This window comes from Nelumbo nucifera, chromosome 8 (genome assembly GCF_055504915.1).
Source record: "Nelumbo nucifera cultivar China Antique chromosome 8, China Antique-T2T, whole genome shotgun sequence".
Classification (NCBI taxonomy): Eukaryota; Viridiplantae; Streptophyta; class Magnoliopsida; order Proteales; family Nelumbonaceae; genus Nelumbo; species Nelumbo nucifera.
In genome coordinates this window covers 18385928-18457345 of record NC_142656.1, presented here as the reverse complement: position 1 = coordinate 18457345, position 71418 = coordinate 18385928, and the positions used below count along the sequence as shown (strand labels likewise).

Here is a 71418-nt window from a genome sequence, read left to right as displayed (position 1 = left end):
CGCCAAGGCAAATAGATCAAATCGAATTGGATGTAGGTAGATCCAAACTTGAGTTATTCATATTTGGATTCATATAAGATCATGTCCATCGAATATAAGGTGGATTCGAATCAAAATTCGCATTGGATATTGAATAGTAAAAATTATAGATTATTAATGAAATGAAAAATGACTTTAATATTACATTTTATGTACAAAATGAATTGAAACTTACTTGTTTCTCGACAATTTATTGAAAATACAACATTCGGGCCAACTTTAATGCTAGATATAATATGAAATTTAAGTACATATGAGCATATATATATTGAAATTGAATCGAAATGGATTATATTGGATTGGGCAAGGGTTGATTCATATTCATTCTAATTATAGATGGATCGGATTTGAATTCAAATTCGGGCAATTGAATACCGTTTGCAGCAGGGAAACAGGGGTACAAAAGTGGTAATTTGAAAACATTGTGATAATTTGAAAAAAAGGAAAGCCATTTCCAAAAAGGATTGTTAAACTGGGGAGCGGATTTATTGGATATAAAGTTGGGTGAATGCAAACATGTAGAGCGTAAAATGACCCATATAAATTGTAAAATTGCGTTAGTTTTGCATGGATAAATTTAACTTTTTATCAAATAGATTTTTATCCGAAATGGATACAAACACGAATTCCAATAAAACATATGCCTTTTCTATCAAAAGCCCACTTGAATGCAAATTTACTTCTTTTTTATTGATGTACTTTTATATCTTATTATCAATGTAAATATGCATTGAAAAATGTATTTTCTGTCATTTATAATGCATAAATGCAATGTTGTTGATGAGGGTAGATTTGGCCCTCCAATAACATTGTAACACATGGCATCTCGAAACAACTGAGTGACATCCGGAACCACTCAGGCAACAACTTGCCTTAGCCAAGATGATGGTGTCCCATCTGGCGACCTAGCACTGATGCCGACCTGGCACTGACGCCGACCTAGCGACTTGCCTTCACCGTCGACCTGGCGACCTGCCTTTATGCCGACCTAGCAACCTCGACCACAATTCAGGTCGACTAGAAGCACCTCATCCAGGACCGACCTGCAGCACCTCGTCACTGGCTAAAGTGACCTCGACGCAAGGAGCGACCTCACTCGAGGGCGTGCCAGCCTGACTGAGGTCCAGGTGGTGACCTGCGAGACATGCTCGCCAACAAATTTGGCATGCATATCCCAACACTCCCACGATCATTGGAAGTTGGCCTACGTATCGAGTGTTCCAGAGGATGGACGACGTGCGTGGCGGTTACCTCCGGGGATCTCAGACCACTTAGGCGACCTCTCGAAAATCTCGGATGCAGTGCGTGAAGCCCATGCCAAACAATGCCTATATAAAGGCACCAACCCCAACGACGCAGGGGGCAAGTAAGCACATTTTAGCTCTCATACTTTGTGATATTTTAGCTCGCAATTTACTATGAGAGTACTAACTTAATCATCGGAGCGACCTTTCCGGGTTAGTCACCCCAAGTCCTCTGACATTGATTCCTTGCAGGTCTTTAAATAACTACAAAGCTCAACAATTATTCCAGCTCGGCACCTAGTCGGCCCCCAACTCAACCCTCTAGTCAGCTCGGCCCTCTGGTCATCTCGGCACCTAATATGCAGCTCGGCCCTTTGGTCAGCTCGGCACCTAGTCCACTCCTAGCTCGGCCTGGTCAACTCGGCATCCAGGTCCTCACCCAGCAAAATTTTCCACTTCGGCCTCTGAATCATCGGCCACTTGGAAGCAGACCGAATGACGAGGTACATAGCATAAAAAATTGATTCATTAGTTGCCAAATACATACAAAAGTGAACTAAAATGCAAATTTACCTCGAACCAAGATTTACACTCCATTTGCATCGTTTCCCAACGCAGCCTTAACATTTTGACTGAGTGAGAGAGAGAGATTCAGTTCAACCATTTCAGCTGCTATATATCAAACAGCCCCAACAGTTCTCATTTGCATAAATTGAAATGGAAAATCAAGCAAGTTAGTAGTTCCACGGCTCCAAATGTAACTTTAATATATCAATGATGCTGAATGATTTGAAAACTTCACCATATCATCATCATCATCATTCTATTGCATGCTTGGTAGGGCTGCAAATTGAGTGGCCCAGACCAGTTTCAGGATAAATCCATACCCGATTCGGTCCTTTGGCCCATGGCTCTGCCCGAGAAAAAGAAAAGCCCATGGCGAATGGCAATTCACTCCAAGCCCATTAAAACCTAAAACTGACCAACTCAGGCCAGGGCTGGGTATTGGGCTTGTGCAGGTCGGTTAGGTTCCGGGCAATCTTAGAATTGGTCTGCTACACGCAATCACTACGTATTGACTTGTCTAAATACTCTCTCTCTCTCCTGTTTTTTTTTTTTTTTTCCCTTATAAGAATATTCATGGATAACACAAAAGAGAGAAGAATTGAAAGATGGTAATGTTAAGGTTTAAGTCCACCGAAGTAGCTTTTGTTTGTTTCCATCCTTCTGGGTGATGTTTGGTACAACGTACAATAGAGTGTTGTTGTGTTTTGGATTAATTCAAGGGACTAGACAATCTGGTGGCTCATAGTCATTATTGAATTTGACAATTTTAAATAAAAATAACAATTTATATTGATCAACCCAAAACGTGACATCAACACAACCCCATTTTGCAAACACCCCATAATCAACTCTCTTATGAAACTTTCATCATTTTATAATTCAATTATCAATATTAAATACGATTGAATTGGCTACTGATTTATAATCCTTAGAACCCTGATACAAGTGAAGACAAATACTCCACCTATGTGGATAAACTTCCTCTACCCCTGCTGCAACTAGAGGATCTATGGCATGAAAAGGTAGAACTAAGACAAATCGGAATTGTTCCCTTTCCCAATATATATGATGATAAGATGCGCTGGCCATTTTATCAAAAGTTATGCAATGGGGCCCAAAGTGGGTCTTATCTCTTTGGCTTCTCTCTGTGCTCTCTGCCTTGGATGGATATGGCTAATCAAAAGGGTTGACATCACTCACGAGGTAAACAGTCACTAGTCATAGACTCATAGCAAAGCTAAAGCTATGTTTTAAGGTTAATTAAAAAGCACAAGTTGCCTGTGACTGCAGTTGAAACATTTGACTGGAGCCTGAATGCAGGAATTAATCAATACCCTTTTGTTTTGGTTGCTTGCTTCTATCCTCATCCAATTGGATAAAGCTTTATTTGTTTGGTGGTGGTTAGCTTTCAACAAAAGCCGCCTTAATAAAGTATCTAATTAGCTCTACCACGTCACTTATTTGTCATTCTCATGGTTACTGCTCAATCAAAGCTTTTGCTGTATCCATCAAACCCAAAAAAAAAAGCCAAAACTTTTGCTGAGTAAAAGCCCTCTGAGCACTTCATCTCATTTTAATTCAAAATTCAAAAACTACTATTTTTACTTGTTAGAATAGACATTGTTTCAGACTTTCAGGAGTTGCTTCCACGGTTCTTCTTCTTTCAAGTTTTCAAGCTTTCAATGGTTTATCAATTTTTCTTTTTCCTCTTCAGCTTCAGCACTTGAACTTTAAGACGCAGAGGAAGTTTCATGACTACTGGTAATAGAATTAGAGCCATCACATACGCTTGCTTCAATTGGCTGGTTTGGAATTCAACAGACTTACAGACCCCATTTGTTAAAATGTTTTAGTAATTGATGTAAAAGACCCAAAACTATGAAGGTTGATTAATGATTATTGATTATCAATCCAAACAAGCGCTATTTTTCAGCAAAAATGATATTAATTCAAATCCATAGCTTTCTGCAAACCACCCCCGAAGAAACAATCACGGCAATTTAGATTCCTGAGGGGGAAGATTCTGGGCTACCATGCTACCATGTGCCTCCCACAAGCCTGAATCTTCCTTGAAACAATCTCCATAAACAACATTCAGATTCCATGCAATGAGAAGTCTGAAGCCTGAAGACAGGTCTTAGAACGAAAATCTGTACAGGCAATATTTTGAATGCGGACATTCCAATACCAACAATGAGTGAAGATAAGAGAAGAACGAATAGCCGTCGGAGATCAGAAAAAGAAACCCCATATTCCTTCACCCTTTCTTTGTTTAACTGCAGGCGGTAATCTCCCTCGCTATCACGGGCGGCATCACTGCTTTGGCCGGCGACAAGGGCGGAGACGATGGCAACCGGGCGGAGAAGTTTCTTAAGGGGAACTCATCGGCCTGGGTGTCTTCAACTCCCTCGTCGAAATTGAGGGCGTAACTCAACGGGTCGTACCTGAAATCCGCGAAGTGTCTCCGGCCTTTGCCGAACCGAGAGATGAGGTGCCGGCACTTCTCTTTGAAATCCGGGAACTCGTGGGCTCTCGACCGCAGCCAAGCCGAGGAGGCTCTGATGAGTCTGGGCTTCTCGTCGGGGCCGAGGGGCTCGCGACGGCCATCGGGGAAGCAACAGGAGAGGCAGAGCGAGGAGCGGAGCTTGTGCTTGAGGGAGGAATAGGAGTCGCGTTCGTCTTCCATAGACTCAGAGAGAGCTCAGGGCAAAAGTAGAGAAATCGAACCACAGAGCGACAGAAACGGAAGGGAAGGCGTATTTATAATTTATGTATGTTTGGAGAGGCGGGTGGCGAGAGAGGCGAGGCGCAAGTGGAAGATGCACAGAGGGCGGATTAGAACGTGGTTTTAGCTCTGATTCTCTGGGCCTGAATCCGTGGGACGTGCGTGGGAGCGGTTTCGCGGAGGGTCCGTGTGATGTGGAGAGTGGGTGGCTCCCTGCCTGGGTAATTTCGTCTTTTCATTAAAAATTTAATGGAGCCATCGGCAATTTGGACGTGAAATGCGGATTTTCTTACCATCCATCTCCCAGCCCAGAATAGGCGTTCTTGAGCCCACAACTTGCCACCTGTCAAACACATTAAGTATCGACAGTTGGGACCCACCATTTTGGACTTATTTTACTATTACTAAGCCCCTGTTTGGGAGTGTTTATCTGCTAAATAAGTGCTTATTAAGGAAACAAATGCTTATTGAATAAATATTTTCTTAAAAACGGTTTTTTTTTAAAGAATAACACTTATCGGAGCTTATTTCTCAAACGCACATAAGTGTTTATTTCTCAAACGCACCCTTGTTGAGATTAAATCCGGCATCTGCTTAATGGTGTGGTCCCGGCCTTAAATAAGTATTTATTTAAATAAACACTGCCAAACGGCCGCTGAAAAGTATACTAAGGGGCGGGGGGAGGAGATCTTTACTCTTTTGGTATTACAGAATCTACGGTTTCTTGGTTTTGCAAGAAATAGCAGATTTACCAGTATGAAAAGTATTGACCCGTATGGGCCCTGGTGGGTTGGACTTTGGTGAAGTGGGCCTGATTCTATCTGCATTTGGAGGTGTAATGAGCTGGAATTTCTGTACCGGGCACTGGATGTTGCGATTGGTGATCATCGGTGGAGTGGACTACAAAACAAAAGGACTGGGTTAAAGAAATAGTAATAGTAGAGACGCCATTAGATAAAGCAAAAGTAATGGGCCACAGCCCATTTTGTGGGATATAATATGGATATAGTAGATGTATGATGTATCGTAAAGATGAAGCTTCTAAACAACCAAAGAATCTAAAATGTGGTAGCTTCGTTGGACGGCCCAAAAGGGCCCACGATTTTGCATCAGTCCACCTATTAATCCATGGAGCAAGTTTCTATCCAATATCTTTGCAAAATCTAAATTAAGTTAGCTTTAGATATGATATCTGAAAAACTTCTGATCATTCGACTGTAATTATAAACATAATAACTAATTAGGTGTTATTTATCAAAATTGATGAGTGGGTTTTGATTGGCCAAAACTCTTCTCATACAATATCTTTTTGGCATCATAGATTTTCTCAAATTTTTAATATAAAAAATGCAAATTTTTAGATGACAAAACGTAGAATTAATTACACAGGCTGAATGCTTGTAAGCAACGAGTTTGTGCAATTCTTTGGTACTTTGCCGTGAGATTTGTGCTTTGTTTTGTCTTTGCTACGATGTATCATAAACTTCTTACTAGGATTCTACTTGAGCCTGGATTTGACAAACTAACGTCTGTACAAAGAACAACTATCTGGCATTCATTTATTTAAATAATTAGCCATGTCAGCAATTTAACAAAAGTATGGAAGACATATATTTGTTGATATTTGATAGGTGATCCGAATTGGCTGCTCAAAGGGTGCTAACGACGAAGTCACATCTGCACGTGGAGATGTGCATGTGGGGTGTTTTTGGGGTGCGTTCTATATGGGACAGATGTGATCTCGCTATTGGCAGGAACCCACAGCACATTGCAGTCATACATCAGAAAACAGCAGTTAAAATGTTTTTTTTTTTTTTTTGGTTCCTTGGTTCTTACAAAATGTTGGCTTGGTCCAATTTATCCCGTTTAAATGTGTATTCAAATATTTATTATTTTAATCTTATTTTGATGTAAAATGGCTTTAAAAGGTGTTAGGGCCATATCATTGCCAATCGGGCCGCCTCATGGTTGTTAACAATTTAGGGGTGTCAATCGGATTGGATTTGGTCCAATCTGATCCGGTCCAATGTTAATATCTATTACAAATTGACCAGGTCCAGTTCAATCCAATAAATATTTTGGAGCATTTTGGATCGATATAATTCAATTTTTGGACTGTCCAATCTGTTCAAATTTGTTTTAATTTAGATTGGTTTTAATCCAAACTCGATTCATTGATGCCTATATTCTTATCTTATATCAATGGATTAGATATTAGCTTAATTCAGCCCAAATCCAATATAAATTTATTATAGACGAACTAGGTCAAATACAATTTAATAAATATTTTGGACTGAATTAGTCCAATATAATATGTCTTGTTGGTCCGTTCAAATTGATTTGGGACTGGATGAGGTCCAATCCAAAACTGGTCCATTGACACCCTTAGCCAACATGTCCTAGGGCGCCCAATGTCCGTGGCCATCTCAACAAGGTAGCATGTCATGCACTGGAGTTGGCGGATAGGCCTATAAACGGTATTCGAAAATCCAAATTCGAATCCGGGATTCGGTATAATCGAATCAAATTCGGATTATTCAAATTGAATATTCGGTCAAATTCGGATATACATTAATTCGATTCGATAAATACCTGAACCAATTATATATATATATATATAAGGTTAAAAAAAAGAAAATGAAAAATAACTAATGACTGAGTTCGAAAATCTCATATTCTCAAAATCGAACTCTCGAACCTCCTTACCAGTTACATCTCAAAACCCTAACCCTCCGTCACTCCCTTCGCCGTCGTCGGACGTCGCCCAAGCAACCACCATCAGTCCATCACCGGTGACTGCCCCTTATTGTCCGAGCAACCACCAGCCTTTCGTCGGACGTCGTCGTCTTGTTGCTCATCACAACTTTCCTCTTACCTCTATCTCTCTTCTCTTAGAGTCTTAGTGAGACAGTGACTCACCACCCAAGCAACCACTATCACCGACGGCAGTGCCAGTGGTAGCGGTCGAGCATCGGTCATCGGCCATAGCTTAAGCTCAACACTGTCTCCTTCGCCCGTTAGTCGCTGCTCAAGATCAAGCAACCCTCAGGCATCAACCGTCCAGCATCACTGGCCTTGTGTTGCAACCCACGACTGCTGCCGAGAACCCATCGCATTCGCATCGTCGGGAACCCACACCTGCTGCCAAGAACCCATCGCATTCGCATCGTCAGGAACCCACACCTGCTGCCGTCGCCGTCCCCTGCCTCTTTTCTCAAGGTAATTTGATTACAGTCTTACATATTGATTCCTCTGCTAAAATTTTCAGATTTTTCAACACTTTTTCTAATGAGATAGTGATTACAGTCTTACAAATCGTCTTAGTGGTCTTCTCACAAGTCCTCTCAGTGATGAGAGAGGGGATTCACATAACAGCCCAAACTCTCCAGTTCCCAGTCCCCACTGGCCATAGCAGAATCATAATTTGTTTATTACATCCTATTTCATAGTACATTGCCTTGCTTGAACTGAATAACAAACACCTCCAAGAACCATTAAAACTGAAATTAGCTTCAGCCATAAACCATAGGCCCATAGTTTTGTTTTTCTGTCAAGAAATGCTCCCTAGTGATACAGGAATGGAGAAAGGCAGAAATGAAGTGAAGAAACAGATCATTTAAGAAATGTTGTGGCAAAGATGAGCAGATTGCCTGGTTTGGTGTGGAAAAAGATATGGACAGTTGGTCGAGAAGATCCGTGAAGAGTCATTCACTCTTTGAAAGTTGGGTTGGCATTGACACTAGTCTCCCTATTGTATCTGATGGAGCCACTCTTTTAAGGAATTGGACAAAATGCCACTTGCGTCATTGGCATTTTTCATTGAGTATATTGCAAATGAGTTGGGTCACATATTTCGAGAAAGTTGGGTTGCTGTCTTTCAAGAAAATATTTTTGGTAATAAAGGTTTAGGAAATTGACTAACACTACCCCTACTGTTTCAGTACTATCTTAAAAGTACCTCTATTGTTTCTGACAATTAGGGCTGTTCATGGGTCGAATTGGTTCGGTTTTACATGTTTTTGTCAACCGAACCGACCATCTCGGGTTGACTTATAAGCCAATCGGAACCGATTGAAGTTAATAAAACCGAGTAAATTTTAAATGTGCTTGAGATCAGTTTAATCAGTTTGAAACTGAACCATCATTCTCGTCTTTTTAAACCTAAGTTAAAAAGCTTTTTTCAATTTTCGCATATAGCAACTGTCTGCCTTTGTCAACAATTTTCTGCCTTTGTAAATTATTGTTTAACATCTTTTCTGGCATTGACAATAAATATATTATCAACCCTCATTAATGTAACCTCACTTATTTTATTAAGAATATCATTAAATGACACTTATTTTATTAAAAATATAAGTGAATGACAAGTTGGTGTAAGCTTTTGTCAGCATTTTACTTTTTTTAAGGTCTCTAAAACTTACTTTTTTTATGGGAGATGTGAAAAGGTTGAAGAAAAAAGAAGGGCTAACAACTACCATAACTATATATGTATAATTGTACATGATAGTTGGGTCAGTTCGGTTTTTATCGGTTCATACACTATCAAACCGAAATTGACCTGACCTCTCGGGTTTTTACAATTAAAGAACTGAAACCGACCAACACTATTTAAAAATTGGCCAATTCGGGTCGAGTTGGGTCGGATTGGTCAAGTTGGTCGGTTTATTTAGTTTCATGAACAGCCCTACTGACAATTGACTAAATCCTCCCCTACCGTTAACTCTTTCAAAGGGTATTTTTCAAAAATACCGTTAAGGAATTTGCCCTTTTTATTAATATGTGTTTTTATTTATTTTTTATTATTAATTGGATGCAAACTGCAAAATTGAAATCTAATTACATAAACACCTCATCCATATATATGATAATAGGATCCAGTTGTGAAGTTTCAAGTATCATTGATAGGCCCATCTATTTTGCTAGATTTTTTTTTGTAATGTTTTATCTTTTTGGTGTGTATTTTTTTTGTTCATTTATCAAAAAAATGTAAGATTTAAATAGAGGAGAATGATGTGAACAGTAATAGTTCAATTTACAATTTAAATGTCATAATTAAATAGGGACTAAATCCAAAAATGAGTATTTTAGTCAAAAGAAAGTTTCATAATTTTAATAGTAGTGTAAATATAGAATTATAAATGTGTTCACTTTTTTTTACATTTTTTATAATTTTGTGTGTAGAAATAATTTTGATATGTCACACTTATTTTTTGTTTAATATGATAATTATATGATATTATACATGCGCCTAAATGTTTTTCCTTTTTTTTGCAAAATTTATGTATTTTTTTCTTTGTTGCATTTTTATATTTTATTAATTTTTATTATTTATTTATGACATTAAATGTTAACACATTTGACCCAAAAGTTGAACTATCGATTTTGTTCAAACAATAAAATAATTTCATTTTTTGTCAGTTCTAAATTATGTATTTCATTTTCATTATCGATAAAAAAATTCTTGTTTATTACACTTATTGTTTTAATTTGATTAATAAAAATATCATAAATGTGTCTAATTTTTCTACAATTTTGTAATTTTCTAAATTTATTTTTATTTTAAAAATTTTATTACCTAACTATGACTTCATAGGTTGACCAATTTGATTCGGATTGTTGAATTTCTTAACCGCCACTTGGACAAAGAATGATTTTGTTTTTGAGTCAATTTAAAAATATATGGGTTTAATTTAAGCATAAGACTTAATGAGAGGGTACTAAATGAGGTGGGAAGTAATAATTCAAGTTACATTTTCAACTCTTACTATTAGAGGTGGATTAAATACACAATTATGAGCATTTTAGTAGCCATAAAAGCTGTAATAAAATGACTTTTATACAATTTATCAAATAAAGAAGTGGAGGGTAATTTTAGTCCAAAAAAAGTTTCACATTGCATTCCCACTTTTATATATAGTATAGATAAACATTTTGTACTTTTTTTATATTGAAAAATGAGAGAGTGGTTGATAAGTATTTATTTAGTGTTGTTTGATAGCTAGGTGCTATCAAACACCATTAGGTGCCACATAAGCTCAATAGTAAATAAAGAACTTGGTGCTGGGGGAAACATAAAAAATGGTGTTTCTCCAACGATTGGCTTTCACACGAACTAAGAAAACATTTATTTAATAAATAGTATTACCAAATAATGGTATTTCCCCCGATGTCTACATGGCGATGACCTAACACCATTATTCAAATAAATAGCCATAGAACCAAACACCTTCTTAATTGGCTTTCAATTCCATTTCAAGTTGAGGTGGTTGAATATAGGTGACTAGGTGTACTATATATCAATGTTTTCAAAACCAGACCGGACTAGATGATCAGACCAAAAAAACTGGGCACAGATCATCTGACCGGTTCCATTTCTCCCCCAAACTGCTTTTTGGCCAAAAACCGTTGATTTGGTCAGTGAACCGTCGAACCATCTACCCAAATAATGGTTTTTTGCCATTTTTGTTTATTTATTTATTTTTGTTAGAATGAACCATCTATTCAGACCAGATGGTCAAACCGTTCAACCTGAAAACCAGTCCCCAGAATGGTTCCTTGTCTAGTCCAGTTTTGAAAACCTTGCTATATATGAGACAGGTCAGGTCTGGCGTTCAGGTTTGGATTAATGTTGCTTTGGATTGATCTCGTGTAGTAGTCGTGTTCAACAAAACTCATGCCAAACCCGACCTATTGACATCCGAGGAGTGAGGATTAGTCTATTCTACAAGCATTCACCTTCTAATTAAGCTTTCTAGTTTTATGTCCAATCCGATTCTAACCTGTTCTAATTACAATTTGAATATAATAATTGAAAATCTTAGTGATCCAATTTTAATTTGGACCACGGGGAAGTGTAGTTGAAGCATTTGATAGATGATTCATCCAATGATCCAAAATCGTCAAATGACGTCTTATCATGTAAACAGACTATATAGGTACACTGGTTCCCAATATTCCCTTTCCACTATGATGATATTAGTTTCCATCGCCATGAAAAATGGCACCAGTTCATTGGTATTTTCTCATAGAGTTTGAAATACTGATTGGTTAAATCATTTATTAAATAAACATTTGTCTCACTTTGTGTGAGAGTCATTTGTTGGGAGAAGTTTCTTTTTTATTTTCCCAACATTAAGGCGTTTTTTTTTTTTTCATAATGCCGTGTAACTGTCAAAAAACATAAAAATATATATATTTTTTCAATCATGTTTTCATTTTTCAAGATAAATATCATATAAAACGTTTATTAAATAAATGCCAATGAAACCAAACAGTCCCTATATTATAACCTAACCATATCAGTGTTTAATACCCGATATGGGTGTGAAATAAAAAAAAAAAAAAAAGAAAAAACCGATGTTGAACCACTTTTTTTTCTGCAGATCCACCGTCCGGATCAATCCATGATGTTATAGTTATAAATTTTTTTAAAAAATTAAACTGATAATCTATGAATGGGTCAGACAGGTCAATCCATTGAATGGGTCAGACATTGCAAATCAGTTGGATTACATTGCAAATCCACCGTCCGGATCAATCCATGATGTTATAGTTATAAAATTTTTTAAAAGTTAAACTGATAATCCATTGAATGGGTCAGACAGGTCAATCCATTGAATGGGTCAGACATTGCAAATCAGTTGGATTACATTGCAAATCAAGGTTTTGAAAACCGGCCCAAAAATGGAACCATTTTGGCCACCATTTTCTGGGTCAGAGGTTCAACCCTTTAGGTCGAGTGGTCCAACCCGTGATGTTATAAATAAAAGAAAAAACATAAAAATATTTATAAATTCTGCAAATATACCACAAAATATTATAAGTAATGAAAAATACCATCAAAATTGAATAAACACAAGATAATGAAGCATATCAGGTCGGATCTAGGTTTTGAAAATCCGTATGATGCCCCATATACCATAAAATATGACCCACAAACTGCTGCCCAAGTCAAATGGTTTAGCAATTTGACCGCCTGAGTCAATGGTTCTTTGACCAATTCAATTTTTTTTTTTTTTCAAAAAAAGTCTAATCCAAAATCAAACTCAGAGCCATAACTGATTCCTAACTCAAATGACAACGTTTTTGAACCGCCGTTGACTCAGACGGTCGAACCGTTCAGGCAACTGGTTCCATTTTACCCTAAACCTGGAATCGGGTAAAAAATCGTTGAAAAAGTCAACAAACTATTGACCCTGGCAATCGAACCATCGAGCCGCTCAACACTTTTTGACCATTTTTTAATTATTTTTAATTTTGCTGTCAAAACAGACCGTCTGTTCGAATCGGATAGTCAGACCGTCGACCTGAAAACTGGTGACCAGAACGATTCTGTTTCTAAATCGTTTTTTAAAACATTGGTCTGACTATTCTATCAGGTCCAATTTTTAAAATATAACAGAATAGAGAGAGAGAGATATTTATGTTATTATCTTACAAGTTACAACCACCACCACAAGTGAGCCCTCCTCAATAAGAAGATAAAGATACAGAAGAGTGGCTTGTTCAACTTACAAGCTGCTAGATTCCCATTCCATACTTTTTCTGGAGGACATGCTTTACTTAGAAATTTAAAAGAATCTCATATCAACCATTGATAGGTGCTGAGAATATTTTCAATTTGCTGAAAATGACCTGTCCTGTCTTATTTTTACCACATGGTTGGATGATGTGGCTAATTTGATCCATATACAGGATAGGCCACTCTGAATTAGCCACCTATTGCCCTATAAATAAAGGGATCGTTTTCAACATGTTGCAAGGGCTTCTACGCTGAAATTTGATCCATTGATAGACATTTCCAAGAGAATAACATGTAGGACCGTTTTGGGCCCAAAGGCCAAAGCCAACTTGCCACGTGGAATATCCCTTGGTCTCTAACTAGAAAAACCCTACCTGTATATATGCATTTAAATTCACTTAATTACTATGATTTCAAATTTAGTAAGCTTCAAGCCTTGTTATTTGTCTTATTGTAAAAGTTTCTTATTGTTATCCACTTATGTGCTTTGGTTGAAAGTTTCTTGACAAATGCCAATGGGGTGGATTTGAGCCCACATATTTGGTTTGGCTCAGCAGAAAAATATCAGGTTTGAGTTTGGTCTTGAGCTCAATTCGAATTAGACAAATGAATTTGAATTCAGATTGACTCAAAAGCTTATATGTTCAAGTTCAATAATAACCCAAACTTTATATAAAATATAAAAAAATCATATATGCAAAAAAGTCTATACTAAAAAATTTATTGTTATACATATAAAAAATTTAAAATATTATATATAATATAAATTCGATTCAGCTTGTGAGCCTCATTAACCGATCCAAATTCCCTATGACCCTGATAGCTGATTTGCTGTAGGTTTTATATAATTGTCCAAAAATGGGCTTGTTATAGCTATTCTTAGGATCATACATAGATCTCTGATCAGAGCTTTGACTCATAAATATTTCAGCAAGACATATGGGCCTCTAGTGAGTCACTGCGGCCCATTTCCTAATGTCAATATAGCCATACATAGCATGGGCTCTACGCTTGCAATATATTGCCACCTAGCCCATGTTCAATTTATCAATCCTAGGCCGGGCTGATGCAGCGAGCAGCAACAAAATTAAGTGAATATTGTTCCTAGAAAAGTTGTCTAAGCTGCGTTTGGTTGCACTAGTATAAATTCATGGGAGTGTAAATGTAAAAAATGCAAATTCTTGTTTAATTTTTTTTTGGATTTTACTTTATTTTGTTTCATGTCTTAATTTATTTCATATGTACTCCAATCAAACAAAATAAACTAAAATTTGAAACAAAATAGGTCAGAATTTATACTCAAATCATATGCATTGCCATGGTTTTGCATTGGAGCAGATTTATTTGCATTGCAACCAAACAGAGCCCTAGGCTCTGTTTGAAACGATGCAAATACAAATATATATATATATATATATATATATAATACAAAATATAAGGTTTCTAAACTACCTTATGATTTAGCTAATTGAGTAACTATACCCATACTGTTTGAAAATTGACTTATTGAAAATTGACTGATGCTACCCTGTTTTTGAAAATTGAAAATTGACTTATTGAAAATTGACTTCCGTAAAAAAACAATGCAAAATGACTAAACTACCTTCGAAGTTCAGATGTTGTCGTTGGTAGGTGGAGTTACGGGGCAATAACGCTGCCTTCGCCCAGGAAGAAGAGAGAGACAGACTTCACGATGAATGTTAAATATTGAACCGGCCGAGGTTGGTTCTTCTCTTGTGCATTTACAACAGTTGGAAAGATGGTTCACAGTGTTCGTTCAGTTGCCCTAATTTACTTGTTGTTCTCTTCTCTTTCAAATCAGACCAGATACAGTGTGCATTAAATCAGTGATCTGTTCACAGTGTGCATTTACATCAGTTGGGAACATATCACCGGTTGCCCTAATTTACCAGTTGTTTTTCCGGCTACATTTACAACCGGTGATCTGTTCTTCTCTTGTGCATTTAGAACCGGTGATCCAGACCAACTAATTTAATGCACAAGGTCTGAGATCTCTGGTCCGTGATCTGGGTCTTGCGACAGAAGAGGAGAAAATGTTAAGAATGTTGAGGTGAAATCTTCAATCGAAGAGGAGCTGACGAGCGATTCGATAGAACCTCTTCTCGAGGTGGAGCCCATATTGATATTGGGAAACTCGCGAACATAGAGGAGCTGAAGAATGTTTTGCTACTGTCCGTAGGAACACAGGAACCTACTAGTGACCTAGTAAAACCTACAACAGAAGAGGAGTCCAAGAACAATCCGATACAATCTGTAGGAATGGAGGAGTCCAAGGAGCTCAACGGTGATCCATTGAAGCCTACTACAGAAGAGGGGTACAGGAACAATTCGGTTCCTCTAAGAATTTTTTCCCAAGGTGTTCTCCTCTGCGAAGCGGCGGATGTAGACAGAAAAGAAACCCACGAAGGAATCGAAGGTTGACATGGGTTGCAGGGGTTTTCTAGCTGCCACTACCAAGGCAATGGCAGGGGTTAGTGGCGGAACCAGGTAGTAATCTCGGGGAAGAGACAGGGATTTGTCGGGGTCGGGGGCATCTCTGTCGAGAAGTTTCCGGGTGTGGGGTTTCTTCATCAGTAATGGCTGACTTGCTTTAGGGTGTGGGGTATCTTTGTCGAGGAGTTTCCAGGTGTGGGGGGATTCTCCATCAATGACCCGAGACAAATTTACAAGTTGGGTTCTCGGAGGGGTGGATGACAAGATACACAGAGAGGTTTCGTGACAAGGAAGAACTGCTGTTGGTAGACATCTTTCTTCATGCGAATGAGTTTTGTCGAAATATTAATGGATATTAACGATAAGGGTAGAGTTAGTCAATTATTAGAAACAGTAGAAATAGTGTTAATCCATTTTCAAACAGTAAAAATACATTTAATCAATTAACTAAACCATAATGATAATTTAAGAAATTTTTCTCGAATTAAAAAAATTTGAAGAGAGAGAGAGGATTTGGGCGCTGGGTCTCCATTTGGGTATAGATCATATTTACATTATTTCTCTTTTCATAAATAAAAAAAAAAATCTTAAACTACTCTGTTCAGCTGATTCACAAACTGTACTATACCCCTATCGTTAGGGGCGTTAATATTCCGTCAAAATCACTACACAGATGACACCAAGTGACGTATAACAATTAACTAACTCTACCCTTCGTCTTCTTCCTTTCAGCAACTGCAAATCGAGCTTCGCCTCTGCCTCCATTTCCGTTTCCATCTCCACCTCCACCTCCACCACCATCTCCGTTCCGTTGGATCCGCCTCCATGTACGTCTAAGACAAAACCCATTTCTACATCTCCAAATCCCCCGAGCCACCCGCATTTGCAGAAGCATCAGCAAATGATAAAGTGCAGCTCCACTTTGAGAAAACCCTAGAGAAGAAACGGTCCGTCGATCTACAAAAAGAAGGAGCTTTGGAAGCTCTTCTTTTTCTTCTTCATATTACCCATTTATACAATAAAAAAACCACTTCTGTTCTGTCGACACAAAGATGTTGGAACTCGGAAGAGGATCATGGCCGCTGGAGCCTACCCGCATTTGCAATTAATAAAGTGAAGCTCCACTTTTAGAAAACCCTGGAGAAGAAACGAGCTGTCAATCTACAAAAGAAGGAGCTTTGGAAGATCTTCCAATTCTTCTTCATCTTCCTCAATCTAGTGTTCGCCGCCAGGTCCAGTCACCCCGCCTCCAATGTTGGCACCGGCACTGCTGGGTCCGGATAGGGCTCCTCACGCTTGCCCACCTCATCTTCTATGTCTCCATGGCTCAGACCCTCCTTTGCATCAATGAATTCAAGTACCGATGGAGATGCCACAAACTGACACTTGGGCTGGCGACAGAGAGGTTGAAGCAGATGAGGGAAAACACCTAGCTGGCCAATGACATAATAAGGGAGAGTCGATCAAAATCACCCCGCCGTTGCAACTTCCGACAGCGGCGGTGATCTTCTTCTTCCTCCGCCCCTTCTCCTCTTCGTTCTCCCTCTCCACCTCCCCTGCAAGCTAGTAGAGTAATTGGAACCATCAGACGATTTTTTGCTACATGGTTGCCTGGCAGCAAAGCGTCCCTTGCTGCGAACCCTCGATGACCTGTTTCGCCTTGTTTTTCAGAATGTCCAATTACGACAGAAGCTCTTGAACAAAACTATTGTGACGTCGACGGTCTGGGAAACCCAAATTTGGATTTCCATTTTGGGGCTTTCTGTTTGGGGTTTTGGACTTTGCCCTCTAACAACATTTGGTGGCTCCTTCTCAACAGAATCGTCGTCGGTTCCTCATCCCAGATCTCGTGACAGGGTTTGAAAAGGTCTTGGTCATGAGAAGTCTCGATGAACCCACAAGTAAACCGCTCATTGTTTGTCTGCGCAGGGAGTTATTTCTCCGTTCTCCGTTAGCTCCGGCAAGGGGAAAAGTTGGTCCCCGACTCATTCTCTGGTCTAATCTGAAACTTGGTGAAGGCGGTGGATAGTTATAAGCTCCGATCCCAGTGGCAATCAACCGCTCCGCTCTTGGTATTCTAGGCTCTGGTTCCTAAAATTTTTCATCTGTTCCATTTTATTTTGAAAATTTGAAGAATAGGGGAGGGAAAATCTTATTTTCCGTCCATGGCAATGACAATTGTCAGAAACATTAGGATGGTGCACGATAACAGTTAATTAATAAAGGTATAATTAATTAATTAGCTAAAAAAATTTGCCCTTTTATAAATTAATATTTTAAAATGTTCTATTTTGAATTGAATTGGGCTGACTTAGTTAAGACCCAACTCAGGTCAATCAGGTCTACGGTGATTTGCAAGTCTATGCTGTAACACCATTTCGTTTTTTATTTTTTTCACTTCTTTATTTGAACGAGTTGAACAGTTGAATTGGACGATCGAACCGTCCATCCTGTGACCCAGTCACCAAAATCGTTCTATGTCTGGTCCAGGTCTGAAAACATTGATGAAACTACTATCTAGCCCATCATGAAGTGGGAAGTTGGAAGAGATCTGATAACAATTGCTACCCTCAAGAGAAGGAATAGAGGATCTATTCTCACTATTGAACAATACGTATTCCTGTCAATAGAGTACGAGATTACTTGAAACCAATAAGGTTCAAAATATCGATATGCCGATAGGGGTGTATAGGGCAATATCGATATTTGTTTTTACTTTTTTTTTTATTTATTTTTTTTTCAAAACAGGTTCAGGAGGGCTGGTTTAGATCTTCTCCACCCCCTGAATCGGTCAGAATCCTGAGGAGAGCTCTTTGGATAATATATATCAACCGATATAAACTGATATATGTCGATACTTTGAACTTTATAAACAAATTTATATTGAGGTTAACATTGAAAGTACACGAGGCCATGAGCCCCTCAAAACACAACAACTCAGCTGAAACTGAGAATTGTCAAGTTATATAACTTGGATAATTCCAATAAACAAGGAAGAGTAAAATGTTCAAAATTTGGGAATAGTTCTAATGGCTAAATGATCGAAGTAAACTTCATGGATTTTGGCCAGATTTTGGATGAACCAGCAGGCTTTAAGCTCCCTAACCTCAACAAATGTCTCTAGTTTGGTGGTGTATGAAGCTATAAACTATAATCCTATTCCTACATTCTTAGAATCAATGTACCCTTCTCAATTCCAATTTGAGTTGGCTCTTGCCCAACTGCTGATTAAAGTTGAAGAGAACTGAGAGCCAATCAACAAGACATGATCAATGACTTGGATTGAGACACCTGTCAATTTTAGAGTTTAGGCTGAGGACCATTCAACAGCTTGATGGAGTAAAGATAGCAAAATGTGGCATACCCCATCTAGGCCATGGACCTCTCATGTATACCCCATATTCCCATTTAGGACTAAGGACCAGCCTCCGGGTCTGAGCCTAGGTTAAGCCCATGGCTGACATGAATCCCTACATACACGCACCTAGAGAGAGAGAGATTAGAATGGCTACAATTACAATCATGATTACCAGTCCAATTCAGTAATAGAAAGGCTTTGGAGATCATGCAGAGGTTAGCCTAAAATACTAAGACACCACCCCTTGTGCAGGAAAAGTTATCAGATCAATGATAGAAATCTTCTTTTACCTTTCCTCAACCATCAGTAGTATTTGATCAAAACATTAAAAAAAAAGCACTAGTTGTTGCAATTCCAATGATCCACAAAGAAGATTGAATCAGGAACTATTCCATGGCCAATACTAAATCAAGGCTAGCTGGTGGATGATAAGTAGGAGCAGGAGTGTGGAAAGAATCTGGTAAGTCTACATGTCTCATCTTATCATCTTCATCTTTTAAGCTTTTTCCCCACTGGGTTTGGATTTCCTCGTAGAATGGTATCTACACCCACCTCACACTACGTTACAGCCACACATCGGGAACATTTTCCGTTTTCATTCATGGGAGATGTTTTCAATGCACAGCTGCAAGTGTTGTGAGGACCATTCTATGAGGAGGAAATTCAGATTCATCACAACTTTATAGGAATTTGGATTTTGCTCTAACAAAACTGTCCTCACAGCCCTTAAAAGCTGTGCATTGGGATTTGGGAATATCTCCCCATCAATAAAAACATGCAAATATGGAGATGTTTCCAATGCATAGCTGCAAAGGACTGTAAGGATGATGTGTGGACAAAATCGGAACCATATGGGGTCAATTACATGATTCCTACTTTGGCGTTCCCTTCAATGTTACATCATTATTATCTTTAATCAAGTCTTATCACAACTATATGGGATCGGCTAAATGAATCCTGTTTTGCCATTCCTTTTGTTCTTTATCAAATCCATTGTTAAATTATGAACCTTCTAGATCATTTCTTTCTATTTCATTCTTTTTTGGCACCATCAACATCACAATCCTATTTTATTCTTCTTTTTTATTTGTCCTTATATAAATATTATATATCCAATAGCCCCTACCTTATTGGATCTAATTACATTCCTAGGCACTAAAGCTAAATTTGAAAGGATTATAAATGCAAATATGTAGAGTGCAAGCACATACAAAATATAAGGTTTTGCACTCTACATATCTGTATTTGTATTCCTTCCAAACTGAACCTAAGGATCAAAATTTTGATATAATATATATCTCGTATCAGGCATAACGTATCGTTCAAAGTACTTATACGCCTCTTCCATAGAGATATGTTGATACTTTGAACCGTGCTAAATACATACCATGGACGTGGATCTGGATTCGAAGACTCTTATGGCCTAGGGGTGAGCATTGTTTGGTTAATTAAACCGAATTAAAAAATTTCAGTTTTAGCTTTTTTTGTTTTATAAAATTTGAGTTTTTAGGTTTGGAAATTCAATTGATCTAAAATATCGAGTTAACCAAACTTTATTTTATATAATATATATAATACATTTATAATATCTATAATATATATATATATATTAAAATATATATAATGATAACATTTGGTTTTAATGGAAGTAATCAAAAATCGAACTGAAATTTTATATTTTGGTTTGATTTTTCATTTAAAATTTTGGTCTATTCGATCGATTTAATTTTTCATTTAAAATTTGGAGTTATTCGGTTTGATTTTTAACCGAATAAACCATGTCCTCACCCTAATATCCCCTACATAATCTATGTTTATGCTTCACTGTGTTGTTCACAACTCACAACTGCCATTGGGGAACAGCCTTTTTAGGAGAAAGAAATCAGACAATATAAGAACTATCAGATACGAAACATTAAAGTGGTTTCTTTCTTATCTATATATACATAATTCTTTCTTTGTGTAAAATCATCTGTTTGGGTTGCTTGTGCCAATGGCCGGAATGCTTCCTGGCGTTGAATGTGCTCGAAGGAAGCGATTCCATCAAGGAGGAAGCTCGGCGGAGCCACTAGGCATAGCTGGACACAACCGGACGAGGCGCACGTCTTTCTGTCTATACACAAGCAGCCATGAAACCCATCTCAATTCAAGCTCTTCTCTGGTACTTATTTTTGTTTTTCTTTGTTAGTTGGTTGAGATTTCAGTTTATCTAAGTGCTTCAAATGATTTGAACTCAACCCCAGCAAAGAACCAAGTCGAACCAGAGTCTTTTAGATGAGAAGCTCGAGGGAGTGGCTAGAGAAGCCAAGGAGAGATTGGATAAGAAGTTGAGAAACCCAAGAAAACCAGAAAGAAAAAGGTAATTAATGTTCAAGCAAACATGGTAAAAATTCTGAGGCCTCAGTATCAGTGGTTCTGATTTCTGAATCTGCATTGATAAACAATAAAAGCTACTCACCACCTCCAGTTTGTTGTTTATATGCTAAATGCAGGCATGACAGTAAAGGGAGCTTGAAGTGTGAGGATGGTGGCCATGGTTTACACTCTGTTATATTTGAAAGTATGCAAACAGAAAGGTTTGGATTGAAGACAGGCCACTCGAGAAAGAGATTCATTTGGGCAATGTTGGGATGGAAATCCTCAGAACAAGACCAGTGTGTAGTGTGCTTAGAGGCTTTCATGGCTGGTCAGACCCTTGTTCATCTTCCTTGTGCACATAGATTCCATTCGAGATGTTTGGAGCCATGGCTTGAGAACAATTCTCATTGCCCTTGTTGCAGGATGGGAATCTTATCTTAGGGCATGTACCTCTCTTGTCTGTGAAGATATCTATCACAGTTGTTCATTACAAAGAAATGTATATTCAAGTTTCACTTGTATCCCCCCCCCCCCCCCTCCCCTCTCTCTCTCTCTGTGTGTGGTAAAATCTATTAAGGGTATCCTTAGAATTGCTAATGTTGAAGTAAAACTATCTCATCTTGCTTCTAATCTTTTTTATTAGAACAAATTTTGAGCACTCTAAAAGAAAAACCTCCTCAGAGGTGTAGCCACTGGATTTACTTTTCCTGCTTTTCAATTGTATTATAGGTGTAGCCACTCTAAAAGAATAAGGTGTAGCCACTTTATTCTATAATAAAGGACTTTTTCCTAACAACCAGGTTTTCATCTGTTGTTGGGTGTGAGGAAGGAGAGAGAGAGAGAGGCATTACCAGTTAGCAACTCGCTATCCCCGTGCAATGTGCCTTTGTAGTTCAGTGGAGATGAGTGGCTCTAATGGCTCTAAAGATCACTCTCCCCTACGTTCTTTCTGCCTTGAATGGGGCCTGTTCAGAATTGGATATAAATAATGTACCAGTTTTTCGTAGGGCTGGGCCCAGTACTCATATGCCTTCAATTTTAATGGCTTCTACCATAAAATATGATCACTGTTATTGCCTTGCAAGAAGAACAACCAGTCAGCAGTTCCCTGGTAGGAAATTTCTTTGACTGGAATTTCAGTTTGCCAATGATGTTGAGCATCCCAAGGAATATACTTGATAAAATAATTAGAACCACCTAACTGGGTTGATTTTTTAGGATATTTTCTAGAGAAAGCCTGCCCCTTAACTAGGTCAGCAGTGACTGAAATTTTGACCAAGCCTTGAAAGTTGAAACCAGAGTCACTAAGCAAGTTTGGTCCAGTCCGACCATAGAAAAGCAAGGAGCATTTATGTGAAAATAAGACAAGGAAACCAAAATTTTGTTTTAAATCTAAACTGGTTTTCAATCAGATAGAAACAATCCGATAAACAGGTCACTTAGGTAAGTGGGTTCCTAGTGCAATTTGCTTCAATTCTTTATTTGAAGCATGAAAGGTCTCATGTTAGTTCAACTTTCCAAGAATCTTGTCTACAGAAGATTAGAAGTTTAGGTTAGTTATTTGTCTTTCTCTTGAAAATGTTGTAAGAATTAGAGATTCCCCGATTCCCATAACTACACAACAAGATAAGAATTGTGAAAGGATATTTTCCATGTACTAAATGTAGTTTTGATAATAGTTGTTTGATGTTTCCCATCTCTTTCAGTTTCATCAGTTTGTATCAGATTCTACAGTTTGGTCACCCTGGCATTATTCACTCTTACGTGAAATGCTGGGAACTCCTCTCTTCCCACCAAAAGAAGGAGATGTATCTTGTTAGTACTTAATTACACTTGAAGTGTTGATTTGGGTTGGATGTTGTTCACAAGGCAGAAGAGTCAATTTCAGGAATTTAGTGAAAATGGAAGAGGAAAGAGCAGCTGCCATTATAGACCTTTGTCTTCTGTGTGTCCTCATCTTACCTCTTGATGCTGATGGTACAGAGGCCTTACCTATGCATTGATTTGAAAACTCTGAATTGGTGTACGCAATTCAAGAATCTACTGGTGAATAACAGCAGATCTGAAAGGGAACTCTTAAGGCTCCTAGGGCCATGTTCATCACATGGGACAAGCATGCAGTGGGGGGGAGTAATTTTCCAAAAATGCTCAATCTGGAATGGGAAAGTTTCAGCTAGAGACTCTGCCAGTAATCAAGATTTATTAGGATCCACCACTTAATAATTTCCACTCAAGAGATTACCTAACCAAAGTTCAATTTGATTAGATGATTGAAATTGAGTAATTTGGAGTGTCCCATGAACAATGGGAATTGGGAAAGAAATCAGCTACAGTCAGAAAATACTCTACAAGCTAAGATGCTAGAAGAAAATCCAATCACACTGAGCTTTTGTAGTGCCAACCTCTTAAATGGAACCCCAATGAAAATACTCCAGAAAACAAGGCCCTTTCCCCTTCTTTGGGGCAGAAAAAGATGAAAAGATGAGATGAGAGTCCCCTTTTTAATCACTTGATTAGTCTTTTCATGTTGGAGCTTTAGAAGCGCATGGGCACAAAAATCCAACTTTGATGAAATTCAGAAAATTCCTATAATACCCTCCAAAATTAATACAAAACATTTTTTTCATGACCATTAGCCCCCTATAAGGTATTTTAAAACATGGAGCACTACCCTTTTATAATTTGAAAATGACTAGAGCATCCCCTTTTTAAAGAACCAGTTTTATCCATAAGGGCACAAAACCTCCTTATCCATGTGGAAGAAATAAGTTATGAATGAGCTATGCCAAAAGCAACCCGAATGGTGTTGCATGGCACAAAGCTCAAGATAGAAGTGTTCTGTTTTAACCTAAGACATTTACAATGTTACTCATCAGACCCTTTATATGGAACACTGAAACTGTTCTAAAAAGAAGATTTAAAAAAAAAAATTCTATGTATCTGATAGTTAGAGATGAGTTTGTTCCTTTCCTCTTTTCTTATCTTGTACATTCATGTTTTGTGTTGTTGAAGAGGCTGAGTAATCACACAAATCTTAATAGGGTTGTCTTCAGCAGTTGCATCATTACTACAGTCTTAAAACAATTGTCATGGCCCATGGGATTATTCCTCATACCTGAATTATTGGGGGGAGAGGGGGTGAAGGATTGTACCTATCACTGTTTGTTTGATGTGAAACAATGCCTTCCACTTTCCATGTAAAGATTAGACTGATCAGTCAAATTCTTTCCTTGATTCTCTAAAGTGGAGAACCCATTCAACCACACTATCACAAAGATGAAACAATATCCCTTTACTTGTCTTCACTTATTCCCTTGTAGGCCATCACTCAACAGCTCTTTCTTTGTAGCCAAACATGCTCATCACAAGGCTAGTTTTTAACTCCATGTAATCTTTCTCAAGATCAGATCAACCACTTTCAATGGCCTCTTAACGCTTATGCCAACAAGCTATCAACACTGCCAACACTATGTCAATGGATCTCATCTCAACCTGGTTAATGCATGTGTGTGTGTGTGCTAGAAAAATTGGTTTAAGTGTTCTAATAAGACTGTTTGGTCATCATTTGTAATTCATCCACCGGATTGGTTTTTGCATAGAGGATTAGAACCTGCACTCACTCACCTGAGTGAGCAAGTTCAGTTCACATTTGATAAGGGACTATTTTGAACCTTCAATGGTGAAGGCTCAAACAAATTGGACAGTACGCCAATATAGTAAAACCAGGCCCTCTATGATTTATTGTTTTGTTTTCTAATGAGAAAGGGGTTGTGTGGTTTACCAAAAAAAGGGGTTGTATTTGATAATGGATAGACTAAATTATTTATTGCCCCCTTAAAGTCAAGATATCCTTGTTCTCTTAATGAGGAGAATGAAGACATTAACAATATAACATCATCATCATCATCGTTATCATCCATCTTGTCCCGGGCCGGTTACATGAATACTATTTCACCATTCCGTTCTATTCAATGTCATATTCATTGTTAAACATGAAAAGATAAATCAAGATACTGATCATGAGAGTTAACAAAAGTTTTACAAATGCGTCAGTATTCAGTATATCCCTAGAAAACATCGGAATAGTCCTTACGGCTGCGTTTAAAATTTATGTAAATAAGTGTGAATGCAAATATGTAGAGTGTAAAACAGTTCATATAAATTGCAAAGTTGGGTTAGTTTTGTATTGACAAATTTATCTTCTTACCAAACAGATTTTTACCTGTAATGGATGCAAACATGAATTTCAATAAAGCATATGCATTTTTTTATCAAAAGCCCACTTTGATGCAAATTTACTTCTTTTTTATTGATGTACTTTTTGGCTTAATTTGGAAAGAGTACAGACGCAAATATGTACAATGTAAATGCATACAAAATAATATAAAATATAAGATTTTGTACTCTACATATTTGTATTTGTACTCTTTCCAAACTGAACCTTTACATCTTATTATCAATATAAATATGCATTGATCTATCATTTATCAATACATAAATATAATGTTGTCAAACATAAGCAAAAGTGAACCAGAGTGCAAATTTACTCTAAACCTGAATTTACACTCTATTTGCATAGTTTCCAAACGCAGCCTAAGTTCCACCTACATCCATTGGAACAATGTGATGAGATTATATTGAGTTATCACTATACATATAGATTGATGACTTACTTTTATCTATACTTGAGTGTGCTCTTTGTAGTAAGAAATTATGAATTAAACTAAAAAATGCCTAATGGTGTGGTGTGCTTCAAAGCCAATCAATCCACAGAATATCCACAATATAGAACCTTGCCTAAATTACTTATTGTTTTGTCTTTTAGTGGATATGATAGCCAGATAGTGATGCCTTCTCTCAGCCTGCCGACAAATAAATAAATAATAAGTCATTCAATTCAGCCTCTTCAGCCATTGTCAAACAGTTTAGGTCGATTCTATCCCTCTAAATGTTTTTACTGTATGATTATTTTATCCACTCAAAGACAAAAAGTAAAAGTCCTTCATTTCACCCACTTGAACTGTTGTAACTTGTAAGGATAAATTACTTATACGTCCCTTAACATTTTATTCAAACACTAAGACCTCTCCTCAAGTTTACTTGTTCACTTTTACCCCCCCCCCCCCCCTTCCGACCAAAAATTTACTGGGGATTTATTAGAAAAAAAATAAGAGAGAGAATCAAGACAGAAATAAGTACATTTATCAAAATACCCTTAATAATAATATATTATTTCTCCTCAAAAATGTACATTTTGGTATTTATGAAAGTAATTATCTATGAACGCCAAATAACTTATTACCATTTTCAAAATTTTATCTTATTTTATTTTTGTTAAACACATTTTCACTAGAACATTAATTTGTCGAGTTTAGGTTTCCCCCTCACACCCACCTTACAAAATACATTGCAGGCTTGCAGCCACACATTAGGAACATCTTCTATAATTGTATGTTTTCATTTATGGAGAGATGTTTCCAATACAAGATTACAAATGCTGTAAGATGGGTGTGAGAATCATTCTGTGAGGAGGAAATCTGGATTTTAATTTGTCCCTAAAAAATATGAATGAGAGTACGTAGAAGGGTGGAACAAGTAACTTAACCCTAATCTACAAGGGACCAGATAAGATCTCTAAGACTAACCACAACACAACACAACACAAGGGCCATTGGTGATAAGGATGAGCCCGTTCCAGAAATTTTGGGCTTCAACCTGGGTTTTTTGGGGGTGCAAATTGGATGGATTTCGATTGGGTTTTTGTGAAAATTTGAATAGGCCTGGCCCGAAACAGTGTAAATTCAGGCCAACCCGAGTTGCACCCCTATTAAGTTTTCTGTTTATTTATTTAATAACATATTAATATGTATGTGCATACATACATACATACATAGATAAGTACCTAATATGCATATATTTTATGTATAAAAATAAAATATTATACATCTAAATATAATGAATGTAATGAGAGCCCCAAAGCCTGGCCCGGCCCGGCTGATATTTTAAGCCCTGGGTCCGGTCCAGGCCCGGTCCGCCCCATGATCACTGGACCCAATAACCCAATTGGATTTGATCATTTGATGCACCGCACAGCGCGCACAGCACATGGATTATGGCTATTTTCGTAATTGCCCGCAGAGGGGGTTTCATTTTAACGCATGGTAGAGTGTCGCTCGAGTGATGCTCAACGGAAAGCCCTACAACGGCTAGTTCAAGTTACCGTTGCTGGTACTATTCAAAAACCAAAACAAAAAACAAAAAACAAAAGAAAAACGAAAAAAATGGATGACCTCTTTATAGTGCCTCTCTGCATAGAAAGCGTTTTTTCGTTTCAGAGAAGAAAATTGTAGAACCAAGACAGAGCAGCTCTGCAACTCGAAAATCTATCTTTTCTCCCCTGTGATTTAATCGATTCATCAAACTAAGAAAAGCAATCTAGGATTCACAATGTACTCCTACACCCCAACTTACTATTCCTCTGTCCACGACACGATTACTTCTCTCTGCAAAAACATTCTCCCCTTCTCCATGAAGAAGAAACGCTTGACGGGTCTCACTGCCGATCAGAGGCTCGCCAGGCAGCAATCGGAGAATCTCAAATGGCAGCAGGAATCGTTTCACCGGATTCTCAACCTGATTGGTCTCCACAAGGAAGGGATCATACCACAAGGCGAGGTCACTGCCTTCCGAACTCAACTCCTTGAAACTCTCATCGCTTCTCCAGCTGATCTGGAACACCCCACAATCATCAGAGACAAGCTGCTTTTCTTGCAGGTAAGACCACAGATGAAAATTGGTATCTGGTAAATTTACTACATTTGGTGGGGTGAAATGAGTTTTGATTCTCTTGCTGTTTTTTGTTCTTGTTCAGGAGCTGTTCTACGCCAAATGCATTTCTATGGACGAGTATCACTCTTCGAAGAGGCCTCTGCTACAGAGACTAGCCGTTCAAGGAGCTGAGATTGAGGCTAGAGACGTAATTGTTGCTAGTCAGGCAGAAAATTCAGAAGAGGAGTGGTCTGTTATCGAATTGAAGGACGAGGAGTGCTTGATGGATAAAGACAGATTGCAATCTACAACCAAGACCAAGTACAGGTCCCCAATGAAACCGATCAAAGAAGCTGCTTCCATGATTGGTTTCATTACTCCTCATAAATCCGGGAAAAGCAAGGGAAAGAATCCCAATGGGAACGGTTCTGGGGCTCTGAAAGAGAACTCATTTTGGGATTTCCCTTCAAAAGAGAAGGGAAGTGAAGCCAGATCCGTTCTTATGCCAGAGAGTTCGTCACGTTTACCCATTAAGGTTGAGAAGGAAAGAGAAAGCACTGAGAAGGTGAAGAAGAAAACGTTTCGTACTCTGTTTCAGAGAGACGAAAATGTGGACGATTTGGAGCCAGATCCGGATGAGAGAGCATCAAAATCAGCAAAGAAGCAATGGGGATTTGATGGGTTTAAGAAGTGGAAGAGAAGTAATCCAGAAGATGAAACAACTCCTCTTTCTCTGGGGGAAAGATCTGACGAACACCATGCCTTTTCAACTCCTTGCCCACTTGTTGATAGCCCAATTGGGGAGGGCCCAGACACGAAGTTGATAAAGAAAAAGATACACCCAGATGGTTCTGCATCAGATTTCTTCATCGATAAGGTAGAGAATTGCAGAAATCAATTATTTTTTTTTCTCGTTTTTCCAATATCATGAAAACCATTTTCTGGAGTGCAGTTAACTGTAGTAATGGTGTAAATCTCTATGAAGGTATTGGGACAGAACATAAAGAAAGAGCTATCGCGAATCCAAACAGAACTCAACACCACAAATCCAAACCTACAATTCTCGTAAACACCAAACCCACTTTTTTTAATGTCTCTTTTTCTCTCTGAAATGCTTGTTTTTTAAAATATTCACTCTGTTAACCTCATGGATCTACAGGAATGACCAAATTGAAGCAATTTCCACCAGGCTGCCAGTCGATAAAGCTGACCTGAAAAAATTTTTCCCCAAGTAAGCACTCTTTTTCTTTATTCTATTCCCTTTTGGAACAATTTGTTCATAAATATTCAGTTGTTAAGTAGGCAATGACGAAAACAATTTGTTCATAAATATCCATGACCATGTTTCAAACCCATGAAGCTTCTGCAAGTTCTGATCGATAAGATACTGTATGCAGACTGAAAGAGCACATCTGCATTCACTTGCACACACATTACATTTATATAGCTGAGATTTGAGATGGGTTTTATTTTAGTTTAGATTTTGCACAAATTTTATGATTCTTTTAGATACTTATTGTCTGTAAAATTTTTTGTTTTGTAAGGCCATGGTGTGACAGATATGGTGACATTGTACTGGACGTGGTGAAGAAGGAATTCAAAGATCATGTGGGTGAAATGGAGAGCATGAGAAATGCTGCCAGAGAGAGACGTGGGAGCTTGGCCAAGTGGGTGACATTCGAAGAAAACAGCGAGAACTCTCATCCAAATCTCTTTTCTGGTCATCGCTTCTGATTCTTTATGTAATTATGTGTAGAGATTCTAGAGAGCTTATTTCTAGTTTTTCAGGGATCATGACAGCCTCACCGGCCCTGTATGAGGCTCACTCTCCCACGTTCAGTTTCCTAGTAATGTTTGTCCAGGCACAAATAATGAAAATTTCTAGATTTTCTCCTTTTCTGATCATCTCTGATAACTGTATCCTGCCTAATAATTCAAGATCAACCCGAAACATGGGCGAGTTAGTTTCCTGCAGTTGCAGAACTTCACAACTTCAAAATTGAAATTCAAATTGGTAATAATCCGTCTATAAAATCTGAACGCAACCATCAAACAAACTCCTTTTACGCCCCCCACCTTCCAATTCCTCTGAGTTTTCTTGGCGAGTTGGAATCTTGCCGGAAAATGGAACAAGCAGAAGGAATTGGAATCAAAATCTACGATGCGGCTCCGCAGGAGACACCCTCACGCCCCTCATCTCCGCAGTTGGTCCCAGAGACAGGCCGGCGAAAGCGAGCAGTGGCGAAGGGAGTGCAGAAGACCCTGTCCAAGACCTCAATGCTTGTCAACTTCCTCCCTACAGGGACCCTTCTCACTTTCGAAATGCTTCTGCCATCAGTCTCCGGTGACGGCCAGTGCTCTCCGGTAAACACCATGATGATTGAGGTCCTAATGGGCCTCTGTGTCCTCTCATGTTTCTTCTTCCATTTTACAGACAGTTTCAGAGGGCCGGACGGGAAGGTCTACTACGGGTTTGTGACCCCAAGTGGATTATCGCTGTTCAAGTCAGGACTGGGTGTGGAGGTCCCCAAGGACGACCGATTCAAGGTTGGGTTTACAGACTTCGTGCATGCGATCATGTCTGTGATGGTTTTCGTGGCCATTGCCTTCTCTGATCATCGGGTGACGGATTGTCTGTTCCGGGGACATGTGAAGGAGATGGATGAGGTGATGGAGAGTTTCCCTCTAATGGTGGGTGTGATATGCAGTAGCCTGTTTCTGGTCTTCCCAAACACTCGCTATGGCATAGGGTGCATGGCAGCCTGAACCCTTTTGGATGTCTGTCTGTCATCTCTGTGAGACTACTGACTGTGTTTGTAGAGCTGTAATTGCACCACACTTGGGCTAGTGTTAGGAAGATCTTCTCATTGATTTCTTGGGTCAATGATGTTTTTGTTTTGTTTGTCTGATTAATAAATCTGCTGCTGCAATTTCTTTTCTTTTTTCTTTTGATCAATCAGTTTCTTCAAGACTTCAACAGCCAGGTTTTTGTGTTTTACTGCAGAAACTCCTTGTTGGTAGTTGATGTTGAATTCCATCATTCCATGCTCTACTGAAGCCTATTGCATTCATGTGTTTACTGAGGGGTGTAAACGGGTTATACGCGACCCTATGGGGTAATGGTTTAATGCTGTATCGTAAAAATAAATATAAGGGTAAATAGCATTTAGGGTCCGTTTGCTTTGTAGTCGGATTAGGAATCGTAATCCGAATGATCTATTCCCTTGGTCTGTTTGGTTCAGACAGAAATGGGAATAGAAATTAAAATCAGCAGGAATGGGAATTTCACTCCCAAGGGAGGACAGGGAATGGCCATTCCGATTCTGATTCCAGACCCTATTCATGTGAACCAAACAGCACCTTGATACACCAAATATGTACAGTACTGCAAACACAAATATGTACTGTACATATTTGCACTCTTATCAAATTGAACCTTAGGCTCAGTTTGGAAGGAGTACAAACACAAATATATACTGTACAAATATATATAAAATAATACAAAATGTAAGATTTTGCACTCTACATATTGTACTCCTTTCAAATGGAGCCTTAATTTGGTAAAAAGTACAAACACAAAAAATAACAGTACAAAACCTTCTATATTTATATTTTTAAACCTTGTATGATGGGCCCATACACTACTTCGAAGGAAAAAATTAAAATTCTGATGTTATTAATGTTATTAATTATTATCGTCATCCTCACCAGTTATTGTTATTATCATCATTCTATTTTGGTAAAATCCATTCTTCCCCCTTTCTTGAAAATCAATGTGGATTATGAGTTGAAGTGATAAGTATGATGGGAATCAATTTATACTAGGAAAATCTATGATATGAGAAAGATATGGTATTGAAAGAGTTTTGACCAATTAAAATGCACCCATGAATTTTGATAAATAACACCCAATTGGCTACCAAATTTATAATTCCAATTGATTGATTGTTAGTTTTTCAGATATCATTTCTTTCCGACATAATAGAACCCATACTTTATACTAATAAATAATATGAGATTTTAGGAATTATTTAGCTAAAAGAGTGCTTTTTTTTTGCTACTAATTTAGTTAAAAGAGTTATATGCTGAGAATAATCACTAGTAGAACAATGCTTATTATTATGCTTAGCATTTTTCTCAATAGTTATCAAGGGGTAAATTTGTCCTTGAAAAATAAGGAGACTCAATTGCTTGCTTCATACTGATATAATCAGATCCATTTCTTACTGTTCCTGTCCATGAAACCCCATCAATCACAAATGACCTCTGCCTGCATAACAAGGAATTGGCTTACTCATCTTTCACAGCAACCAAAATGTAATTTAACCTCACATTGATAAAGTAGATCATCCTTCTTCCTATCTGATAACAAGAATTCTTGGCCTCCTGTCGACATAAAAGAAAAGAACAGAAATCAGTTGTGCTTTCATCCCACCTGATGAGATTACCCACCAGCTATGAAGCAATCGTCCAAGGTTCAAGTTCAGAGTATGTATCTATATATCAGAATGATTAGACCTGGCAATAGGGTCAGGATGGGTTTGAACCGGTCGAGGCATTTTTGGTGTCATTTAGGATCAGGTCAGCTTCGACATTGGGCCAGTAAAGGCTAGACCCTAACCCTAAATATATAGATTAGGGTTGACCCATCGGTCAGATGGGCCAATATTTCAACCACCTAGATCAATGGTTTTTTATCAAGCCAACAGTTTGAACAGTTTAACCATCCAAGACAACACCAGTTTGAAAACATTGGCTTGAAAATTGGTAACCTGTGACCAATCTGAAATCTTTTTGGGTCAGGCCCGGTCAGACCGCCTTCTAATTTAGGCTGCCACATAGGAGACCTTGACCCACTTTTCATGTTGGGTCAGTTCAGATTCACAAATTGGGTCGACTTTTTGCCAGGTCTGTGTGTTATTGAGTTCAAGGATTAATAACTAATTTAAGAATGATTTCAACTAAAAGGTCGTAGTAGCATAAAGTCCTCATATCTGACTCTGAGAGAGAGAGAGAGAGACTGTCTCAATCTTAGTGACATTCACACAAGTTCCAAGCACACCTTCCACAGAGAGAAAAAATCTCCAACTTCAACTCCATTCACGCTCTGATAAGTGATAATAAAGATGTATGGCAAGCAAAACCCACCCCGTGAACAACCAAACCAGTTGATGTTTCAGTCCTGTCATTTACAGACTACGAACTACCATTAAAATACCACTTTTTTCCTTTCATTCTTTCACAACCACAAGGCACAAGCTTAAGCTTGAGGCCTAAAACACTCTGAACCCTTAGTTTCATGCTCTACCCATGTCGACATTGATCCGAGCCTCCACTCCCAACTATGCAATGGCTTTCTCAAAATCTCCTTATCTTATTAACTATTCACTTATACGCTCTTTCCACCTTAAAATGCTCCTCTTGAGCAGTACTATTAATTGAAATGGTCTATTTTCAAGAGGAATGAGTAGTTATCAATACAACAGTACTCATAATGTCATTCATTTCTTTCTTGTGAGTTGTGACGATCTTGTAAGCAATTTTCGACAATAAAAGACATCAACGAGTGGAGCAGACAGTCCTAGATTCAAATATCTTTCCTATAAAACCAGCCCACAAACTCACCAAACAGCAGCTAGTCAGCTACTAACCATGGCGTCAAGAACCAGGGCAAGGAGGCTGTCCTTGGACTTGATCCAGAAGGCGGTCTCAGACATGTCTTCTGAAATGGGTATATCCAAGTACATGGACCTCAGGATCCCCTCTCAGTCCGCCATTACCGGTAACGATGTGAGAGAGGTCGAGTGCGAGTGCTGCGGCCTCTTTGAAGACTGCACCCGTGGCTACATCCGGCAAGTTAGGGACCGGTTCTGTGGAAGGTGGGTATGCGGCCTGTGCTCAGAGGCTGTTAGAGAGGAGTCTCAAAGAATTGGCCAAGCACACCATTTTATACATGAAGAAGCTCTATATGCACACATGAAAATCTGCCAAAGGTTCAACAAATTTATCAGAGCGAACCCAGCCATGTCCCTTGCTGATTCAATGACTCAAATATTAAAGAAAAGCTCCAGGAGGAATGATGTTTAAGCAGTAATAAAAGTAGCGTCAAGAGGTCTGTTACAAACTAATAGATAATTAGATATTATTTGACTACTAGTTTTTCTCCTTTGGCCGTTTGGCGTGCATAAAGGAGGAATGGAGGATTAATATTGTAAGAATGTTTGAAGGTGCCTTGGCCCTTTCTTCTTTTTTTTTTTTCCTCTCTTTTTTGCAGGTTATTCGGGATTTGATGCCCCAAGGGTGCTTTTTTAATCCTTGAATAGTCTGTAAATCCGTTGTTTTGAGTGTGAAGATGTAATAAATATTCAGCCTTTTCTCTAAAGTAAGCTTATTGTTCTTCATCCACACTGAATTTTAACAAGCAGACCCTACATAGTGACAATATGTAGCATAATTTTCAGTGTAAATAAGATATTACTTTCTCACAGTAAAACCCATTTATTGTGAATTGCAATCAAGATCAATCCTTAAAGTATGTAGCATACGTTTTCTGAAGAAAAAGTACCGATGAATTTCCATCAGGATGCGAAAGCTTTTTACAACCCAAATTCCCTTCTTAATCTCCAACAGTAAAACCCATTTTATTGATAATCAGAGTTCTTTCTGTCTGTATATATTTTCCTGTTGTCTAGAAATAACCAATCAACTATATTACAAAAGATCATACATGGTCTCAGATTTCCAAGAAGGACCCAACTGTTCTAAACCCATGATTCTCCGGAAGAGGTCCATTTCCTGGCCGGATGGAAATTATCACTTCCAAACCTGAAACATGGAATGGTAGCCAAATATTAGCAAATGGAAAAATCTGAATGAAAAGACAAAGACCATCTCCTCCACACCCCCCCCCCCCGAATTTTATAAAAAATGCAACTAGCTCATTTCTGACAAATGACTCTAATGCACATAAGATCATCTAGTTCAGATGCAAAACAACTGTTGTGACAATCTTAATTTAAGATGAAATGATACATATACATGTATATATATATATATATATATATATATAATGTAGGTTAATTTTCAGACTTCAAAATGTTGAATTTACTCTCATTTTGGAAATTAAAAAGAACCATCTCTCTCTCTCTCTCTCTCTCTCTCTCTCTCTCTCTCTCTCTCTATATATATATATATATATATATAATTTCCAAAATTTCCAAAATTTCCAAAATGAGAGTAAATTCAACATTTTGAAGTCTGAAAATTAACCTACTATATAACACGACAATAATTGATACACAATGAAAGCCACCAGTAACACATTACCTGTTGCCTTCGCGGCCACTGCTTCCTGATAAACATCTGTTACAAATAAGATCTCAGAGGGCTTGTCTACTCCCACCGACTGGGAAATCTCAAAGTAACTCCGTGCTTCTCTTTTGTTTCTGCACAGAAAAGTAAAGGATAAACCAGTTACATTGAATCAAAGTCCAAAGTATCAGACAAGCACCTAAAACTGATAAATGCATTAAGCAAACCAACCCTATTGTGGTATCAAAATATCCACATAAATATTTTCTCAAGTCCCCGTAATTTGAATTGCCAAAAATAAGTCTTTGAGCCTCTCTACTGCCACTAGAATATATGTACACCTGAAGGAAGAGCAACAGTAGAGGTAATAAATCAGCAGAATAAAAGTATATTTAACCTATATAAATTAACAGAATAAAAGTTTAAAGTTTTCAGTGAATGTCATTCATCTAACTTTTTGCTCCAAATTTCACACAATCATCAAACTATAGAAAACATCAGTCTGAAGAAAAGGCTTATATTAGAAATATTAGCACCAGGTCAGTAGAAATACTACTTTTAGAAAACTGAGTAAATTGAAAAGGAGAAGAAATCAACATTTAAATCTGAACTAACAGCTTAAACTGTACCTCCTGTCATACCTGTGGACAAATACGAGTAAAAATAAGGCTAATGGTGGTCTGTTCCTCACCCCATAGATGTGAATATAGTACTGGACTAAGAGGGTCAAACCCTCAAGTAGGGTTGCAACTTGGGTCGACCTGGGTTTGAAATTTATGGCCCATTTGGGAGGGCTGAGCTGAAATCAGCTAGGCTCAAGATGCTTTGAAGTACTCCAGATAAGCTATTTAAAGAGGTTAAAGCGGACAGCCAAGTTGGTCTCTCCCAATTGTTTACCAAACATAGCTTATAGGCTGCCCATGAGGGGCTCACCAAAGAAAGCTAGAAGCAGTTGTGCTTCATTCCTTCCATACAAGCACTTATTAAAATTTGAATGCACAAATTCCTTCAGATCGGGTACCCAACTTGCACCGCTACCCTCAAGACAAGTATTATCCAAAGAATGACCATATAGAAACAAGGTAATGCACAGAACATTCCTGGGAGAACAAAGGAATCTATTGATAGACAAAGTTCAATATTGACAATTCATGTTTGTAGGCAAGGCTGGAAAACTGTTGCATATGGAATCAAATAAAGCAAGCTAGCAGAGTTTTCACCTTTCTAGCAAAGAAATAGTAACACAGCATTGCAAATGGGAAGTCAAAAATGTAGAGGTGCAACTTGGGTTGACCAAGTTAGCGTTTTACATTGCTTCAGGTTCGAGCCTTCAGGCCTGGCCCATTCAAATTTTGACAAAAGCCCAACCCAAGCCCACCTAAGCTGCACCCCACAAAGATAACATCCCATGTTGAAATAAGGACAATAAAAGTTGAAATAGTTAATGATGATCCATATAAAATGATATAATAACAGTATTTATTCATTTCAAGTCATGAATATCATTCATATGTAAAAGTTATAACTTCCTAGTATTTCAGCATCCTAATATCATCATTTCAGTTCCTTGTTTATGAAGATAAATGCAACTGAATCAACGAAAAAGGATTTAGTGAAAATGTGACAACCTTGATGCCCAAAGCATGCCACTTTTCAAGAGCCTCTGGTACATCATCAAAAACTATTCCCTTCAGTTCATTATTTTGATATCCAGTACGCCATATATGACCCTGCAGACAAATTATGTGAAAATAAAATCAAGATTCTAAGAAGCCCTTCGGACTGGTTTGCTCAAATTGTAGTTACTTTACCTGAAGTTGCTTCAGGGCAGTAACTTTCCTGTCAGCCTTAATCATTGCCTCCACATTAGCAACCAAAGATGTAATCACCTCCTCCTTCCCTGCATCATCAGGGGGAATAGGCACAGCACCAACAGCACCTTTTTCCAAGTCATCTTCAACCTGTACAAGATGTTAAACCCATTTAGCATCCATTATTTTAAATTTCCAGTTCTGACCATTACATTTTAACCTAACATTTAAGCAATGCATGAACCAAAATCTCTTCAGTGGTTCGGCCTACATCTGAAGACTAACATACCAATCGAATGGAAATTTGAATTAAGCTTGGGACTTTGCCATTTTTGTGCAAAACAAAGCTCAGGGAAACACATTTGAACAACTCTTGAACCAAATTAGGTACTAAGTAACAACAAAATGAATGCAAAATGACATGTTTGATGTGAGTAATACTTACAAGTTCAGTGGAGATGGCATACATAGACAATATAGGCAATGAATTGCATACGGCAATCAGGAGAGAAATGGTATATTATTCTCTTCTGTATTCCCCGTATGAACATATTTACATTAAAAAAAAAGAACTTTTGCAACTTTTTAATCCCATTGCTATCCTCAGGGAAGAGGCAGTGTTTTAAAACCTAGCCCAGAGGTTGAACAATTTTCCATCTGGATCAATAGGTCAATGGTCAAATCCATGATGTAACAGGCCTGGGCCCAGGCATTCAGGCCCATGATCTGGGCTGGGCCAGGCCCAAGCCTTATCATAGGTGCTAAGCCGAGCCCATGATCACCCCTACTCTGGCTGTGAACTACACGGCACACAAATATTATAGGTAACCCACTTATCAAATATATATAAAACCCTATACCTCTTGCAAAGGTTATCCTCTGTTATGTATTTGTTCAAGGCAGTTGTCCATAGCAAAAAGGCCACTGGAAACCCTGCCTTCCAAACTGTGCTGGTGAGGAAGGAAACAAAATCCACAGGTTCCAAATTTCTCAACATAACCTAACAGGAAAGGTCCCCAAACTCTCCGTGGCCCACCTCCAAATGCCTGCTGTCTCAGGTTGGGATCTGGCTAAACGAGCCAGCTGTAGGAGCTCCATGAATGACTGAATCTCCAAAGGTTGGCACTTCTTCTGAACTTAGGGCACCAGGATACTACGCCAGTGAATCTTGTAGCAATCCACCACTTTCGCATCCCTGATGCAAGCTACTGCAAAAAGGGTAGGAAAGCTTATGTTTAAACAATGTTCCCCCACCTGCCAAAATCTCACCTTGTTACTACTACTAACCTGGTACCTAACCCCTTCTGAAATTGACCATAGCCCTCCTGTACTCCCTTCCACACTGCAGACATAAGAGGAATTTAGTTCACCAGGATCCCACTCCATATTACTGGAACCATATTTGCTCAATATGAGTTGTCTCCAGAACCATTTTCTGAGGAGAGCTAATTTAAACTGTTCAAAGTATCGATACACCTCTGTGTATCGGCAGAGGTGTACCAACACTTTGAACGATACTCCCCCCTTTTCCTTAGTGTTTTTTTAAGTTTTAGTTATATATATATACCAGTGCCAGCAGTGGTTGGCATATTGTTTCCAGTTTGAGATTTTAAAAATGGATTAGAGAAAATCATGAAAGCAATAGCTGTCTGTGGACTTTTAGAGCCCTAAAAGGGAAAACAAAAATAATAGAGATTGTGACAGAGAGCAATGCCTACATCATTCAAGTATGGATTAGACAAAATCATGAAAGCAATAGCTATCTGGTGATTTTAGAGCTCCAAAGGAGGGGAAAAATGTTATAGAATGTTTAGACACGGTAGAATCCTAGAGAATCATCCACACAAACCCTAATTTCCTGAACATAAATGGCTTACTAAAGAAAGTAAACCATAGGATTCTTCAGAAGAACCTTAAATCCAACCCTAATTGTTCCAGCTCTTTAAATTCCCTACTTTATTGTTGAACACCCAATGAATGAAGCTCTTAAACCCTAATCTGTTAGAGCCCAAACTTACACACCATACTAACCCTATATCACCCTTTTGGTAGTCAATGGTATTTTGTGAAAGTTTAGAGCAATTTCAGAAATTTCTTCGCAATCTTCAGCATCATATATAAAGTGAATGTTGCTAATCAGGTCCCTACCAGTAGTACTATTTACTATTAAAGGGAAGCCCAGTGCATGAGGCCCCCACCAATGCGGGGTCCGGGGAGGGAGAGATGTATGCAGCCTTACTCCTGAACATACAGAAAGGCTGTTTCCAAGATTTGAACCCAGGTCACCCAGGTCGCAATGGAGCAACCCAACTGTTGCACCAAGGCCCGCCCTCACCACTATTTACTATTGTAATCATTCATGGAGAGAGAGAGACGAGAGAGAGAAAGAGAATAAGAGGAAGATATGATTGAGAGAAAAAGAAAAACCTTCTCCTGGCTGCCGCCAGTTCATTATTTATATTAACTTTATAAAAAAAAGAATGGAAATTACAAGTATGCCCCTGGCGGCACTCCCTAGAAACAAACTAATAAGAAAGAAAGAAAATAACTAACTGACAGCATCTTAAGCGGACAACCCACTAACAGCAACTATAAAATAACAATTAAATAATCCTCACAACACTCCCCCTCAAGTTGGGCTGAATATGTCTATCATGCCCAACTTGTCACATAACTCATTGTGCCACGAGTATGGAAGCCCTTTTGTGAGGACATCAGCGAGTTGTTCCTTGGAGTTGACATAAGGGATGCAGATTTCCCTTTTTTCCAATTTTTCCCTTATGAAGTGTTTGTCCACCTCAATGTGCTTGGTCCTCTCATGTAGGACAGGGTTGCTGGCGATGTTTATGGCTGCCTTGTTGTCACAGTAAAGAGACATAGGATTATGAACAACAACTCCAAGCTCCCCTAGAAGATTTTTTAGCCAAAGGACTTCATCCACCCCATGTGCCATAGCTCTATATTCAGCTTCAGCACTTGACCTTGCTACCACACTTTGTTTCTTGCTTTTCCAGGTCACAAGGTTTCCTCCCACAAATGTGCAATACCCACTCGTGGACTTTCTGTCATCCACAGCACCTGCCCAATCAGCATCTGTAAAGACTTCCACCTTTAGGTGATTATGTTTACTAAATAGTAGACCTGTTCCGGGATACTTTTTCAAGTATCTAAGAACTCTCTCTGCTGCCTCCATGTGTGGTTTCTTAGGAGAGTGCATGAATTGGCTTAGAACCCCAACTGAATAGGCAATGTCTGGACGGGTCATGGACAAATAAATCAGCTTTCCCACTAACCTTTGGAACTGTTTCACATGTTTCAGAGGTTCACCACCACAGTCACCCAACTTGTGGTCAACATCCATGGGAGTATCTGCTGGCCTTGCACCTAATTTTCCTATGTCCTGTAATAGATCAAGGGTGTATTTCCTTTGAGAAATGAAGATACCCTTTTCTGAGCGGGCAACTTCAATTCCAAGGAAATACTTCAGGGGACCTAAATCTTTCACTTCAAATTTAGATGCAAGGAATTGTTTCAATTTTTGTATTTCTGAACTCTAATTTCCTGCAATGATGATATCATCCACATACACTATCAATACAGCAACCTGTTCCTGACATCTCTTCACAAAGAGTGTATGATCAAACTAACATTGTTTGAAGCCCACCTGCTGAACTGCCATGTGAAATTTACTGAACCAAACTCTGGGAGATTGTTTTAAACCATAAAGAGACTTTCTCAGCTTGCACACCTTATTTTCACTTCCCTTGGCACATAATCTAGGGGGTTGAACCATGTATACTTCCTCCGCTAAGTCACCATTCAAAAAAGCATTCTTTATGTCCAGTTGATGCAATTCCCAGTCAAAGTTAGCAGCTAATAGACCTGTTCATGGGTCGGGTGGCCCGACGGGCCGGCCTGGCCCGGCCCGGCCCCCGGGTGGGCTTGAACATGGCTATAGGCCCACGGGCTTAAATACGGGCCAAAAAGCCCGGCCCGCAATAAATTCGAGCCGGGCTCGGGTTTTGTGAAAATAGACCGGCCCGGCCCAACCTAATATTAGACTTAAAGTGAGTAATGTGATTATGTCCATTTGAATAAATTTTTTGATTTAAGAATGTAAAACTGTGTTTTAAAATATAAAAGGGGGAAAAAACCATCTTGTAGGCCCATTGTTCATTTAAATAGGAAAAAAAAACTATCTGAATTTTTAATTCTAATTTGAATAGGAAAAATTGTTTTATCAGGGCCAGGCTCGGGCCCAAGTTATAGGCCCGTTGGGCAGGCCGGGCCCGGCCCATGAACAGGTCTAGCAGTTAATGACAGGAGAACCCTAATTGAATTCATCTTAGCTACTGGAGCAAAAGTCTCATCATAGTCAACCCCGTACACTTGAGTGTACCCTTTGGTTACTAATCTTGCCTTGTACCTTTCAACTGTTCCGTCTGCCTTGTGTTTAACTATAAACACCCACTTACACCCCACGGGGTCTTTCCCCTTTGGAAGACCCACCAATTCCCAAGTTTGATTTTTATGAAGAACATTAATCTCCTCCTTCATGGCATCTGTCCATTCAGGGCATTTTAAGGCTTCTACAACATTTATGGGAACAGGGATGCAATCAACTGCGGATAGAAAGGCTCGGTATGAGGGGAAAATGTGATCATAGGAGACAAACTGGGTAATGGGGAGTTTGGTACTGCATGACCTGACTCCCTTTCTTTGAGTAATAGGAATGTCAAGGTCATCCACAGTAGGAGTAGGGGTATCAATAGGTGCAACAAAGATTGGACTTACCTCCTTGGAGTCTAACGAGGTCGGTTGCTCAATGTTTGGTTGCTCCACATCTCTATCACATTGCTGATCTCTACAATGTGTACATTGGAAGACACGAAAGGGAGCAAGGTCCGGAATAAAAGGAAAAGAGACTTGGCGGACCTGAACCTGCTTCTCCCCTTCCACACTACTACTCTCCCCCTAAGGAGAAATAGGGAAGAATAGCTCAAACTCAAAGGACACATCCATAGACACAAAAGACTTATGACAAACGGAATCAAAGCACTGATACCCTTTTTGAGAGGAGGGATACCCCAGAAAGATACAAGGAATGGACCGAGGGTCTAACTTACCTCGAGATGGAGACAAATCATGGACAAAGGCACGACAACCAAAAACTCTCATGGGAATGGAAAATAAAGGGGACTGAGGGAACAACAACTGATGAGGGGCCATGTAGTTCAGCACTTTAGAGGGCATGCGATTGATGACATAAGCAGCTGCAAGTATAGCATCCATCCAAAACTTTTTTGGAACACATTCATGTGTAACATCATCCCGCGAGCTACCTTCAGGAGGTGTCTGTTTTTTCTTTCTAGAACACCATTTTGTTGTGGTGTTCTGGCGCATGAGCTCCTATGAATAGATCCGTGGGAGGCAAAGAACTCATTGAGCTCACCATGGAAGTATTCTTTTGCATTGTCGGATTGGAAGATCTGTATTTCAACATGGAATTGCGTAAATACCATCCTCTGGAAGTCTTTCACAATCTTTGGAACTTCGTCTCTACTACGCATAGGGAATACCCATGTATAGCGAGAGTAGTCATCGATCAATGTGATAAAGTACTTATATCCGCCCTCAGAGATTACAGTAATAGGCCCCCATACATCAGAATACACAACATGAAAATGAACACTTGATCTTTTATTATTTGAGTGAAAAGTTGTTCTACATTGTTTGCTCAACTGACACGTTTGACACTGGAACTCTGACACTAAACATGACTTAAATAAAACCGGAAACAAAGACTTTACTATTTCAAAAGAAACATGACCTAACCAACTATGCCACAAAAAAATTTGACTCTTATTTGACTGGCTATGTGACTCTGAGGATGACACCGAGAGACCAGCTTTGTTGTCAAGAATGTAGAGACCATCCACTAGGCTCCCTCTACCAATCGTCCTCCCAGAAGTTAGGTCCTGAAAAACACATGAACCAAGAAAAAAGGTTAAACTACGGTTTAAAGAGCTTGTGATACTACTAATTGAAAGCAAATTTATAGGAAGTTGAGGGACATGCAATACACAATTCAGGTTAAGGCCATAGGGAAGAGATATTGATCCTTGGCCTACAATGGAGGAGAATGAGCCATCTGCAAGCCTCACTTTATCCCTTCCTGACAAAAGGCTATAAGTCTAAAACAAGTTCGGCTTACCAGTCATGTAGTTAGAGGCCCCTGAGTCAATGATCCAAGGGGAACCAGTGGGAGTGGCATGGAATGTAGAAGCCGTATTACCTGATGTAGATGCAAATGAAGTAGAAGGAGTACCAGTGATTGAGCTATTCATCTGTCTCAAAGCCCTACCATATGACTCCAAGTAGTCTCTGAAGGAATTCATTATATCTTCCTCGGGGTCAGAACTATTAAGGTGGTCCCGAGTAGTACCGGCAACCTGAGTATCTTGAGTTGCCACATGTGCTACATTATATGTTGTGTTCATCTTCTTCTGACCTTGCCCTTTACCATGTTCTTGGTTCTTCACTGCCCACTTGGGTTTCCCGTGAATGTCCCAACATGTGTCACGTGTATGCCGTGAGCGCCAACAGTGGGTACAAAGCAACTTGTCATTATCATCAGCCTTCTTGGTGTCACTTTTCTTCCCCATGTTGTTATTACTCATTGCAGCCAAAGCAACTTGTTGCTCCCCCTCGGTTGTAACCATCACACTCCGCCTACTTTCTTCCAATTAAACAAGGGAGTATACCTCGTGAACCGACGACAACTCTTTGCTTCCTAAGATCTGAACTCTCAAGGGTTCATAGGCAGGGTTCAGTCCCAACGAGAAGGCAAACACACGCTGCTGAGAAACCAGCTTCCTGTAGGCCTTAGCATCGCCATCATGTTTCCACTCTATAGCCTGATAGTGATCCAATTCTTTCCATATGGAGGTAAGGGCTGAATAATAGGGAGACAAATTACGATTTCCCTGTTTACAGGTTGAGGATTCAGCTTGCAACTGGTAAACCTTGGCATAATGCCTTTGCTCATAATAGGTAGTTTTGGCTTGTTCCCAAATCTCACTAGCGGTGTTTGCCCACATAAAGTTCTCCTTCACATCAGGTTCCATGGCTACAAGGAGCCAAGACATCACCATACTGTTTTTTTGGTCCCACCTATCATGTTCAGCTATCTCACTCTTGGGTTCTTTCACACTTCCATTTATGTAACCATCTTTTCCCCTTGTCGTTACATAAAGTTTTACACTTTTAGCCCACTCCAGGTAGTTTAGACCATTTAAAGGGGTAATAGGCATGGGAAACATCATGTTTTCACCTCCCATACCAGCTGTGTTGCGGGTCGGTGTAACCCCCGATGAAGTTGAATCATAGTTTGCCATAGATTACTGCTGAAATCAGTCCAAATCCCACACAACTACACAACAGCCACAAACAGAATACCAACCCTCAAGAAATTTACTTCTGGGATGTGGAAAAGAAAACAAAAAACTGCTAAAATCAACTCTGTGATGATTCAGTCATTAAACCAGCCCGGTAATCAGTCCAACACCAGCCAAGGCAGACGTTAGAATAGTATACTATCAGTCAGACTACAGCCCATACAGTCTAACAATCCAGCATTCAAACGAATGTATAGAACCAAGGAATAAGGCCTTCACACCATTGGCCAAAAACAAAAAAACAAGAACACATACCCTGTCCAGCACTTGTATGAAGGTGCCAACCAGAAACTGACTTCACAACATCGAACTGAAAAGAAAGGGAGTCTCTTTCTGCATCACCCTTCTTCGACTAGGGTTTCCTTGATATTACGACCAAGGAAGAACCCAAAGGAAGAGCCGCAAGTAGTCTACTAGGGTTTCTCTGTCTTCCACGTCCAAGAAATCAAAGAAGAAAAAGAGGACGAAGCAGGTTCAAATAGGAGAGACCGAAATTCTTTTATATCTCAAAACCTTGCTCTGATACCATGTAATCATTCATGGAGAGAGAGAGATGAGAGAGAGAAAGAGAAGAAGAGGAAGATATGATTGAGAGGAAAAGAAAAACCTTCTTCTGGCTGCCGCCAGTTCATTATTTATATTAACTTAATATAAAAAGAATGGAAATTACAAGTATGCCCCTGGCGGCACTCCCTAGAAACAAACTAATAAGAAAGAAAGAAAATAACTAACTGACAGCATCTTAAGCGGACAACCCACTAACGGCAACTATAAAATAACAATTAAATAATCCTCACAACAACTATTACTTATAAAAAATCAGGTCCCTACTCCCTACTACTAACAGGCCCTCAATTGCCCAATGTCTACACATATCTGGAGGCAAAAAGATGAGTCCAGAGAACAATCTGTTCAACAAAGTACAAGGTCAATAATAGGATCAAAAACAAAATCTATGGTGCAACACATATACCACTGCCACAGTTGGACTCATGTATTGGGGTTTGGGAAACTTTTGTTAGTTCTCTTCTTGACCTGGTTTTTTATGTGTAACCAAAGGCTTCTAAGATACCCTTGTACATATTTTATATTTGATACATTTTCCAGTTAACAATCAGAAAACAAACTACCATATTAGAAGCTACATAAAGGGAAGCCCAGTTTATGAGACTGCCACCAATGCAGGGTATATTAGCAGCTACAGAAGAACCATAAATTAAACAGCAATAATGACATCAATAGAACCTTACTTGAGCTCGCAGCAGTGTAATATCATCTTTAGTTTCTTCAGTTTCATATGTTGTTGTTAAATGCTTCCTCACATTATCTCGGGCATAGGGAAAAAGAACATCCATGACAAATGATATAGGAGTTGTTGTCCCTTCAATGTCAAGAACAATACAACGCTGCATACAACAAACCAGCAAGATATTAAAGCAAAGCATAACTTCAACTCTACAAACTATTAACCAAACAGATAAGGACCCCTAACTGTGTTTACTAAGGTTTGAACCTTGCATTCAGTACAAGTTTAACAACTAGCAATTAGCAAATGCTGATTAAAAAAGTCTAACAATTATTAAAACTAAAAATGGAGTTAATTATATGGTCCATAGAAGATTGACATAACACAAAAGGAAAAGGATGGTTTCTGAAACTTACTCGGGATGATTCAACTGCCTGGTTTAAATTCAAAGTCCCTGCCTTAACAGCCATGTTTACACTCCTATTGCCACCCCAAACTCTATGAATTGGACCATGACTTGGGGTTGACCAATCCAGTCCCAACTGATAAAGTTTGATAGCAGCATCAAAGAGATAGTGATAACACTCAGCCTGATACAGTAACTCACAATTAGAATAACAAAAACACAGCAGCCAGTTTCCTTGACATAAGGTAGCAAACTACATCATTGGACACATATGGATTTACTCAATTTCTTATATACAAACTAAAACACAGTTATATATGTATATGTGTAGGAGTATTTGTAATTTCAAATTATATACAACCACATATACATAATAATTAAATAAGTAAACATTTCAAATATGAGCTTTAATAAAAATCTTCCAGAAAGGCATGAATAAAAATATGCATGCAAAATAAAGAATATAGTCTTTCGGATACAAGGTTCTTATTTGAACATGCATGCCATTTCTGAGCTGGGGGGAGGAATCTTCCTAGGGAGGTCAAGGCATTCTTCTGAAAATTCTTACCTAAAACCCATTTAACTCAAAAAATAAAGAGCAACATCTGGCAGAGTGCTATACCACAAACCAGCCTTCATTTCCAGTATTTCAACATGCATATATGATGAGATCATATGTAAATATCATGTCCACAATATCACAAAATAAACACACACAAAACAACTATATGATACAAAAACAGTAAGAATATAAGCATCATATGCATATATATAATAATATATTCTAGAGGAAATATTGGCCACAATATTGATTAAAATGGAATAGTAAAATAATAATTATCTTAATGGAATGATAGAGAACATCATATATATTGGAAATTGTGCTTGTGCAAAGAGGGGTATTTCTGTCTTTTGAATTAGTCTGATATGTATGAAGGCAGTTAGGTGTTTCTATCTTCTCATTCACTTCTTTAAAAAAAAAAAAAAAAAAAAAAGATAAACTTTCATTGCAAGACGAAAAAGGGGGGAGGGGGTGTAAATTAGATGATTTGCAAACAAAAAGAAAAAGAAAAAGAAACTTCCACCTCAAACTTGGTCAGAGCATAATGATTCAAGTCCCTTGGAGTCCATCTGAGAACAGTACAAGGACGCTGATAATTCTCTAATTTCATTGAGGATTTAGCAATAAACAAGCCCGCAAGGAGAGCCCAAATCACAATGCTCTCAGAATTGAGAAATAGTCCCACTAAAGACACTTCCTTCCTTCCTTTGCTATCCATAAACTAAACCTGCTTATTGAAACTTCATGACATAGGTATCATAGCAGGTTTAAATATTGCAATTTATCTAAGAATCTACTTCTCTCATCATCTGCTCTTAGAACCTTCGCTTATCTGAATCTGAGCATATATTGCATAGGAAATTCAAATCTGCAATTCCCTTTCTTCTTTTTCCTTAAATCATGGTAACCATAGATGACTACAAAGTGATGATCATGGTGGTGTTAGACCCTCTACTAGAAGTTATCGAAGAGGTCTAGTGTATGCTCATGATAGGGATCTAATTTGAAGGCTTGGTGGAGATCACCTGTATTGGTAATGCCATGTCTGGTACCCCTAATGTATAGAAGAAAGAAAATTTTTATTTCCCTACTTAAGCCAATGGTATATTTTTATCAAAGGTAGATGGGGGGAAGCCAAAAAGTACATAAAAATCATTTCATAAAGTTTACATAATCAATTTCCTGATATGATCATCTTAGGGTTGGCCAATCACATCATCTTCTCATAGTCCACCCAACAAGTTTTAGAGAAAATTGCATATACAAGAATCTATACAAATAAAAAGGATCAAGGTTCCAACACAAAAAGATTCGAAAACAAAATGAAGGGAAAACAAAGATCATATCCCAAGAATTACCATGTAAGACATAATGTCCAAGAACCCAAGGAAACAAGTATGGAGTTATAAAACAATAAAAGAAAGGTATGATTTCCTTTTATTTACCTCTAAACACCATTAATTTATATCAAATCAATCATAACACTGTGAAAGGGTTGCTTCAAGCATGTCAGTTGAAGCTACTCTAAAGAATGGTTTTAATGTGCCTATGGTTGGTTTACATTAATTGATAGTAAGTTCAGGACTGATTAGTTTTTAATTGTTTTTCCTCCTAAAAGAATGCCAATCTTACCAATATATACGTAAATAGTGAGCATTCTACTATTCCCCAACAGTGTAATATATACAAAGCTTGTGTATGCCCTTGGAATTCACATAAACATGCATAGCAGCAAGGTTGTCTCTTCTCATGGTTATCACTTGCAAGTTTACATTCTAGTATTACTCTAATTATTTGTGAACTTAAGTTCAAGATGAGCTAATCTTATCGATGAATTATGTATAATCCATGCTTAGTTCACCAAATGGTGCTACAAAACTTGACACAGGTAACATAGACATATACAACTATGTAGTTTCTCCACAAGAAAACAAATAAATAAATAAAAATAATATTTATTCTAGAATTTCTTTTGGAGCATTTAGAATTTCTTTGACTCCAGAACTGATAGTTAACTAGTAAGACTTCAGTAAAGATTCAAAGTCTAATTACATAATCCTTGAGCAGTAGGACTAGATAATTTGAATTGAACAATAAAGATCACACAACTGGATAACATCATTAAGATTTTCTCTAAGTTGACACAACCTGAGTCTTAGCACTGATCCATGAGTCTCCCCATACATATATCCCATGGTTGCGAACAAGTACAGCAGTTGCTTTTGGATAGGCTTCAATCTGTAACACATCAAAGGTTGGTACAATAACTCAATAATGTTAATTCACAGATAACTATTAATAATTGGAAACAATAAAAGGTTGATGCAAGGAAAAGGAAGCACAACTTCAAACAAATGGGATTAATATGATTTTCCATAGACATCATGTAGTTCAAGATTTTATGAAATTACGCATGACAAAAGCAGGACGGACACCTTTTTTCCATGTGAAATAGAAAATGGGTTAGTGGTCAGTGGTTAGTTGTTAGAAATCCCATCCTCAGTAAGTGAAAAAGTGTAAAGTCAGAACAATTCTCTATATTGGAGCCAATCTATAGAATAAAAAAAAAAAAAAAAACCCTTTTGATAATTAACATCAAAAACTTTGCTAAGTGTGCATATGTGCATTTGATGTTGAATTTTTCCAGAAGGAAGGCTGAATTATAAATCTATCATACAATGCACAGTGCTGAACCAGAAAGAGTTAGTCAGTTATGTTAGGGTCCATTTGATAACTGCTGAAGTGGCAGAATTGAATGACTTATAGCTTTGTCTTTTATTAGATAAAATAATTTTTGATGGATTTAGTAGATAAAATAATTAAATAATAAAATGTTCCAAGGGACAATAGTGGTAAAGACAATTTTCAAGAATTAACCTTCAACTGAGGTTTTAGTTAAAATAAAGCGAGGAAGACAACAGATTATGCATATAGAAAATAAATATAAGAAAAAGAAAAAGAGACATACTGCTTGAATAAGAGATTCTGTGAGTTCACTCTCACGAGCAGTATTCTCTATTATTGGGACCACAAGCTCATCATGATAACCATGCCCTTGAATTCCTTTTATCATCTCCATATGAGTGATCTGCAAAGTTACAATGGAAAAACTAAATGAAACACAAAAGATGAAAGATGTAGCCAAACAATAGTTGACAAGACAACCATGAACAAGTACACCAACCCTTAAGCTTTTTTAATCAATTTAAGCACTGAAATAAGGATAAATTAAAAATCCCAAATGCACAAAGGAAAAAGATTCAGAGAGGAAGAAGTTCAGGAGGAGAAGACAAGATGTTCTCTCAAACTAAAACAAGTAAAGAATCTTGGTTAAAATATTTGTCTATTTTGTAAACATAAAAATATCACCCTGCTGCAATCCAGGCTTTAAAGAAGGGGGAAAGATAAAGTAGAATTTGAATGAGATTATTTTATAATTTACAGTTACATACCATAAGGAAGGAAAAAAATCTTGCATAAAGCAACAAGGTTAAAACTAAAAGTACTCAATTCAACTCAACAAAGCCTCATCTTAACCATATTGGTCGGCTAAATGAATCCCAATTCACCATTCTGCTCTATCGAGGGAAATACCCATTGTTAAATTGTGAGCACTCAAATAATTTCTCACTACCTACATTGCATAAGTTCTGAGTCCGGGTGTCAGGTTGGGAGCATGTCCAAGTTTAGGATCTGCACGATAGACTGATCCTAACAATTTTGCCTCTACAATGAATTGTCCTATACCTATATCCATGTCCAAGTGTCCACATCAAGTGTCAACATGGGTACCTTGGGATAATAGAAGGATCTGGGTAAAACAGCTAACTCCAACCAAGTCACAGGATGCTCACTTGGGCACCCAGGTAATTGCTTAGTCTTGCATATTGGAACCAAGATGCCATGTTCTACATGCTTTCTCCTTATTAAAGCCTTTACTTTTCTTGAATTTCTTATACTAATAATGGAAAAAAGAAAATTGACTATTTTTCACCACACCAAAGAGGGCTACCCAAGTTGAAAATTGTTAAACAGAAACGGAATGGCATGGAGAAAAACATGGCATGTGAAGGCTGTAACTCAGCCTGACGTATATTCATTTTCTTTGATAGGCAGTAATTTTTCTTCTTTTTCTTTGCCCGGATATACCTCCATCTTCATCTTCAATATAAGCAATAAAAATCTCTTGATATTGTAAGCAATCTAATAATAACTTTCAAAGTAAAAGTGTAGAAAATTACTCGGAACTCCTTTGAGAAGGGATCGATCATTGTTACAAGGCAAGCCTCCATTCCATGGCTGTGGATGACTGCCCCAGCATTACGCATCTCATAAGCCTGGAAAAGAATATATATATATATATATTCAGGTTAGTAGCCGAAGAAGAAGAAGAATATAAAATTCATATGAACAAATCACCAATGACGAGAAACACTGGAGAAAGTCCAACTAGGATCATGCTTCCAGATTGAAGGAAAAATAACAAATCAAAGAACTAACTTTTCAAGCTGATTTTATACAGACTTCTTCGTGATGGGGGTTGCCCACATAAACAGATACCTTCCACTTAATTTGATGTTCTCACCATCATTTACATCCTCGTGTAATCTCAGTCATCACTTCCAATCACACATCAGTAAATCCCGTTAAAAACCATGAGAATGTCACAGATAGTGTCTGTTTTTAATCAATAATCAGGCATCTAATAAAAACAGAGCTTTGCGATCATATTCCGAGATCTCATTACCAGACCCAAATAGCAACTTTGGAAGTAGCACTCAAAAGAAACCGCTTTAAGACAACATGGTTTATAATATTCGTGCAATCAAAACAGAAAAAAAAAAAAAAGATATAACTAAGATGAATAAATAGAAGTGCAGAGAGGGAGATTAGATACCTTCATGAAGAGGGGAGCACACTCAGAACACTTAGGAGGCTTGTGGGGATAAGGCTTTGGAGAAGGAGCGGAGAGAACAGACCCACTTGAAGAAAGCACATACATGTCCTCGGGAAGCATTCTTTCCTTCTGAACACCTACTCATTGATTAAGAACAAACCAGAGTTACATCAATTAAATTCAGTTACAAAGAAGAAGATGATGATGACGATGATGAGTAAGTACCAGATGGAGACATGACGATGAGCTGTTGGGGTTTAGGAATGGAGTCATCATGGACCTTGATGGTGATGCTGCCTCCGGTGCCCGACACCCACCCAAGTGTGTAGAAGTGGCGGCAGAGCTCGGACACCAGAGCCCTCGTCTCCTTCACGCCTTTGCTCTCCAGGTATGCCTGTGATACCCCGTTCACTACTGCATCTGAGTTTGCAGCCATGTCTGTGCCTTATTTCCCTCAGTGAAGCTAGGTGCTGGGACCAAAGACAATTTCCGACGCTCTCTCTCTCTCTCCTTATTTGTTCAAACTGCAAACTTATATGGCGGACGAGAGAGAGAGAGAGAGAGAGATTCGATGCCAAGATCAGAAAAACGAACGATTGACGAGGCAGAGAGAGAGAGACAAAGATGCTAGTGGCACGAGTCACTATGCGTAGGTAATTAATTTGCGACGACAAGCATCGTTCATTGGTAGGCGTCCACGGTCTGGCTGCTTTTTAATTATTCCGTTTAGTGTTAAATTACTGAAATAGACCATTGTTTTAGTGAAATTACTTATACAGAGACTTTCGGGTTTAAAGGTGTAACTCGGGTCAAATTTTGACAAATGCTAAAACCCGAGTCCCGAGCCCGCCCAAATTCCACCGGTAACTCTAAAGTCTGTTCAGAAAGCTAAATAAAATGACATTTTTCAGGTCTCAAATCTAAATATGGTAGATATATTTCTTTGCTCCGAAAATATTGGAGTGTTTGTGTTGGGGTGTCCATTCAATATTTTATAACTGCTTATTTTATCATTTTGCCCTTACAATTCAGTTGATGTTTCTTTTTTTTTTTGATAAAACCAAGGAAAAAGGGGCTATAAGCACGTCCCCATAAATCAAAAGAGACTAAGAATTAAGGAACCATTAACGAAATTTGAGTGTGCATAGTTAGCTACTTAGTTATCCAGTCTACGGCTATATTGGCTTTTTAGATAGGTATGATTAAGGGTATCGGCCCGTATTGTGATAATGTTTTTACAGGTATCGGATCAGATCATGATTTAGAGGGTAACCGGGACTTAAATTGATCTTTCTGAGTTAATTTTAAAAGAATAAATAAAACATAAAAAAAAATATCAATACAGATCAATACGTGTGTAAATACTTTAAATCTTGGGCATGACAATACTTCATTTCACCATCCAACTTCATGAGAAAAGACCTGTAATCTTCAATTATCGATTTTAATCTCTATAAGAGCTTCAGTCGGTTATTCAGACTAAGGTTCAAAGTATTGATACGTATCAATCGATATATATCGTGCCAATAGCTTATTAATACGTCCTTCCAGGAGTTGTATTGGGTCAGCCACCAGTTCAAAAGGTAGCCGAGCCTTAAACCGATCCCTCCAAACCGGTTTCAAAAAAATAAATAAAAATGTATCGACACAGGCCGATATGCCCTACCAGCATATCAACCTGCGTTGATAATTAGAATCTTGATTCAAACAGTTAATTACCAATTTAGTATTCTTGTTGTTGAAATTAAGAGTCACATTATGGGCTTCCCAAGTAGCCCATGTTTTAGCTGGATCGATGGTAGAAGAGCCAATGCAATAAGCCTTAAAATCAAGGATTTGGCCCAAATGATCCCTAGACACACAAACAATAGCATAAGATCCATTGATGCAAGAGGCATTAAAATTGATCTTAATAGCACCCAATCCCGGATTTATCCATCTAATTGGAATACAAGTTTTATCTTTGTTAAATCACGGATTAATGTCCATGTACATGACCAAATTTCTAGAAAATAATTTTGGGCTCTTTCAATAATAATAGGGGTGTATTTTTATCATTACAGTTCTTCCATAAGTTTGTGTGTGAGTGCTTTGGGACCAATTTTTAAGAAAAAACACTCATGCTTTCATGACTTGTTTTCTACAAAAAAACACTTTTGCCACATAGGCAGTGAGCAATACTATGCTGTTTGGTAAGGTGATTTTCATCACCGTTTTTCATGTATGTGCTAACAGGTAAGCACCACATAGGATGCACATCAGTCAACCGCTGGCATTTCATGCATCAGTGGGGTCCCGATTTTTTAATAATCGGCTGAACCAAACAATGAGATATATGGGCGTTTGTTGAAACGCCTATATGGATCCGACGTGGCATCGTTTTTTCTGAAAAACGGCCACGGTTCCTAACATCCCCTATATTTACTTAATAGGTATTTTCACCAATCCAATATCAATACATGAGAACTAATGGGCAAGTTCAAAGAGTTTTGAGTAGTTAATCCTCATCCTCCACACACACACTGCGACTGAGTTTGGAAGGAGTGCAAATGCAAATATGTAGAGTGCAAAGCCTTATATTTTATATTATTTTGTATGTATTTACACTGTACATATTTGCAATTATACTCTTTCCAAACTACTGAGCCTTATCAAACACTCTAGAAACCATTCTTCTATTTCTCCTTCACCCTATGGTCCAAACGCAAACCTAATTGCCCAAGCTACCTAACAGTTTTATCCTCCGGTAGCAAACAGAGATCACAGAACCACCAACGCCCACCTCCTCCTCCTCCTCCTCCTCCTTCTTCTTCTTCCCCGGCCATGACACCAAACCAACAGCATTAACTTCCATCTCCCCCCCCCCCCCCTTTTCCCTCTTATCCTTATTATTTTCTTCTTCAATCTCCAAACATTATAGAGCACCACCAACACCATCAATGCCCATAGTGTTTGTTAGAGAAGATGTGATACAGACAATAATGGTGGAAGACATTGTTTTATTTTATAGTTCAAGAAAAAAGAACTCGAATTAGAGGTTGAATTGGGTCTAAAAGAAGGAGCAACATGGATGGTTTTGAAAAGTTATAGGGATAACGGCACTTAGGACTTTGGTTAGGCCCTGAAATATGTCTAACCATGTTAAGCGATTAGGCCATGTCTTACCATTTCAACCCCCTTTTTTTTACCAAAGATTATGTTAAAACCTAAATACAAGCATGTCATGCATCTGAAAAGCATGTTTTTCATACATTAAACATCTAAAAAGTCTTATCAAGCACCACCTAAATTTCTCCATGTCTCTTAAAGAGATGACCGGAGATGAATAGCCTCTCAGTGCCCATTTGGGAGGGCGTCAGCTTTGTTTGAGGCTTTGAGCTGTGTTGAAGAAGCTACTAAGAACCAGCTTAAGGGCTTTTACATGGATCAAAATTTAAAAAACTGACCTGAAAATGAAACTGCTTTGTCCACTAGTCTTAGGTCAACAGTTTAACTGTCTAAGTCTAATGTTTGATTTATAAAATCATAAATAAAATACAAAACATAAAAATATTTATAAATTCTTAAAAAACATAGAATAAAATATTTATACATAATAAAATTACAAAGGGGGACTGGAGTGCGGGTGGCCCGTGCAAAGTGTGGGTCGTGTCGTGTTGGCCCGCAAGTCGTTACGGGTCGTGCCGCCATCCTTGGTGAAAATTTTGGGGTCAGCCCAACACAGCTCACGGCCCAGGCCCGTGCGGGCCCATGTTGTGCCGTGCCACGGGACGAGCCTTGGGCCTAGCCGGGCTAAAGCTATTTATTTAAAAAAAATGACAAAAGCTTAAAATTTTAATTTTATATGAATTTTGTGTATACAATTGCTTATATATACAATAATTGAATAAATTAGTATAATAAAATTAAAAAAAATATATTTATTTTTATTAATATATTATATACTATATATTATTATATAATTATATATAATATATATATATGGGTTGTGCCCGTGAGTGGCACAGCCCACTCAGTCATGTTGTGTCGTGCCGGCCCATAGACCTAAAACCCCAAACCTAGCATGGCTCGCATGATCGTATCGGGCTTGGCACAGCCCACGGACCATCATGCCGAGCCGTGCCAGACCGGTCGAAGTTCATGCCAGACTGTATCAAGCCACGGGAGGCACAGCCCGATTTACACCTCTAAGGAGATAATGATAATCCAATCCAATTTATTGAAAATTCCCTCTCACTGTTCATGCCAGATTGTATCAAGCCACAGGAGGCGCAGCCCGATTTACACCTCTAAGGAGAGAATGGTAATCCAATCCAATTGATTGAAAATTCCCTCTCACTGTTGTCATAATACCAACAAGATAGGGTGAAAATTCCACGGAAAAGGCAAAACCAATGCCAAGAGCTTGGTGATGAAAAAGGTGATAGAATCTCTCTGCCTCTTCACGAATCACGAAAAGATATTGCAGAAGATTATGATGCTTCCAAGGCTTGCGATGGAGATGTATCTTTAGATGGTGTTTGAAAGTGTGGGCTTTTTTGGACCGATTTTCAAAAAAAAATGTCCATGTTTGTTAAACCCGTTTTTCACAAATAAATATATTTATATGTTTGATAGTGTTTCTGCCACGTAGGCAATAAGCAATATTAGCGTTGTTTGATAAGGTGGTTTCCGTCACCGTTTTTCATGTATGTACACACATTATTCCATATGATGGATACACGTAAGCACCACATCATATAAACCGTTGGGGACAACGGTTTGCCAATGCATTTCATGCAACAGGAGGGATATACTTTACGATGCATGCCTGTTTTTTACCGTTTTTTCAAAAATCACCTGAACCAAACAGTCATATAGGCGGTGAAAAGTGGAATCGCCTACATGAATCCGATGTGGCAACATTTTTCAGAAAAACATCCACGATACCAGACATTCGCTTAAGGTTGTCTTGGAAAGCAATTGCTCCACCATTATTGAGGTCTTGAAGATACAATCTACTTCTCTCCCCATTAATCCACCATTGGAAGGAGATGTCGCCACTTCAAATAGCTTCACTGGACCCACAACCGCTGCAGTTCAACCACTCAGCTCAGCGGTTCTTTGACTAATTCAATCTTTTTTTAGTCTAAAACCAGACCCTGAGCCATGACCCATTCTTGGGTTGAACAGTTCAACTGTTTGGTCTGGCCCGGTTTTTAAAACAGTGACATTGATTAAGCTATATTGACTAAGTGGTTTCAAAGAAGCTATCAAAACTAACTTCACCGAAAAGGTGATTTCTCAACTCAACCACAATGCTTTTTGGCTTTACGGGGTTTCACCAAATATATCTTCACGGCTTTCCAAGTGGGGTATACGTTGCAACACCAAAAGCTACTATGAGAAAGCCCTCCCAAACAAGCACTAAAGCTAGCTTTGCCAAAACTTGGATTTAATAGCTCAATTAAAATGTATTCAGCTTTTTGGGTTCTTCACCAAACATAGGTTCGAAGCATTCTATGTGGGGCCGACATTGCAAAACTAGAAGCCACTACATAAAAACCCTCACAAAAGGCACTTATTTAAAATGCTTAATCAAGTTGGGAAGAATTCTACCCTATTTTAGACCTTTTCTATGGGATGTTTATAGTTACAAAGTGGCTGAACTGAACTGAAAAGAAAGAAAGAAAATAATATATTTAATAAAAGATAAATATATACATATACAAAATAAATGTAATTATTACATATATATACAAAATTAGGTATCACATTAATAAAGTTTTAAAATATCTGTAAATTAGGTAAAGCTATATTTATTTAGAAAAAAGGGTTATAAATGTAAAATAAAATTTAAAGAAAGGTATCAAATTTAAAAGAACATGATTTAATAAAAAATAAATAATATAAATTAACTATGAAAGAAAAAATATATAAGGAAATTAAAACATATGATTAATTTTATTTAGGTAAAGTATTGCACCATAAAATATATGATCAATTTTAACACAAAAAAAAAGAATATAAACATAAAAATTGCTATAAAAATAAATAAATTGTACCCTTAATGCATAAAATATTACAAATAGTTTTAGTATGTATGTAATACTAACTAATTTAGATAAACAAAGCTATGAACGTAAAACAAAATAGAAAATAAAATTTTAAAAAACATAAATCTCATATTAAAAAGAATATGTATATAATAAAAAGAAAATATATAAGTTGGCTATGAAATGAAATAAATTGTGTGTGTATACACACATTATATTTATATACTTAAAAATAAAAAATCATATTTATACTTTGAGGCTTACACCTCGCTTCTTTAGCGCTCAACTAAATCTCATAATAAAAAGAATATGTATATAATAAAAAGAAAATATATAAGTTGGCTATAAAATGAAATAAATTGTGTTTATACACACACATTGTATTTATATACTTAAAAAATAATAAAAATTATATTTATACTTTGAGGCTTACACCTCACTTCTTTTCTTTAGCACCCAACTGCCTTGTCTCCACCTTTACTCTTTTAAAACCTTGGGTGAAAATAAAAAGAACTGAAAGATGGGCAGGAAAATAAACCTAGGAGACCACCGTGTAATTCAACATCCATAGCTATCGCAGTGCTTGCTTCAGATCTAATTCACCAGAAAAGGTGGGATTGGGTGGATCAGAGCCATGACACAACCAACTAGGGGTGTCAATTGAATTGGATTTGGTCCAATCCGATCCAGTCCAATGTGAGTTCATTATAAATGGACCAGGTCCAATCCAATCCAATGAATATTTTGGACCGGTCCAATTGAATGTCTGGACCATTCAATCTGTTCGAATTCGTTTTGGTTTAGATTGGTTTCAACCCAACCTTGGTCCATTGGCACCTATATTCTTATCTTTATCAATGGATAAGATATTGGCTTAATCCAACTCAATTCAATATAAATTTATTATGGACAGACCAGGTCCAATCCAATCTAATAAATATTTTGAATCAAATTGGTCCAATCCAATATATCTTGTTGGTTCGTCCAATCCGTCCAAATTGATTTTAACAGGAGGGGGTCCCATCCAAAACCGGTCCATTGACACCCTTAACACCAACTGAACATGTAGTTAATTAGAAAACAATTGGTTCTTCGAATCTCCATGACAAATCCACATCGAGAGACTGCAAGCAACATACATATACTTGTGGTCTTGTAGACTGTTGAAAGGGATACAAACCAGAATTGACACCACATCTCTATTGAAGCTATTAGGAAAATGACACCATTTTGCTCAGTAAGTTTCCTTTTGCTTTGCTTAAATGGAAAGTAAAAATGATATAATCCCCAAGCGAAGGTAACAGAAAGGTTGTTACTTTGGTAGGAGTGAAACCCCAACTTTATATGAGAGAATCAAATCAACGGAGGTAGTGCAAATTTTACATCACTTATTGGAAGAAAATTTTGAATTGCATGAATGCCAACTACAAATGGGACAAAAATTGCAAATTCCACAGCGGGTAAAAGTACAACTCAGTCAGACGCAAAATGGGATCGTTTGATAACAGCTGAGGATGCTAAACCGAAAAGCTTAATTATCTTTTTGTAAATAGGCTGAGTTTGGAAAGAGTACAAATGCAAATATGTACTGTGTAAATACATACAAAATAATGCAAAATATAAAATTTTGCACTTTACGTATTTGCATTTGTATTCCTTTCAAATTGAGCCTTAATGGATGAAATGGAAGTTGGATAGATCACTACATCCTTTAAAATTTTATTATTATTTGATAGTTTAACAACTTCAGCTGTTATCAAACGGCCCTTAGCTCAGTTTGGAAGGAGTATGAATACAAACATATACATTGCAAAAACATATAAAATAATATAAAATTCAAGGTTTTGTACTATACATATTTGTATTTGTGCTCTTTCCAAACTGAGCCTTTGAAAGAGTACAAATGCAAATATATAGAGTGCAAAACCTTTTATTTTGTATTATTTTGTATGTATTTGCGCTGTACATATTTGCATTTGTACTGCTTTCAAACTGAGCCTTAAAAACAAATTTCAAGCACAAGCTGATAAAAGTGGTGTGAAACAAATCTCAATCTCAAGCACAACGTAAGATCATGATACATGAAACAAGTAGAAGTTGTGTGAAATCTGAAGAAACAAAAGAATGAGAGAGAAAATGGATGCCCACATACATCCATGAGCTGCTGCTGCTGTGTGTCTATCTAGATGTTCTTCACCGTCGCACATTGGTCGGAATTTGCAACAGTAACCGTTGTAGGTAATGGAGTTCCTCCTCTTCATAGATCGGGAATACTTCTTTAAACAAGATTTAATAAAAGGGTAAAACTGATATTTCATCATTTCTATCAAGATTTAATGACGATAACAATTGCCAAAAAAAACTTCAAGGTACTTTAAGATAATATGTAAATAGTAAGAGTAGAATTGATCAATTTCCTAAACCTTAAGAGTACTTTAACAATTTTGACTTTTTGTTTTTCCTTTGCGCAAAATACAAAAACCTCCCCTGAAGTTTCTGACAATCATAAAAACCTTGCTTGTAGCTTCACTTTGACAAAATCCTCCCCTGAATTTTTAAAAAATTCAACAAAAACCTCCCTTCTGTTAACGGAAACAAAAACACATTAAATATGCATAATTTTTTTTTCCAAAATACCCGTTTACCCTTTTGTAAAATGGGAACTGAAATCAAATGCCCCTGAGTACTGAAATAAAATACATGTTACTAAAGAAGACTTTCCTGTTGAAAGCTGCTCTTGCCTTTCCATTGGCATCTCTCCGCAACTCTGGCCAAGATTTAGAGCGTGAGCGCTCAACAATATTTTTCGTATGATATCTCTCTTCATCCACATCTTTAGTGCCACTGTGTCATTGGCGTGACTTCTTGGAGACTTTCCTGTCACCACCACCAACGACAAAGGAGCTTTCGGAAGGACCTTGGCAGAGATTAGCCATAGAATGAACCCAAGTGAAGTTCTTTGATTTGTAACTATTATATCAGAGATTAGCCATAGAATGAACCCAAGTGAAGTTCATATGGTTAGAATCCCTTATTTTGTATGTTTTAGGATAACTTCCCGATGGCTATGTGGATTTTTGCGTTATATCCTGGTCTGTATTTTCTTTTTCTTTTCTCTTCTTTTCTTGTTTTTGGTAGAAATCCATTACTCATTTCTGGTTGAGGAAGAATTGCTCACCCGGTCCAGTCAAGATGATCAATAATGATGATTGGTGCCATAAAATTTTACCTTCTAAAAAAATCAAAGATAACTAGTGCAGTTGAATATTTCAAATAATATCAATCAAAGAAGAGGAAAAAGAATGAAATGCACTTGACATATCTGCTTTAATAAAAGAAATTCACTTGGCAAGAATCATGACCTCTGGTTTCCTCATCAGGGATAAAAGGTAAGTAAATGGTCCTCACCGGATGGAATCCATAATCCTTCAATATGAGGATGGCCTCAAGCTACTACATGCCAACACATTTCACATCCTATAATCCTCTAGCATCAACTTGGTCGAGGTGGGCATTGAAAGGGAGGTGGTTCCATTTCTGAAGCTCAATGGGAGCAACATTAGTGTGTGAGTTCAACATAATTGAAAGCAAGGTCCGAATATTCTAGTGCTAGGGCTTTAGCTTGAGAAAGGATGAAATTTGTAGCCGTGGAGGAATCAAGGTTTGAATAAGTTGTGTTGATTTGCAAGTATTTCTGGAGTCTACTAATCACCCACCCCCAATGGATACAACCGAAACAACGATTAAGGGCTTTTCTGATAAAAATAATAGAGCACGCATCCTCTATATTCAGTACAGAAAAATTAACAAAAACAATGATTAAGGGTTTTTCTGAAGGGAAAAATAGAGCTCACATCCTCTATATTCAGTATAGAAAATTTATTTATACTTGACCGAAGGAAGTTTTAGGGGAGAAAGAGTCTATGGTGGCTGAATGCTACCTCTCTCCGTAACTCGATGGAGTTTCACGATAGGAGATTGAAAAAAGAAAGAAGACAACAAATGGGTTATTTCAAGTTAAAATTCAAAGGGTAGAATGGATATTTTGTAAAATTTAATGCATCGGTTGAAAGTTTTCCATCTGGATAAGTGATGGAAGGGAAGTATGTGTAGAGTTTTTCAAAAGCTTAAGAGAGGTTTTTTGTTAAAGTAAAACCTAAAGGGAGGTTTTTATGATTGTCAGAATTTTCAGGGGAGGTTTTTGTATTTTACCTTTTTACTTAAGCATGAGAACTAAAATCCAAGATTCAAAATTTTGATAGGGCCCGATATGTCTGTATAGGGGGTGTTTTGAAGTTTAACCTGGTTCAGGGGGTAAATAAGCCTTAAACCAACCTCTGAGACAGGTCTGAAAAAACTAAAAAAAAATAGGGAAGCAAGCCTCAATACAGTCCAATATGTCCGCCCTGCCAGTATATCGAGCTGTATCGGTATTCTGAACCTTGCTTGAATCCATCATGGGCAAAGTTTTCAAATTCATGGTCTTGGAATTTCAACGACTTTTCCCATCGAATAAGTGGTCAAAGTAGTATCGTGTGTTCCTCATTTGAGTGCAGAAATCCATAGGAAAGAAGAAGAGAAGGTAGTGCCAAACAGCCTCGCGTTTTTTTAAATTTTGGAAAATTCTCAGAATTTATTTCTTTCAGAAAAAAAAAATGAATTATGAAAATTTTCTAAAATTGATGCCAAAACAGGGCCTAATCAACTGTCATTCATTCTTACGTGTTTCTGATTGGTTAAAACTTGTCAGGTACCATACCTTTCGGGTATCATAGATATGCCATTTTTCTGTCAAAGAAAATAACAGCGGATTCACAGACCGAGCAAAGACCAAAAGTCCAGTCCCTTCATCCATGTCAACCCGGTACTCATCGAACGTACTTGAATAAATTGAAACCAAACTGACAGTGGACATCACTTGGGCCATCTGTTCACGGTTCAACTCATGCATCCAAATCAAGTGGGTCAGTAGACGATGCCAGTATTATTACCTTATAAATGCATTATAGAGCTCCTCCACGCCTCTACCCCGGAGGATTGAACGTAAGAAAGAGAGGGAAGCATCCAGGCATACAAAATGAGCCAGTGTAATGTAGGAGATTCTACGCAAGATTTGTAAAATTTACAAGGCTGAGAAATTATAGCGGTAAGCATGCTACAACATCTAGTTGCCGGGTAACTACATAATACAGACGCCACTTCAATTATTTTTGAGAAGAGATGGCGTCCAACATTTTAAGAGTAAACATGACCTACTGCTCCTATGATGTGTACATATGTATACAGTTGCCTCAAATAGAAGACACCTGTGGGTTTGAAGCAGAGCCCTCCGCCAAGCCACCCCCACCCCCACCCCCACCCCCACAAACATCTCCACGGCAGAGAGGGCACACCCTGTTAAACACCAGTTACAGGCAGGCAGGAACAATGAGCTTGCTGTGACCCACACAAAAACAAACAAAGAACACACCGAAATAATTGTGAACAAAAACAGGGAAAGGTAATGTTATGGTACCCGTGTATCTCTTTGAGCCATTTATCAATGCATGGCATATGGTACTCGTGATGGCAGGGAAGGACTCTTATTTTATCCCCTTCCTCGTATTCGGCCAGACATATATAACATCTGCAGCACATTTCATTAATTTACAGGTTGAAGTAAGCAAAAACAGTAAGGTGAGAATTACGGAACTCATAAAAAGGGAAAAAAGAAAAAAAGAACCATGTCAGCTAACCCATGCAAAGCTAAGTTACCCTTTCCGACATGATGGTGACTGTGATTAGTAATCACATGGAGTTATTTAACTACTGATGTCTGATGACATGTCCTCAGCCAGATAAAGATGGGTCTCCTAGCATTTGTATCATTTTATGGTTTGGTCCCAAATGGCAATATATAAAAATCCTGCAACTTCAAGTGATATACATCCTTTACTGCCGCAAGAGAATTTCCCTTCAGGTGCTAATTAACTAGTCTACTAAATGTGCTCCCTGCAAGTCTGCAACAACTCATTTGCCTAAACAATCCCAACATGTGATTATCTCAAAGCATGCTTTCCATGCACCTAAAGCCTTGATCATCATCAAGCACTTTTCTCCCACAACTGGCAATTTTACAGCCCTTGCTCAACCTCGATAAGGAGCGAAGTCCAGTAACAACAAGCCAGGCCATCTGTAACACAGTGTGTAACCATGCAACAATGGTCCAAGAAGCAAATCTCCAAAAAATCAAGCCAAATTACGAAGAGACTCAAGAGCCTAATGCAGACTGACCCAATATGCACAAGAGCAGTTGACTTTTTCTTCAAGTTTGCACCAAAGTCAAATTGGCAGGAAACACACTTGCCTAATATGCACGAGAGCAGTTGATTTTTTCTTCAAGTTTGCATCAAAGTCAAATTGGCAGGAAACACACTGGACTAACATGCCACCCACCAAAAAGTGCAAGCCTAACTAAAAAGGAAATGCATATTAGTTACCCACTATATTGGAGTCAACCTGCCTCAGACTGACATTGTAGGTCCTGTTTGGTTTACCGGAATAGGGGTCTGGAATCGGAATCAGAATGGCTCATTCCAATTCCAACTGTTTGGTTGGGCGGAATCGGAATCCCATTCCCACCTGTGGAATGGCATTCCCCCATTTGAGAGAATGGCCATTCCCTCCTTCCCATTCCAATTCTTGTCTGAACCAAACAGACCATGGGAATAGACCATTCCGATTCCAATTTTTCCATTCCAGTTCCAATTCCAGTTCAGATTACAAACCAAACGGACCCGTAGTCTCTTTTACAAGGAACCATGGACTCATAATACTTCAAAAATCATAATATACCAACAAACTTACTGTTCCACATCAGCTCCAGTCTCTGCTGTGTTAGCTTTCTTGTGACTCTTAAGAGGAAGTGCATTAACAACAGATTCTGGAGCTGGGACTGAGACCATTGATAGTGAAAGGGGCACAGGTTGGCGGTGAATTTCATCCAAAACCTGCAAATCACATCAGAGACCAAAAATATGAAAACAATCAGAATCTAAGGAATATTTTAGGAGGGAGCTTTTATTCATACAAAATAAATAAATTCAAAGGAACATTGCTGTATTAGCTTGTACAATTCTGTATTAGAACCAAATCCTTAGGGGTAAGGTGCAACTACTATATGTTTAAACATTAGAACCCCTCCTAACATATTAATCTTTGAAATACTGGGCTGGAAAAAATAAATAAAAAATAAAAAAAAAACATCACGGGGAATCAGGAGAGGGAACAGAGCAGGATGCATGTGAGGCCCCTGGACCATACCATGGAGAGCCTGCAGTTCTGTAGGCTTGAACCTGCACCTCCTGAGTGACCATCTCAACTACTGGGTCATTGGCTGCAGGCACTAAGGTTAAGCAACTCTTGCTGATCCTCAACTCAACCTGACACTGTGCTAAGCATCAGCTTTTAAATCAATCCCCCACCACCACCACCAAAACAGAAGATAAACGAGGGTGTGGAGAACGAATTGGGATCTGCTCCTCACAGAACGCTCCTCACACTGACCTCACAGCCACATGGCCCACATCCCACTGTGTATTGGGATTTGAAAACATCTCCCATGAATAATAACATACAAGTACAAGAGATGTTCCTGATGTGCGGCTGATACATGCTGTGAGATCAGTGTGAGGAACAGATCCGGACTCGTGGAGAACTGAGTTGGACTGCAAATTCAACTACATATAAAGAAAATTGAATTGTTTTCTTGAAGCACCAAATTCTTTGTTACCATTAAACCAAATAATGCATTTATTCAATAGGAATTTAGGGAGAATCATAACCACTGAAAGAAATATTAAGAGAAGGAAGCATGGAAATTCTTAAAAACTTTGGAAGGATGTTGAGGCTGAAGGTTAATCTTCACAACCAATCAGAAAATACGTTAGTCTCTACCAAAGTTTTAAAACACAAAGGCCTAACGAGGCACCCCACCACCCAGAGGTGTGAAGCGTAGTTCAAAATGCGAGAGTCTTCTCCTGCGTTCAAGGAGGCATAAGCCTCCTCAATAGGAGGTGGAGGAGTTTTCTCTTCTTGAGGCATGGATTAGGTGCATGAGGTGTAACAGGCATACCAAAGGTGTTTGAGGCATACGCCTCAGGGCATTTTTTGAATGCTTCGTGCCTCCAAGCATACACAATACACCTACATGCTTTTTAAAATATTGATCTCTACAAGAGTGCAATGATTGGAGTGAATGATCAAATGGAGGATTTCTAGCATGCCGGAACAATGGAGTGTTAAGTAGGAAATTTTCCATTTACATATTGGGTAACTGGGTGTTCCCATTGGAGAAAATGTATTTGCTTTCTCTATGTGGCAAGCAATGATAGATAGGGTGGAGAATAGATTAGCGACATGGAAATGCAGATATCTTTCCTTCAATGGCAGAAATACTCTTAGTAAGAGTGCCGTTAAAGGTCAAGGCAAAGGTTGTGAGCTTGAGATATTTCAAAATGACTTTTTATGAGAGGGCTGGGATAGAGGGAAGAATTGCAAAAAGTGGGTGATTCACGAATAAGGATTAAGGAAATGAATAGAGCCTTATAGGAAAATGTCTTCGAATATTTGGTGTTGAAAGAGATGCATTATGGAGGATGGTGGTGTGCAAGTATGTGGTTGCTAGATTCAATAGAATACAATGGAAGTTTCAGCTTCCCATGGGATTACCATGTGGAAAGGGATTATGAAGTTTCAGGCAGGATTTACAAGATAAACAGTTTTTAGTAGGTAGATTAAGGAAATGAATAGAGCCTTATAGGAAAATGTCTTCGAATATTTGGTGTTGAAAGAGATGCATTGTGGAGGATGGTGGTGTGCAAGTATGTGGTTGCTAGATTCAATAGAATACAATGGAGGTTTCAGCTTCCCATGGGATTACCATGTGGAAAGGGATTATGAAGTTTCAGGCAGGATTTACAAGATAAACAGTTTTTAGTAGGTAGATTAGGTGAGATTTTGGGAAGATGAGTGCTGTGGATTAGGAAAGTTATGCAACGTATGTCCCAGATTGTACAGGTTAAGCATCAAAAATCACACTCAATTAATATTTTGAGAAGAAAGGATATGTGGTCTGGTTTCCAGCTTTCACAAGACCATTGTTGGATAGAGAACAGGAAGAATGTATTATGTTGCTCTCTAGGTTGGAAATAACAAACAATGATCCAACTGAGGATGACATAAGATGGTGGAAGGAGTGTATTCACATAAATTTTACTATGAAGTCCTATTATGAAGGCATCATAAGAGGACAAGAAACAGACTCAGAAACTTACGGAATATGGGGAAATCCCATTATACCTAGAACTGAAGCATTTGCACAAGTAGTGGCACTAGACAACATTCTAAACTCTAGACCATTTGAAAAAGTCTATCAGCTTCCAAGCATATGTGAAATGTGTAAAATTCAAGAACAAGATGTCAGATGTTCATTCATCAATTGTCAATGGACAGATTTCATTCGGGATTTCAACATTTTTGACGTTCAAAAAATTTGTTACTGGTGCCAAAAGAAATTTTCTCATTATGACTTAAGATAGGAAAAAAGCAAAAATCATCTGGCATTTGATAGCTCTTGTTGTTTGCTGGATTGTGTGGAAGGAAAGAAATAGATTGAATTTGTGAAGACAAGTACCAATCAACGGCAAAGCCAGTTGCTGACATCTCACATATAATTGCTGATTGGGCTCTTGTGCATCAAGATTTTAAATAAGTGAGAGGAGAAGATTTAGAAGATATTCTATGGATATCTTTGGGTTTAGGCATCGTACTGGGATGAGTTGTAACCAAAGTTTTTTTTGGTCCTTAGTTTTCTATTTGCCTTCGTTAAATCCCTTCATCTAGATGGTTGTGTTCTCTTTTTCTCTTAATGACTTTTGTCCTTTTACTATAAATAATGAGAGAACTTAAAAAATAGATGTTACAATATCATGTGACCACATGAAGACTTTTTCCCCTTTTTTATTGCATCACAGTTATGTTAGATAAAATACAAGAATTCTCTTAATTTGCATCACAGATATCAATATCAGGTAGAAGTGGACTGCCAGACTTAAACCCATACTCTTCTTTTTCCCCTTCCATTTTGATGTGTTTCAAACTCGTATCCTATTACACCTAATAAATACTACTAATCACCAAACCACATTATTCAGATCCTTGTGATTTAGAAAAGACATTCAAAACATCATTGTCAAACCCATACCAACAAACTTAATCAACTATTAGTGGGGGGAAAAAACATGCTGCCAAGGTCATAAAACTCACAAGCAGGCAGTTCACCAACAAACCCATGCCACAAACAAAATCAACCCTTCAATGATAAAATCGGCCACAAAGGCACAAAAGGCAATGAAACTTAAGAGCAGACTGCTTACAAGTCTCATTAACTACCACAATGGCATTTCCATGTGATAAAAGGAAATTGATGCTTGCATTTTAGAAAGTTACAAAATTCTGAAATGAAAGTATTAAGAAAAGAATATCAAACAATTACTAAAGCCAAAAAGCACACCAAAGACCAAATCATTTAATTCAATGGGATCTACCTCAAATAATGCTTCAGCTAGCATGACTATTCGTGAAATACTTGCACGAGTACCAGACTCTTCAGCCACTAAGAAACTTCCACATGAACATGTACCATCAGGATGTAGTCCAGATGCACAAAAAGTTGTTCGCCTTCCATTCTCATCAAAGCCACCACGAAGTCTTTCCCAGATCTAAAAAGTTAAATGTGCATTAAATTTAATGAAAATAAAGGAGAACAGAAAGGCCAAATGAATGTCAATAACAGTTCTGTTCACCCATTGCATTTTCCAAACAGAAAAGGAAAATGGAAGGTATATAAGACAACAAGAGAGAGAGAGAGGACCACCTCAGATCCTGAGTTCCATCGCCGTTCATAAATTCCATGGCTTCTGCCTAGGTATCCTGATTCACCTCCAAACCCATCTTCAAAAAGATCGCCACTGAAGTCAAGGAGCCATCTGTCGGGAGATCCCAGATCGTCAGCATCTTCAGTTGAGAAAACTATGGTTGGGGAATCAATATGCCTTCTAGAACTGCGTCTGGAAAATGCATCCCAAAACAATCTTCTACTGTTTCGTCTTGCCTCACGGTTACTAATATCCCCAGAGCTACTAGATAAGATGTTGGAAGAGATACTCACCACATCAACATGAAGTACACTTCCGATTATTCTTTCCTGATGCCTATCAGACATGGCGAATCCTGAACCTGTGACTGATGCCTCATGAGATGGATCATCTGCTAGTGACCGCAAAGTAACTTGTGAATCCGAAAGAACAGGAGCAGAATCTGCATCAGAATTCTGGACACCCAAAGGTTCACCCATACGATTTTCAACGGCTGATGTAACATTTGCAAATGAATCACCATGTTCATGATGAGGGGAACTACTTGAACATGTCTTCTCTGGATCAGAACAATTCTCACTTGTAGAATTATTAATCTCAACAGGCGAATCCAAGCTAGATTCTTGATTTATAGAGACTGCATCTATAGGTTGCTGCCCTTTAAATGAGGTACTAGCCACATCTAATGGACCAGTATCAGCATTTTCCTGACAAGGAACTAATTCCTTACTCTTTGAGTAGTACTTAGTATTTTTACATTTTTCACCATTTCTTGACCTGCATTCTAGACAAGCATTCTCATCAGGACTATTGTTGCTTTCAGATGATGCTCCATCTTCAGTCTTGGAGCTGGAACACTCGGACACTGAATCAAATATTGGTGAGGATTCCATCCTTGAGTTTTGGATTTCATTAATAGCAACCAGATCATGAGCTTGTTGAGAACTAGACAGTAATTCAGCCGGATGATCTTCCATCTGCAGTTAAGGAACATCTCCATATGTCAAATCTCACTTTCAATTACATGTGGCATCAGCATGCACAGAATGATTTTAATATCAGAAAACCACAGATAGAGTAAAATACTGCCAGTAAAAAAATGATGATCATTGCATAAAGTAAAGCACTTCAATATCAATCTGTACTACAACTGGCCATAACACTGTAACTAGTAACATTTAAAGATGAACTGATCCAGTTCCTACTTGAACTTCAAGTATTAGTCCATGCCCAAATAATATACAAACATTTCTTGGATGTACAAGAAACGTTTAAAAGATACGCTCAAGTAATTCTCCTGAGAGGCCACTATTTACCAGCAAACTCTTATCAACAAGGAATAGATTTTTCTAATGCTACTAATACAATTTTGAAAAGCCCAAGCATGGTTAACAGATTAACAACCACACTGAAACAAATAAAAGGGCTTGCATGTAGCAATTATCACCTTCAGAAAACTACACCATCCAGGATCCAAACATATGACTCTGTAATTAGCACCCAAGGACAAGCCTGTCTATATCTACCTGGAGCATCCTATATTCAGTACCAAACTCGCTTCAACTCCTCCATTCCACAGTTAAAAGTTGAGTCCTATCAAGCGTAGGTCAGAATAAGTTGGGAGCTTTGCTAATACAAAGCGAATTCCTAACTCCACTGATAGTTACATAGATTCTACTGATAAAGTTTATCATGTACGATTTTTAACTTCAAGCCTTCAAAATCAATTATTCCAATCCAAATTTAAAGAAATGAAAGACAGAGTTCATGAAGACCTGATTAACAATCAGGCTCTACAGGATAACAGGACCAATTGTACCCGTTTCGCAATAAACATTATTTTTAATCCGAATCCGTGGAATCTACTAAAAAAAATGCATATAATGTGTCTAATCACGTCCATTTCACCCTGAAACTCTTAAAAACAAATAAAATTCCACCAAATGTTGCCCATTAATTGAACTTCAAATAAACGACTAATTAAACCCTAATGAAATAAACAGAAATCAATCCCCAAATTATACCCACAAGATTGTCAATCTTCCACATCAATCGATCGATCTCCGGCCATAAAGAAATCGATGTTAGGGTTCACATCTTATCTATAAAACAACATAAATAAAATCGAAGCAGCTGAAAGAGCTCCATAGCTCAAGAAATCGATAAGAACAATTGGACCAACAAAGCATGCTTTATTTTCCATTTCCGGGTTCTTGACAACATCACCTCAGCCGAAGCGTGAGAAGAGGAGCCACCGCAAATCAACGAGGAGAGCCTTCTCGTCTTCCAGCGGTTTACTGGCGACCGAGAAAGGCGGGAGCCCAAACGACTGCTGCCCGAACCCATCTCACCCCAAAACCTTCACACACACGCACACACAAAGACTCGCAGAGAGAGAGAGAGAGAGAGAGAGAGAGAGGGCCCTCTTGTTATATATGCGAGTGGGAGTACATGGTAAGCTAAGCTGACTACAGCGAGAGAGAACGATATGACATATGAGGAGAAGCACCCACCCTAAACCCCGTCTCCTTTTAAAATTCTAATGGAAAATGAAAGCATCTTCGATTAAAAAAAAGAAGAAAAATAAAGAAAATGAAAGCATCAGCCGGGGTGAGTGAGTCACCCATTGTCCAGAATGGCCAAAAGGATAGCCACGTGGCAAATCAAAAACCGTTGACCTGAATTGCAAATTTGCAAGAAACCCTCTCTTACCACGTGTCGCGCATTCCAGTCCCCGTTAATG

At 38.1% G+C, this 71418-nt stretch overlaps 7 protein-coding genes across 9 annotated transcripts; 4 read left to right on the top strand and 3 right to left on the bottom strand.

The window, feature by feature from the left end:
* The first annotated feature begins 20648 nt into the window (after window positions 1–20648).
* On the top strand, window positions 20649–21896 carry LOC104588514 (uncharacterized). Its single transcript, XM_010246472.3, has 3 exons — window positions 20649–21069; window positions 21152–21267; window positions 21401–21896. The coding sequence occupies exons 1-3, from the start codon at window positions 20902–20904 to the stop codon at window positions 21705–21707; spliced, it is 591 nt and encodes a 196-aa protein (XP_010244774.1). The 5' UTR covers window positions 20649–20901; the 3' UTR covers window positions 21708–21896.
* A 5549-nt stretch (window positions 21897–27445) lies between these two features.
* On the top strand, window positions 27446–29939 carry LOC104588513 (uncharacterized). The gene is made up of 5 exons (XM_010246471.3): window positions 27446–28040; window positions 28138–28911; window positions 29020–29099; window positions 29194–29265; window positions 29579–29939. Exons 1-5 carry the CDS (start codon window positions 27714–27716, stop codon window positions 29766–29768), a joined length of 1443 nt encoding a protein of 480 aa, XP_010244773.1. The 5' UTR covers window positions 27446–27713; the 3' UTR covers window positions 29769–29939.
* Window positions 29940–30038: 99 nt separating this feature from the next.
* On the top strand, window positions 30039–31091 carry LOC104588512 (protein DMP9-like). Its single transcript, XM_010246470.2, has one exon. The coding sequence runs from the start codon at window positions 30159–30161 to the stop codon at window positions 30798–30800; it is 642 nt and encodes a 213-aa protein (XP_010244772.1). The 5' UTR covers window positions 30039–30158; the 3' UTR covers window positions 30801–31091.
* A 2595-nt stretch (window positions 31092–33686) lies between these two features.
* Window positions 33687–34121, top strand: LOC104588535 (uncharacterized). The gene has a single exon (XM_010246497.1). The coding sequence runs from the start codon at window positions 33687–33689 to the stop codon at window positions 34119–34121; it is 435 nt and encodes a 144-aa protein (XP_010244799.1).
* Window positions 34122–34642: 521 nt separating this feature from the next.
* Window positions 34643–52410, bottom strand: LOC104588511 (haloacid dehalogenase-like hydrolase family protein). Its single transcript, XM_010246469.3, has 12 exons — window positions 51950–52410; window positions 51725–51861; window positions 51069–51164; window positions 49796–49915; window positions 48976–49065; window positions 46276–46449; window positions 45864–46019; window positions 37157–37306; window positions 36974–37075; window positions 35577–35686; window positions 35361–35479; window positions 34643–34859 (listed from the first exon to the last, which is right to left on the bottom strand). The coding sequence occupies exons 1-12, from the start codon at window positions 52158–52160 to the stop codon at window positions 34768–34770; spliced, it is 1557 nt and encodes a 518-aa protein (XP_010244771.1). The 5' UTR covers window positions 52161–52410; the 3' UTR covers window positions 34643–34767.
* On the bottom strand, window positions 42965–44025 carry LOC148789671 (uncharacterized). Its single transcript, XM_088894066.1, has 2 exons — window positions 43371–44025; window positions 42965–43134 (listed from the first exon to the last, which is right to left on the bottom strand). The coding sequence occupies exons 1-2, from the start codon at window positions 43876–43878 to the stop codon at window positions 43106–43108; spliced, it is 537 nt and encodes a 178-aa protein (XP_088750192.1). The 5' UTR covers window positions 43879–44025; the 3' UTR covers window positions 42965–43105.
* A 10427-nt stretch (window positions 52411–62837) lies between the features above and the next one.
* On the bottom strand, window positions 62838–71167 carry LOC104588534 (uncharacterized). Of its 3 annotated transcripts, none has more exons than XM_010246495.3 (6): window positions 70902–71167; window positions 68675–69652; window positions 68346–68519; window positions 64606–64748; window positions 63275–63385; window positions 62838–63153 (listed from the first exon to the last, which is right to left on the bottom strand). In XM_010246495.3, exons 1-6 carry the CDS (start codon window positions 71019–71021, stop codon window positions 63051–63053), a joined length of 1629 nt encoding a protein of 542 aa, XP_010244797.2. In that variant the 5' UTR covers window positions 71022–71167; the 3' UTR covers window positions 62838–63050. The 3 variants fall into 3 exon arrangements, with proteins under 3 accessions (XP_010244797.2, XP_088749821.1, XP_088749822.1); XM_088893695.1 differs by lacking the exon at window positions 70902–71167 and adding an exon at window positions 70704–70885; XM_088893696.1 differs by lacking the exon at window positions 70902–71167 and adding an exon at window positions 70123–70641.
* Window positions 71168–71418: the final 251 nt, after the last annotated feature.

Bases quoted from the DNA above. Each gene is read 5' to 3' on its own strand.
- LOC104588514 (XM_010246472.3), top strand. From the start codon at position 20,902: ATGGCCGGAATGCTTCCTGGCGTTGAATGTGCTCGAAGGAAGCGATTC. The intron at 21,070-21,151 runs GTACTTATTTTT...ACTCAACCCCAG, and splicing joins TCAATTCAAGCTCTTCTCTG to CAAAGAACCAAGTCGAACCA. The intron at 21,268-21,400 runs GTAATTAATGTT...TGCTAAATGCAG, and splicing joins AGAAAACCAGAAAGAAAAAG to GCATGACAGTAAAGGGAGCT.
- LOC104588513 (XM_010246471.3), top strand. From the start codon at position 27,714: ATGTACTCCTACACCCCAACTTACTATTCCTCTGTCCACGACACGATT. The intron at 28,912-29,019 runs GTAGAGAATTGC...ATCTCTATGAAG, and splicing joins CAGATTTCTTCATCGATAAG to GTATTGGGACAGAACATAAA. The intron at 29,266-29,578 runs GTAAGCACTCTT...TTGTTTTGTAAG, and splicing joins CTGAAAAAATTTTTCCCCAA to GCCATGGTGTGACAGATATG.
- LOC104588512 (XM_010246470.2), top strand. From the start codon at position 30,159: ATGGAACAAGCAGAAGGAATTGGAATCAAAATCTACGATGCGGCTCCG.
- LOC104588535 (XM_010246497.1), top strand. From the start codon at position 33,687: ATGGCGTCAAGAACCAGGGCAAGGAGGCTGTCCTTGGACTTGATCCAG.
- LOC148789671 (XM_088894066.1), bottom strand. From the start codon at position 43,878: ATGGTTACAACCGAGGGGGAGCAACAAGTTGCTTTGGCTGCAATGAGT. The intron at 43,135-43,370 runs GTAAGCCGAACT...TGTGTTTTTCAG, and splicing joins GGCCTCTAACTACATGACTG to GACCTAACTTCTGGGAGGAC.
- LOC104588511 (XM_010246469.3), bottom strand. From the start codon at position 52,160: ATGGCTGCAAACTCAGATGCAGTAGTGAACGGGGTATCACAGGCATAC. The intron at 51,862-51,949 runs GTACTTACTCAT...ATCAATGAGTAG, and splicing joins CATCGTCATGTCTCCATCTG to GTGTTCAGAAGGAAAGAATG. The intron at 46,020-46,275 runs GTAAGTTTCAGA...TGTTGTATGCAG, and splicing joins AGGCAGTTGAATCATCCCGA to CGTTGTATTGTTCTTGACAT.
- LOC104588534 (XM_010246495.3), bottom strand. From the start codon at position 71,021: ATGGGTTCGGGCAGCAGTCGTTTGGGCTCCCGCCTTTCTCGGTCGCCA. The intron at 69,653-70,901 runs GTGATGTTGTCA...CCTTAACTGCAG, and splicing joins CTTCTCACGCTTCGGCTGAG to ATGGAAGATCATCCGGCTGA. The intron at 64,749-68,345 runs GTAGATCCCATT...TGTGATTTGCAG, and splicing joins TAGCTGAAGCATTATTTGAG to GTTTTGGATGAAATTCACCG.